We start from the raw sequence: 55,352 nt of genomic DNA on the forward strand, positions 1-55,352 counted from the left end.
CTGGAGTGGGTTTCCATTTCCTTCTCCAGAATGACTGACTGTGACTTCCATGGAAAAACAAACAGGGTTTTGTAAGAGAGACTCAGACCTTGAGAAAGTGCCCTAAGTGCCAATCCTCAGTGCTCTCACCTGTAACACCCACAGCAGGCTGGCGGCTCCTGCCCGGCTACCCCCAAGGCATGGGAGGATGGGAGGATGCTGCAGAGGGCACAGGGCTGGCTTCCTGCCTCTCTAGTGTGGGGCCTTTGCGAGGGCTGACGACAGCCTCCCTCCGGCACCTGCTCACAGGAGCCAGTATTTAGACGGCTTTCCCCTCGTATCTCAGCCTTTGTCGCCAAATGGGTGAGTTAAGACGTGAAGACAGTGGCAGGGAACATGTGTGTAAGACAAGGCCAGGTGTTAGGAGACTTGTAGGCTCTGAGACCTTGTTTGTGATGAAGCTCCGGTTTCTATGGCAACGGAACCAGGAGAGAGAAACCAACGTTGCCAGCTCCGATCACAGGGCAGCAAGCTGCCCCCTCTCCTCAGGCCGTCGGGTCTCTTCTGGTGAATGAAGGACACATGCTCTGGGGCCTTTCAGAAGTCCAAACCAAAGTGACACGATCAGGGCTCCATGTGCCCTGTCCCAGCCCCCGGTACCACCCTCACTCCCACCAAGAGCAGGGCTGAGGACCTCAAGGCCCTGGAGGGTGCTGGTGAAAGAGACTTCACTGGGCAGGGCGTCATCTGTGCAACATTTATTGTACCTAAGGAAGCCCTCTGGGCCCAAAGTCTCCCACCCTGCTCCCCTGGGCCACAGCTTTGGGGAGAGAACTCAGAGTCAAGTGGAGAGTTTCACAGAGCACAGGGGGAGGGGCACGGGGCAGCTCTGCAGGAGGTGGCCCAGCAAAGACAGAATCACCCCGGAAAGAAAGCTCTCCAGCCATAGCCTGGAGGTGGGGTCAGGGCTTTGCTGCCGGCCCCCTTGCCTTCCCCCGACCACCCCAAGTTCTACCCTGGTCCTGCCTCCTGGCCCCAGGAATGGAGCTTTCTGCCATTCCCAATGGCAGAGCAGGTCTGGGATCTCCTTATCCAAGTGAAAGCCAACACGGTTCTTCTCCTGCTCGACACAGCTGTCCTCTGCTCTGGGCAAAGCTCTGGCCCAGAGATATCTGAGAGCCCAGCGGCTCCCAGCCACATCTGTCCCTGGGTCCCCTGGATTTGGGGACACCGCTGTCCTGAGACTCAGTGAAACCGTCTGAGGAGCTGCTGCTCCTCCCCCGTGTGCTCTGGTTACTGGGTGTTCTCGTATTTCAGGTATCTGATCAGCCTGCCTGGAAGCGGCAACGTGTCCAGGAGTTTGATGCGGTATTTCCCAATGGCCTTTCGAACTCGCAGCCGGCAAAGATGAGCCAGGGGTCTTGGAGGTTCTGGGAAAAGGACAGAAAGAGAGATGCTGATTGGTCACCTGCACCCAGCAGAGGGTCTGCATCTCTGACCCCTGGCTTGTAGGAAGCTCCTGACCCATGTGGCTGGCTAAGAGAGGAGATGTCCTGACTCCCCCATTCTCATGGTCCCTGCCACTGCAAAGGTGTCATCCTTCACTCATCTGCGCAGCCCAAGGAAGGAGGAGGGCAGGTTTGTTGTTGTTTAGTTGCTAAGTCATGTTCAACTCTTTTGTGACCCCATGGATGGTAGCCCACCAGGCTCCTCTGTCCATGGGATTTCCCAGGCGAGAATAATACTGGAGTGGGATGCCATTTCCTTCTCCAGGGGATCATCCTGACCCAGGGATGGCGCTCACATCTCCTGCATTGTCAGATGGACTCTTTACCACTGAGCCACCAGGGAAGCGCAAGGAGGGCAGGTAGCAAACCCATTTCACAGGTGAGGGCTTAGCAAGAATCATGCCTGGCACTGGAGCTTGTCCTGAGCTCCCTCCTCTACGTGTCAGCCCAGACTCCACCCTTCCTCACAGCCTCAGCAAATACAACCTCCTAAGTGACCCCATGCATCCAGTTCAGCTCTGGGTTCTAGGAGGTGCAGAGAAGTCAGGATCAATGGGCAGGGACTGAGCAGGTCCCAGAATCCTACCAGGCCATCTCTTCCAGGAGGCCCCAAGGGATACTTCATTAAGTGGAGCTTTCTCAGCTAAGGGGTGGGGGGCGGAGAGGGGGGGTAAGAACTGGTCCTGATGCATCTAGTAATGGGGTAATTAATTTCAGCTCCGGGAACAGGGTAGGCATTTGCTGAATCAAAGAATGCCATCCATTCATTCATTCAACACACACACGCTGACCCCTTCACTGCGCTTGGCCCTGTTCTTGGACAGAGATGCAGGGGTATCCACTCAGGAGCTTTGGGGAAAGCCTTCCATACCAAATGGTGCATCTGAGAAAGGTCTCGATGGGTGGGTAGGAATTTTCCAGGTGAGGGATGGAGGCAGGGCAGTCCAAGCAGGGGAAGCGGCAGTGCCAAGCCAAAGAGACCGCCCAGGGGAGACAGGAATGCGGAGGGAACGTTGGGAGGGTGGAGAGGCTAGGGCACCAGAGTGTAGCCTCTCCAGCCGCCCCATCAGGGCATTTCTGACACTTCCACTGACCTCTGATCTCAGGACAGAGCCTGCCCTGGGAAGCGCAGCCCCTTTCTCAGCAGAGCAAAGGCTGAGCTTGTGGGAAGGCAAAAGGCTGCTGGCGGGCAGAGGATACAGGGCCTCCAAGGCTGGCATTCTGGCTGGCTTTGGAGTCTCTGATATCAACAACATAGCATTAAATGAAAGTCAGTCAGTCAGTTCAGTCACTCAGCTGTGTCCGTCTCTTTGTGACCCCATGGACTGCAGCATGCCAGGCTTCCCTGTCCCAGAGCTTGCTCAAACTCACGTCCATCGAGTCAGTGATGTCAGCCAACCACCTCATCCTCTGTTGTCCCCTTCTCCTCCTGCCCTCAATCTTTCCCAGCTTCAGGGTCTTTTACAATGAGTCAGTTCTTGGCATCAGGTGGCCAAAGTAGAGGAGTTTCAGCTTCAGCATCAGTCGTTACAATGAACAGCCAGGACTGATCTCCTTTAGGATGAACTGGTTGGATCTCCTTGCAGTCCAAGGGACTCTCAAGAATCTTCTCCAACACCACAGTTCAAAAGCATCAATTCTTTGGCACTCAGATTTCTTTATAGTCCAAATCTCATATCCATACATGACTACTGGAAAAACCATAGCCTTGACTAGACGGAGCTTTGTTGACAAAGTAATATCTCTGCCTTTTAATATCTTGTCTAGGCTGGTCATAGCTTTTCTTCCAAGGAGCAAATGTCTTTTAATTTCATGGCTACAGTTACCACTTGCAGTGATTTTAGAGCCCAATAAAATAAAGTCTCCCACTGTTTCCACTGTTTCTCCATCTATTTACCATGAAGTGATGGGACCGGATGCCATGATCTTAGTTTTCTGAATGTTGAGCTTTAAGCCAACTTTTTCACTCTCCTCTTTCACTTTCATCAAGAGGCTTTTTAGTTCCTCTTCACTTTCTGCCATAAGGGTGGTGTCATCTGCATATCTGAAATTATTGATATTTCTCCTGGCAATCTTGATTCCAGCTTTTGCTTCTTCCAGCCTGGCATTTCGCATGATATAATCTGCATATAAGTTAAATAAACAGGATGACAATATACAGCCTTGACGTACTCCTTTCCCTATTTGGAACCTGTCTGTTTTTCCATGTCCAGTTCTAACTGTTGCTTATTGACCTCCATACAGATTTCTCAGGAGGCAGTTCAGGTCTCCTGGTATTCCCATCTCTTGAAGGATTTTCCACAGTTTGTTGTGATCTACACAGTCAAAGGCTTTGGCATAGTCAATAAAGCAGAAGTAGATGTTTTTCTGGAATGCTCTTGGTTTTTTGATGATCCAACAGATGTTGGCAATTTGATCTCTGGTTCCTCTGCCTTTTCTAAATCCAGCTTGAACATGTGGAAGTTCACTGTTTACATACTGTTGAAGCCTGACTTGGAGAATTTTGAGCTTTACTTTGCTAGTGTGTGAGATGAGTGCAATTGTGTGTTAGTTTGAACATTCTTTAGCATTGCCTTTCTTTGGGGTTGGAATGAAATCTGACCTTTTCCAGTCCTGTGGCCACTGCTGAGTTTTCCAAATTTGCCAGCATATTGAGTGTAGCACTTTCATAGCATCATCTTTAGAATTTGAAATAGCTCAACTGGAATTCCATCACCTCCGCTAGCTTTGGTCATAGTGATGCTTCCTAAAGGCCACTTGGCTTTACATTCCAGGATGTCTGGCTCTAGGTGAGTGATCACACAGTTGTGGTTATCTGGGTCGTGAAGATCTTTTTAGTACAGTTCTTCTGTGTATTCTTGTCACCTCTTAGTATCTTCTGTTTCCCTTAGGGCCTTTTTTGTCCTTTATTGTCCTTTTCTGTCCTTTATCGAGCCCATCTTTGCATGAAATGTTCCCTTGGTATCTCTAATTTTCTTGAAGAGATATCTGGTCTTTCCCATTCTATTGTTTTCCTCTATTTCTTCGTATTGATCACTGAGGAAGGCTTTCTTATCTCTCCATGGTATTCTTTGGAACTCTGCATTCAGATGGATATATCTTTCCTTTTCTCCTTTGCCTTTAGCTTGTCTTCTTTTCTCAGCTATTTGTAAGGCCTCCTCAAACAACCATTTTGCCTTTCCGCATTTCTTTTTCTTGGGGATGGATGGTCTTGATCACTGCCTCCTGTACAATCTCATGAACATCCATCCATAGTTCTTCAGGCACTCTGTTTATCAGACCTAATCCCTTGAATCTATTTGTCACTTCTACTGTATAATCGTAAGAGATTTGATTTAGGTCATACCTAAATGGTCTAGTGGTGTTCCCTACTTCGGAGTCTCTGATATCAACAACACAGCATTAAATGAAAAGAACTATTTGTTCTTCTTGTTAATAAATGTTTATAGCACAATAAAAGGTTCTGCAATTTTTTCTCCCAGGGACAGTTTAGCTGTTAATTACCCTTCCCAGGCAGGGCAGGTCCAGGAGAAAGTGAGGGGTGGGATTCTCAGCAAGAACTGCTCTACTCTCTAGTGGCCTCTAGTGGCCAGTTCCAGTGACAGCAACCATTTATGAATTCAAAGAATGTTTTATTGAGAATTTTGAGCTCCCAGCCAATAAGCAAATCAATACCCCCCTCCTTCCTGTGTCACCCCAGCATGGGTCTCTCTCTCCACGCCCCCTCCATCACCTTCCCAGTAACTTTATCAAGGGCCTCAACTCAAGTGCTCCCAGGCATTTGTGTAAATGGAAAATCCTACCAGAAAGTTTAGACTTAAAGGGGCCCAGGGATCAAAGAGAAACTCAGCAAGACTGGGCACTGGGCTGCGGGACACCTGGACAGGTAACGAGGCAGCATTCTCACCTGGGGACAACAGCAGCAGCAGTGGGATAAAAATAACTTCCTGTGAGTCAGCCTCTGTGCTGTGTGATCGACACACAGCTGGAGAGGTGCCCTTCAGACCCAGAGGAAGTCCTGGGGCAGTTGGTTCTCTTGGGGACAGGCATGTCCTCAGTATCAGCTGAAGCACCCAGTGCAACTGCCCCTGACGCCTCACCTGCCCAGGTGAGCGCCACAATTCCTGAGAGGGATTTCTGGCCTGACAGCCAGGCTGCCTCAACTACGCTGCACACAGCTATTGGAACATGGCCAAAGCCCACCTCACTGCGCCAGGCACATCTCACCTGCAAACACCCCAGGCTGGCAGAGCTGGAGGAGCCAGACATTGAGCACGTCCAGCTTGCTCTGTTTGGACAGGGGCCCTGAGGTCCAGAGGGGCGTCCTGCCCACGATCACCCAGCAAGCCCCTGGTTCCAGAGCTCTGGGGGCCTGCCTCCTAGACCAGTGCTGCTCTGGGGCTGCCCTGGGAGCATGTTGAAATGTACACGTTTAGGCCCCGCCCCAGACCTGCCACGTTAGACTCTGCATTTTAAATAAGATGCTCGGGTGCTTCATGTGCATTTTACAGTTTGAGATGCCAAGCCCATCACTTCCTCCTCCACCCACCACACGGCTTCCCAGTGGCCCACAAACCCGGACAACTTACTCTAAAGGTCCTGACACCTCTCAGGGAGCTGGGGTTTTTGTTTAACACACTCTTTAGTGGATCAAATCTGGATTTGAATCCCCACTCTGCCACTAACTAGTGATGAGACATTTGCCCAAGTGACAATCTCTGTGAGGGTTGGTCTCCTCATTTACAAAACAAAGGATCACGGAGACACTGGATGTGACACACAGCTCAGAGCCTGGCATGAGAAGGTGCTCATCAAATGTCAGGAGCAGTCACAGGCCCCGAGTCCTGGGCCCAAGTCAGGCAGGGGCGTCTGCCAGCAGCAGCAGCAGTGACAGCCCGTACCTGCTTTCTCCTTAATGACAGCCCAGTCCTCGAAGCTGTCAATATGCTCCTTCAGCCGCGAGCAGAGCTGCACGTTGCCCACGTAGTCCAAGAGGACATCGATGATGGGCCCTGCCCAGCGGCTCACTTCCGGGGCAGACAGGAACTCGCAGAACTGAAAGAGAACACACACCAGCGCTGAGATGCCCAGGATCAAGAGCACTTTCTCAGCAAGTCCATCCTACAGGCGGGAACCCACAGCCAGTGAGGGCAGGGGACATGTCCGAGCACAGACACCATGCATGCCCAGGGTAGAATCCAGCTCTCCAGATCCACACCTCTCTCTCATCAACACACCTCTGATGCCAAAAGTGGGAGGTGGGCAGCTTGGGCCCCCTAAGCCTCAACTTCCTTGTCTAGAAAATGGATATATGGCACTAACTTGAAGGGTTTTTTTATGAGAATTAAGGCAATATAAACATAAACTTTGTTGCACATAGAAGATGGCCCATAGTGATGCCATTAGCCATTGTTAATATCTCTAAGAGAAGAGTGTTTCTAACTTCCTTTTTAAAGATTTATCTTTTTCGCCTATGGTGGGTTTTTGTCGCTGCACACAGGCTTTCTCTAGTTGCAGCAAGCGGGGGCTACTCTTCATTGCAGTCTGCAGGCTTCTCACTGTGTTGGCTTCTCTTGTTGCACAGGCTTCCATAGTTGCGACTCACAGGCTTAGCTGCTCGGTGGTATGTGAGATCTTCTGGGACCGGGGATGGAACCAGTGTCCCTTGCAGTGTAAGGTGGATTCTTAACCACTGGACCACTAGGGAAGCGCCTCTAACTTCCTGTTCATTGGACTTTGACTTATTAAGTCACACCATGGGCAGGTCTTGCCTCTGGGGTCACTGACTTTCTGTAGCTCACCTGCTCTTCTAGTAGGCCTGTTCTCACCTCTACCCGGATCTTGGTCCATCACCATGATATTCCAGGTGTAGGTTTGCTGGGGGTGGTGAACCCCTCAGTTTTGCAGGGTTCCCCACCAATCGCCTGCCAAACTGTTCCCTCCCCTAATACAGGGGACCGAAATGCTCCTGTGAACCGCTAAGTCCTGCTGCCTCTAAAGCATGTTAACCATTGAGTTTCCACTGCCTCCAATGGGTGCTAAACGCCAGCTGACACGCCCTCCAAAGTGCACTAACCGTTAGCCCACACTGCCTCCAAATCCTGTTCACCACCGTCTCCAGCTGCCTCCCAAGTGCAGTCCACCCTGCCGAGGGTCCGCCCTGCTTCCAGCCCCCCCAGCCTCGGGAGCCCGCTGGTCCTGGCCGCAGTCCCCGCGGCGCGCCCCCTACCTGGACCGCGCTGGGCGCCTTGTCCGAGGCGGGCGCATCATTGAACCTGTTGGAGGGCGGCGGGGCGGGCGGGTGCGGGCCGTTGCCGTACAGACACGAGAAGCAGGGCTCGCCGTTGCAGCCGAGGTCCATGAGGAACTTGAGCAGCGACAAGCACTTCATGGCGAACATGATGGTGGCGGGGAAGGCGGTGGGGTGCGTGGCGATGTAGGCGTCGATGTTGGCGCCGTGGTCCAGCAGCAGCTGCATGGTGCGCAGGCAGCCGTGTCGGATAGCCACGAGCAGGGGGTTGATGACGTCGCGGTTAGGGTCGGCTCCGGCGAGCAGCAGCAGCTCGGTGGCGTACACGTTGTTGTTGACCACCGCGAAGTAGAGCGCCGAGCTGCGGCGGTCCTCGTAGAGGCGCGCGCGCTCGGGCGCCAGCGGCGCGTTCACGTCGAAGCGCGCGCCCAGCAGGGCCTCGAGCACCTCGTCGTTGTTGCGCTCGGCCGCCAGGTGCAGCGGGCTGATGCCGCTACGGCGCACGCGCGTGCGGCTGGTCACCGGCAGCAGCATCTGCACGATCCTGCGGGCGAGGCGGGCACGCGCGGGTCACGGCACCGGACCCGCCGGCAGGGGGAGCGGAGGGGTCCAGGCTCGACCGCTCGCAACCACTGCGTGGGAGCGGCAGGGCCCACCAGCAGGGGGCGCCGTGGAGACGGCCAGTCTCCACAATTAACCACTGGAGGGAGAGGGGGGTCCACTTTACAGACAGGGAAACTGAGGCTCAGAGAGCTTCCACCACGTTCTCAAAACCTCAGAGCCGGTAACGAGTGGAGCTGGGCTTCAAACCCAGAACCCCTAAAGTTAGTGTGAAGTGAAAGTCACTCAGTCGTGTCTGACTTTTTGTGACCCCATGGACTATACAGTCCATGGAATTCTCCCGGCCAGAATACTGGAGTGTGCACCCATACCCTTCTCCAGGGGATCTTCCCAACCCAGGGATCGAACCCAGATCTCCCACATTGCAAGCGGATTCTTTAGAAGCTGAGCCACAAGCCTCCAAAGTCTGAGCCCTTTAAAAAAGTCTCAGCCACACCGGAGGGCAATTTCAAGAATCTCTTGCTGACTTCTTTCAGGCTAAGGGGTATTGCCCACTCCCAGCTCAGTTTTCTAGAGGAATTGACTGGAAGGCCCCCAGACCTAGAGTGGGAAAACATGAAGTTGTGCAGACCCTGCCCTGCCTAGGTCGGTGGGGGGTTGGGGGGGCGGGGACAGCCCTATCCAAGGGCTCACTATGTGCCAGGACACCGTCCAAAGGCTTCACACGCATTATTTGGTTTAATCTCCACAACAACCCGTAAAGTGTGTCTGGTCATGCACATTTGTTTCAGATGAGAAAATCCGTGCTCAGTGATGTTAGGGGACTTGCCCAGGCCATATGTTGGGAGACACAAACGGGGACTTGTCCCCTCCTCTGACTCCGGGGCTGAGCTACCCTGCGTCTCTGTTTTGCTGCCCCGAGGACTTGGCGGAGCTGCCAGGTCCTGGGGGACAAGAGGGGACAAACGTGTCTGTCCCAACCACTTCTGCCCCAGGCCCCGGTCAGCCCTCAGTGACCGTGAGGTCGCCTCCCCTGTCCTGTAGATCTCAATGCCTCTTCCCCTGAAGGCTGATTCTAGCCTCTCCCTGGCTCGCTGCCCTGCCTGTCGCCTGGAGTGGGCTGATCAGCTGTGGCTGAGGCTGGAGATTCCTGCCAGTCCTGACTGTGGTCTCTCCTGCTGAATCAGGTGGTGTTCTCGGCAGTTAACCTACAGTAATCTATTATAATATATCCTCCCAACAGCCCTATGAGGTGTGTACTAGGATTAATCTCACTTACAGATAAGGAAACAGAAACCCAGAAACCCAGTGACTTGCCCTGGGACACACAGCCAGTAGAAGGTGATGGAGGCAGGTAGTCTGATTCCCCCTAGAGTAGCTGTCTCCAGCTTTTTCGGCATCAGGGACTAGCTTCACAGAACACAATTTTTCCATGGACTGGGGATGGGGGGGATGGTTTCCAGACGATTCAAGCGCATTCTATTTCTTGTGCACTTTATTTCTACTGTTACTGCATCAGCCCCACCTCAGATCATCAGGCAGTAGATCCCGGAGGTTGGGGCCCCTTGTCCTGGAGTGAGCCACACTCTTAGCCACTCCCCTACTTCCTGTGTAGCTAGCGGTCAGGTGACAGCTGCTATGTCACAGGGTTTTGAGCTCCTTACAATGCATTAACTTGCCTGACCCACTGTACCTTCACTGCGGCCCAGTGGGGCTGCCCAACTGGGTCTGTGGGCTTCTTTATAACAGAGGGGGCTCAGAGAGAGGAAGCGACTGATCAAAGGCCATAAAGCCGTTCTGGGGCTTGACCCCAGGACTCCTGACCTCTTGTATTTGCTCTCTTTCCTAAACCCGTGACGCCTGCCAAGCTCTTGCCACTGACATGATTCCAGACCCTAATTTCCCCAACCCCTGCTGACCGGTGACCTCGGGTGGGCTTCAAGGAGGTGACCACGGCAGGGCAAGCAGGTGCACCAAGCCTGTTTCCAAGCCTCCCTCACTCTGGGCACTTGGGTTCCCTGGGCCTCTGGCTTCCTGGAAATCTGATGCCAGGGATCTCCCGTTAGGATCTCGGTGGAAAGTATTATTTTGGTTAGTGACGCTGTGTTTGCTTAAAATCTGCCTCTTGAACCTCAAAAGGAAATTCACACACCCAGGGGGGCTAATTGCCTCCTAATTTCTATTTGTGCAGGCTCAGGAGGCCTGACCTTGCTCTGTAGAGGTGCTGGTCAAAGGCAGGGCCGGGGCCTCACCCTGGACCGCAGCCATCGCTGACAAATGCTCTGTAACAGCCGTAACGTGCCCAACCACGGGAAAAACAGCGAGGGGGACTGCCCAGGGCCGCTGGCCAGATGGGCTGAGATCTGGCAGGTCACAGTGGTCCCCTGTCGAACCAAGGCAAAGTGGCAGAAATGTGGAAACGTGACTGGAGGCAGCCTAGGTCCCAGAAGCATCATCTTAATAACAGTGAAATCATCTAATTGTTGTACACTTCTGTAGGACATGGCCAAGCTGAGAGTCAGTGTGTCATGCTGTGTGGGGCCTGGACATCAATGTGTCCAGCCTCCCATTTTACAGAGGGTGAAACTGAGACCTGAATGTGGGGCGGGGGGCGGGGAGGAGAGAGTGAGGTTGGCCTGGAGGTGGATGGCAAAGCCCAGGCAGAATGAAGGTGTTGGTGGCCAGACTGCATGTCATCATTCCTCTCCCCCAGCCCAGTTGGTGGGAAGAAGGCAGGAGAATGAGGGCTGGATCTAATAAGACAGGCTGGGACCTTCCCACTTCTCCTACAGCAGGTCCTGAGACCACAGGAGCTTGAAATGCAACTTAAGTAGAGAGCAAAGGTGCCCATTGCCTGGTACAAGTTTTGGTGTCTGGGAGGCCCAGTGTCCCATCCGTCTCTTCTTCTTTCCCCAGCACGGAGGCTGCACCCACCAGCTCAGCCTCCTGGGTCACCAGGTCATGGTGGTGTGACCTTTGCCAGCATTCAGTGTAAATTTGACCATGGACTTGAGTTTCACAAGGGAACCAGCTGTTCACAAATGGCTCCGCTCCCAGTAACGCTGGGCAGCCGTGTTTCAACCCAGCTGTGTGTGTGTGTGTGTGTGTGTGTGTGTGTGTGTGTGTGTGTTGGGGGCATTATCTCTCCTCTGAGGCTGTGTGGAGCCAGAAAAGACTCCACAGAGGAGAGTCTGCCTGCGGGTGTCCCCAAGGGCATAGTGGAACTTCTGCCCATGAGGGGTCCCTATGGGGGAAAGTCTGCAGCTTTTCTCCTGGGAGCTAGAGCAGGGAAGCAGTTTTCTCAGAAAGAGTTTTAAGGGTCTTGCAAAGGTAAGATTAATTAGAAGTAAAAGAGAAAGTATATTTTAAAATGAGGAGGCCAGAAGTAAAGTCCAAAGGCAAGTCTGTGTTATATGTCAGCCACAAAATTGAGTCTAAGATACTGGTTCTCTCCTGGGATGCCTCATAAACTCATCTGCAGCCCCAGCTCCAACCCAGATTGCTTTCAGTGAGATCTCTGAGGCTGGGGCCCAAGCCTTGGGGCTTTAAGAGTTCGCCAGGGTCCCAGTGTGTAGCCAAGGTTGAGAACCAGTGGTTGCAGTGCTATTCTAAATTCAGTTTAAAGGAACCTTGGGCCATCTGCTCTTGTCTAATACCAACAGTTTCTTGATAAATCTATCTTTGGTGCTAGCTTCCCTGGTGGCTTAGATGGTAAAGAGTCTGCCTGCAGTGTGGGAGGCCCGGATTCGATCCCTGGGTTGGGAAGATCCCCTGGAGAAGGAAATGGCAAGCCACTTCAGTATTTTCACCTGGAAAATCCCATGGACAGAGGAACCCACGAGGCCGGACACAACTGAGTGACTTCACTTTCTTTCACTTGGTGCTGAGTTTTAATCTCAAAAGTTGCATTTGCTAAACTGGAAATGAAAACTAAGAAAAAGGTATAACTTGGAGGTGCCTAAGACTTTGGGGTCTTGGTGGCTTCTTTCTCAGCCACACCTAAATGTCATGCTCTGCAGTAAATGTGTTGAATTCACCATCTGGCGAACACGGACTCCAGCTGCTGGAGCCATGGACAGGCAGGGTATCCTGGCACGCGGCTGAGTGTGGAAAGCCTAGAGAATGTCACAGCAGATCCCTGAGCAGCCAAGGAAGGACAGCATGGAGAGGGCCACATGCCACATGCCCCAGGGTGAGTGCAGCACTGGGGCCTTGCCAGGTGACAGAAGCCCTTGGGAACCTGGTTTTACCCCTTTGTAGGGCAGCCCCCAAACTGCAGCCTGGTCCCTCTCACTCTTGGGGTCCAGAGGAACCTGGGATCTGAGAATGGAGGGTGAATAACCAGAGAAATGGCTTCGGGGGTCAGCACGAGTCTCAAGCAGGAGACTTTCCAGGAGCATACATCATTCACATAGGTGGTTCCAGAGAGGCCCAGCCTTGCTCCCTGGCCAGCCTTAGGCATGCGCAGTGCTCCTTCAAACTTTCCACCAGCTGAGGCCAGACTGCTGGCACCTGGGCCCGCCTGAAGGCATTGGGTGTGATTGAATGATTCCAAGTGACAGTCCCTGCTCTGCCACTCTCTGGCATGCCACTTCCCATCGCTGACCTCTGGTCCCTCCTCTGCAAAATCATTGCAGAGGATTGGATTACATCAGTGTTCCTCCTGAAGGTCTGACTGGGTTGTATCTGGTTGGCTGGGAGCTTTTCAAAGATAAAGGCATGGGCTCCTTCTCTCCTGGAGATTCCGGTTTTGTGTGTCTGGGAGGCGTCATTTAAAAAACAGCCTAGAGTGACCGTGCTGTACAGGCAGGTTTGGAGAGCCAGTAGACCAGGAGATTTTGAGGGTCAACCCTTCTCTCTCTTTCCCTCTGGATCTTTCTAGAGTCAGAGTAAGATAAGCCATGTTTGTTGACTGCTGCTGGATCTTTTTGCAACTGGAGCGCGAGATGCTATCTTGCCCATCACCTCTGCCTTACTTGAGTTGCTTTTGTCCTTCCACTGGCTTCACGGAAAAATGATGGAATTTACCCTTCCTACATGAGAGAGAACACAGACCCAGCAAGCACCTACTGTGTGCTGCACTCTGCTGGGCGCTTTATTTCTACTCTATACACACGTGCATCCATTTCACTAGTCCCCACAGTAGCCCCGCCAGGCAGTACAACTACTTCGTATTTTACAGAGGGAATTGAGGCTCAGAAAGGTTAAATAACTTCCCTAAGGCCTCAGTAGGAATTAAAACCCACATCTGTCTGCCTCATAGCCTGCTACGTGGCCCGGAGAAGGCAAGGTCTCCTGTGTGCACGGATGGGGCGGGGAGGCATCCTTGGCTGGTCATTTGTGTGGGTCCCTGCGGAGCAGGGCCTGGAGCCCTGAGGGTCAGCTCTGTCTCCTGTGTCTCCAATCCATTCCCCAGGGTGTCATTCTCACCCCCATCTCCCTAAGCGAAGACCACCCACACCCTCTAGCATGCACAATCTTCTCCCTGTTGGGGACAGGGCTGCATTTCCTGAAGTGTGTCATCTGGGGTACAGGAGATGGGATTATAGGTGAGAAGGTTTTTTATTATTATTATTACTAATTGTAAATTGGTAATTTGAACAATTTAATCATGTGATAAATGTTTCCTTTTGAAAATAAATTCATTTAAAATAAATATGTCTTTAAGGGACCATACGAAGAAGTGAGGGTATAGACATCTAAAAGCAGGAAGAAAGTCTGTGAATGCTCAGTTTAGGGAACACTGATCAAGTGGAAATTACTGGGCCCATGCATCCTTCATGGTCAGCTGGAGTTCCACCCCCTGGGCAAGGCTCTTCTGACCCTCCAGCTAGTGGTGGTACTGGTGGAAGTTTAACAGCTTGCTCTTTGGGGGAAGGAGGGGGCTCTGATTGCTAACAATCACCAGTTTCCATGAAGTAAATACTCTCACCAAGGCCGATTTCAGACTACCAAGGTGATCAGTCAGCTCACAGCAGTTGCACAAGCCAGGTCTAGCACACCTCTGCTTCCAGCCCACGCTCGTCTCGAGGACCCCCATGCAACTCAGTCCTGCGTGCCTTTTCATTTTCATGAGCATGTTTCTGTGTGTGCGTGCATCTTCCCTCCCACCAGACTGCTCCCTGAGAGCTTTGGCTTCCTTCATCTCTTTCAAAGTACCTAACACATAATAAATGCTCAACAAAAACTAGCTAGTACCCATGGTGCTATTTGTATTATTGTAGATGTTCCCTGCATCCTTGCTTACTGCCTAAGAGGTTATTTTTGCATCCCCAACAGAAATATCCCCTATCTGGCTTCCTGTGTGGAATCTGGTAGACATAAGGTTCGGAACAAGTGAGCTCCTGTCATTTACAAGCTGAGTGATCTTGGGCAAGTCACTCAACCTCCCTGTGTCTTAGCTTCCTCATTTTGAAAAAAAAAAAAAAAAATGAAGGTAATCATATCTACCTCAGTATATCTGTTAATGGAATTATGAAAAGTAGAGTTGTTAAAAGGATTAAATATGTTTATAATGTAAAGTGCTGCTAAGTGCCACATAGGAGTTTGCTGTTGTTATTGTTGTTGCCGTTGTTATAAGCGTTCACTCTAGCTTGCTAACTGCTCGGTGGTGTTCCACTTTTCCACCTAAACCGTGCCCTGGGCCCTGAACTCTCCGGCCCTCCCTACCCCGCAGTGGGCAGGGCATTCGGAGGAATGGGTGGGGAAGTGGGAGGAGCCGCGGGGTCTGGGGGCGGGGCCTGGGCTGACCTGTAGTTACCCTTCTTGGAGGCGATGTGCAGCGGGAGCATGCCGTCCTTGTTGGTCTTGTTGGCGTCCGCACCCTGTGACAGCAGGAACTCCACCACCTCCTCGTGCCCGTTCTTGCAGGCCTCATAGAGGGCGGACGCGCTGTCGCTGGCCTGTGTGTTGATGTCAGCGCCTGGAGAAGGAAAGGCGGATTGGTGAGTGATCAGGCCAGTCACTGTCGTTGATGTAACGCCCACCTCGGGCTGGGCGCTGCTGCCGTAACCACTCTGACACATTGGATCACCCGGAGGACCCCCAGCTCCTTTCTGCTACACTGAGACCCCGGGCCGCCAGCCTGAACTGCCATAGTGATGCTGGGATTTCCAACCACTTGCTCTATGCTGGGCCCTCCCTGGTGGCTCATGTGGTAAAGAATTTGCTTGCAATTCAGGAGACCTGAGTTTGATCCCTGGGTCGGGAAGATCCCCTGGAGAAGGGAATGGCAACCCACTCCAGTATTCTTGCCTGGAGAATTCCATGGATAGAGGAGCCTGGCGTGCAATGGTCTATAGTGCTGCAAAGAGTCATACACGACTGAGCAACTAAGACACACAGGGAGCTGTACATGTGCTATCTCTTTGAGTCCACAACATTTGCTAACCCCATGCCATCAGTAACAACTTTATCTCCATGTTACAGACAAGAACACTGAAGCACGTGTGTGTGTGTGTGCTAAATCGCTTCAGTCAAGTCCAACTCTTGGCGACCCTATGGACTATAGCCTGCCTGGCTCCTCTGTCTACGGGATTCTCCAAGCAAGAATACTGGGGTGGCTTGCCATGCCCTCCTTCAGGGGATCTTCCTGATCCAGTGATCGAACCCGCATCTCTTATGTCTCTTGCAGTGAAGCACAGAGAACCTCTGCAATGGGCCCCAGATCCTGCAGCTCATAAGGGAAGAGCCAAAGAATGATCCAGAGGGTCTGATGGCAGAAGCCCTGGCAGATGTTCTGATGGCAGAGACAATGCTCCTAACGCTTGTTCCACCTAGAATGATCCAGATCCTGCCCTGAGGAAGGCCCTCACAGTTCTAGGGGGGCACAGAGCCTCCTCATAAAGAAAAAAACCCAATAACTTTATTAATTAGGACTTATATGCTCTTTTCTGCCTGGTGGCTAAGATGGTAAAGAATCCGCCTGCAATGTGGGAGACCCCGGTTCAGTCCCTGGGTGGGGAAGATCCCCTGGAGGAGGGCATGGAAATCCACCCCAGTATTCTTGCCTGAAGACTCCCATGGATAGAGGAACTTGGTGGGCTACAGTCCATAGGGTCCCAAAGAGCTGGAGACTAGTGCAGTGACTGATCATGCATGCAGCATGCCTTCCATTTCAAGGATTAAGAGAAGAATTTATTAACAGCCATAGCTTCTTGTCTCCTCTGAAAGAAACACTACGCCGTGCTGCCAGGAGGAGGCATCAGTCTGGCGATGGTCTCCCTTCAGCCCAATCTCCTACATCTGCTCCATCTCCTGGTGGTGATGGAGAGAGAAGGCAGGGGTTTCTCTGCAGAAAGAAGTGCAGCCTGTTCCCCAACCCTTATTCTGATAGGAAATGGAAATGAGATAGCAGTGAAACATCAGCAAGGGCTGAAATCAGAAGTATCTGTTAAACCACAGATCCTTTCTGGGCAGTCAGCTTATCACAAGCTCTCTGATAAATTTAATATTTGATGACTGGTTTCCGGTCTAGTGGAAATATCACAGGTTTTCATGACAGACAGAGGCTGAAGTTTCTGTTCCATGTTTTACAAGCTCCATAGCCTCAAACACCTTTAGAAGCCTCAGTTTTCTCCTCTGTTGACTGAGAAAAATAGTACCTAGCAACCAGGGTTACTGTGAGGTTATCTAAGTAAGATAATGGAATTAAATATCTGCTATAGACAAAAACACGTATGTCCCCCCAAGAATCACATGGACCCTAATCCTCAGTGTGATGGTGTTAGGAGGTAGAGCCTTTGGGAGGTGATTAGGTTTTGTGGGTGGAGCCCTCATGAATGGGATTAGTGCCCTAATAGAAAAGACCCCAGAGAGCTCCCTTGCCCCTTCCACCATGTGAGGACACAAGAAGATGGATATCTAGGAGGTAGGAACAGGCTCTCATGGGACGCTGAGACCACTGGCACCTTGATCTTGGACTTCCCAGCCTCCAAAACTGTGAGAAATAAACCTCTGTTGTCTATAAGCCATCCAACTGTTTTATTCTGTGATAGCCACCTGAGTGGACTAAGACAACCTCTCCACCCGAGCCTGACACAGAGAGGGTGCTCAGCAAACATGAGTTCCCCAAGACTAAGGGCTGGGAGGCAGGCACTGCTCCTGCCTCCACCCGAGGGAGAATTGGCAAGTGGCTCCAACACCCCTGAGCTCTGGAAGACTTGCTCCCTGAAAGCCTGGACTCCCGCCAGCATAGCCGCCCGCTCACACAAGAAAAATATTTGGATTTGCAAATGGACTCAGCCCGCAACGGGAACAGACTCTGACTCAGGGCGTCAGCAGGAGAGCTGGGCAGATGTTCAGTGCTAGCCTGTTCCTCTCACCCGCTGAGCACTTGGCCCTTTGTCCAGCCTCCTTGCCTGGCTCCCAGGACCCTGCCTGTGCTCTTTGGCCTCTGGCTGGTCAGTGCAGATTTGTCCCCAGTGCCAAGGATGTGCCCTCGATCTGTTTTCCCAACAGCTTGGGCACGTGCTGAGTAAATGGATGCTTATTCAGGCCAAGTCCCAGGATGGAAATTCTCGAGCCCTGGGGTGGGGTGGTGGAGTGCAAAGAGCATGCAGTTTGGGGTCAGATGATGGCAGTCAGAATCCAGGCTCCGATTGTGACCAATCATTTAATCTCTCCGAGCCTCAGTCTCCTCCAATCCCTGCCCCCTAGGCTACAGAGAAACCGCCCCCCCCCCCCCCCCCCGGGCCTATTCTGCATTCATGCTTAGTGCAGGGCCTGTCACACAGCAGGTCCTTGAAAGCTTATTCCAGCTCAGCCCCCAGGTCTGGCTTGCTTCTGGTGTCTGTTTCTCTAGTGGAAAGGTCACTTCCATGGGAGTGAGAAGAGAAATCAAAAGAGTTCTTGGGGAAAATCAGAATATTATGATCTTTTTAACCAAAAGAACGTCTGCCATGGTCTCAGAGTCTTCTGTTACTGGGACATAATAATCTGGGCAATATTATTTTATTTTATCCCATTAAATGAACAAAGATTTTTAAGAGGCAAAGAGTACAAAGACCAGGGTCTAAATCCCAGTTCTGCCACTAATCTGTTGTGTGACCTTGGACAAATCACTTTCCCATGCTGGCCCTTGGTTTCATCACCTATAAAATGAGTTGTTCTTTAGTTCCGAAGTTGTGTCTGACTCTTTTGTGACCCCATAGACTGTAGCCTCCTAGGTTCCTCTGTCCATGGGGTTTTCAAGCAAGAATACTGGAGTGGGTTGTCATTTCCCTCTCCATAAAAAGTGAAGAGGTGACCTAAATGTTGTCTGAAGTTCCTTCAGCCCTGAAGGGTGATGTGATGGAAAGAGAAGTTGTTGGGGTGTTGGGAGGCTAAGAGTCTGGCTAGTCTATAAGTAATTTGCTGCGTGACTATAGATAGATAAGTTGCTTCCTCTTTCTGGGCCTCAGATTCCTCATTTGTAAAATGAGGATGTTGGACTAGGTGAGAGAAGGCTAACAGGGGGCAGGTGTACCACACCCCTCCAAGTGTGTTCCTAATTGCAGGCATTGCTGGTGGATCTCAACTTGTTTCCAGCTGAGCCTAGGCACAACCTCAGAATCCTTCTTAACACACCTGGAAGATGCTGTCACTCAATCAGAGTATGTCCATGCTGCTGCTGCTGCTGAGTCGCTTCAGTCGTGTCTGACTCTGTGCGACCTCAGAGACGGCAGCCCACCAGGATCCCCCGTCCCTGGGATTCTCCAGGCAAGAACACTGGAATGGGTTGACATTTCCTTCTCCAATGCGTGAAAGTGATGAAAGTGAAAAGTGAAGTTGCTCAGTCATATCCGACTCTTAGCGACCCCATGGACTGCAGCCTACCAGGCTCCTCCGTCCATGGGATTTGCCAGGCAAGAGTACTGGAGTGGGGTGCCATTGCCTTCTCCGGAATATGTCCATAGGTGGCACTGAAACTTGCTTTCCCTTAGACTTAACCTGAGGTCCTTCCCAGCTGTGCCCCTTGGGTATTCCATGACCCAGGGACCCTTACTACTCACCGTATTTGGCCAGGAATCTCAGTGCCTCCAGCTGCCCACTCTGGGCGGCCACGAACAAGGGGGTGATGCCATAGGCATTCTTGGCTTCCACCTTGGCGCCTCCGCTCACCAGGATCTCCATGACCTCCAGGTCATTGCGAGCAACAGACTCGTGCAGAGCCGTCCAGCCTCGGTTACAGCGGTGGTTGGTGTCCGCCTTGTACTGCACCAGAATCCTCACTGCCTCCACGTTCTTGCGCTCACAGGCTGTGCCCAGCAAGAAGCAAGATGGTCAGCGGGGCCCCTGGCAGGACCTGGGCAGCCACGCCTTCATTCATTCATTTGTCCATCCAACCATTCGTTCATCAGCCAGAAGTGAATTCCCGCAACAAATATCTGCTGAGTCTGCACTAAGGTCCAGTCACTTCACTAAACCTAGGATATACAACTATAGTAATAGTAACAATCAGCAATAATATCCTGATGTGTGTGTAGCACTGGTTATGCACCTGCACTCTATTCTAAGCACTTCACGTGATTAATTTAGTTCTCCCAACTACCCTTAAAGGATGCTGTGTTGTCCCTTTTCACAGAGGAGGACAGTGAGGCACAGAGAAGTTAAGTGACCTGCCCAGGGTCACACAGTAAGTGCAGAACTGGGATTCGAATCCAGGTAGTCAGGTCTGGAGTCTCTGTCCCCTGGAAGGTTCCAGAATGCCCCTAACTCATCTCCCTTTCCAGTGTTACCTGCTTCAGTCCTCCACGAGGCCAGAAGAAGAGGAGGGCAGTGTCATATTCCTGCTCAAAGCACTTGCTCAGAGGCTACTCAGTTAAAATTTGTCTTCTGAGTGCAGCTCATCAAGTCTTTCTCAACCTGCTCAAACCCTCCCTTTTAAGCCTTATCTGGCTCTAGACTCTAAATGTAGCCTTAGTGCTGGCAGAGCTGTTCCAAGGAGACTGAGAACTTGTCCAAATTAACCTCCCCTGGAAACTTCCTCAGTTAGGGAGGTGGGGAGAAGGAAGAGGGGCTTTCTACGTGGCTCAGTGATAAAGAATCTGCCCGCAAATGCAGGAGACACAGGTTCGATCCCTGGGTTGGGAAGATTCCCTGAAGTAGGGAATGGCAACCCACTCCAGTATTCTTGCCTGGGAAATCCCATGGGCAAAGGAGCCTGGTGGGTTACAGTCCATGGGGTGGCAAAGAATCAGACATGATTGAGGGACTGAACACGCATGCACAGAAAGGAAGAGGGGCTGCCTGTGTAGTGTTTCAAACAGGACCCCAAGCAAAGCTCATGGCTTCTCTAAGCCTTGGGCTCTTTCACCTGTAAAGCACAGGTAACGAAACCTTCCCGAGAGGAAGCTGTGGGAGAATGGAGTGGGGCAAGGTACGAAGGTTCTAGGGTGGAGCTCATGCAGGATCAGGGTTCAGGCTTCAGCTGTGAGTCACTCAGCATCCTGGGAGCTCTTTCTGGGACAGCTGGGGCTCTGGGTGATGGCTCCGGTGCCTGGGGGACATGAGTTCTAGGGAAGACACCTCCACCGCAGGTCTGCAGTGGACCCAGTTCCTGCTGCTGATGGGATATTCCAGGTTTTAGAGACCAGACATGTGGGAAATTGGGAATTTCTGTCGTTTTTCAAAGTGTAGAGGTCCTGTCCTTTTTGCAAGACCCAAAACTGATTGTTTACATGCGTAAACCCCGTAGATGGCAGCCCACCAGGCTCTCCTGTCCCTGGGATTCTCCAGGCAAGAACACTGGAGTGGGTTGAACTAGACACTGGAGAGTGGAGTAGTTCAGAGCGTGATGCTGGCATCCAGCCCTCAGGGTTAGATCCCAGGTCTGCCCTTCCTGGCCGTGTGATCCTGGGTGCCTCCTGTCTGCTCTCTATGCCTTAAGGCCTCATCTGTAAACTGGGGAAGCTAGCAGTGCTTACTTCTTATGTGGATGGATGTGAGGGTTAGAAAAAAGAACAGAGCCTGGTGTATAGTAAACACTTGATAATTGCCAGCTGTTATGATTATTCGGATTTTGACTCTGGGCACTGCTAGGGTAGCCGGTGACTGTCCTTGGATGACATATTGAGTAAGTTGGAGGTTTTCATTTTCTCAAAAATCCTAGAGCAACAAATTCCCTCTCATGCCTCTTCACTTTTGCCTATGCTGTTCCCCTGGTTCATCCAGCCGGTGAATCCCTCCTGTTCAGGCTCAGCTCTGGGACCCCCTTCTGTGGGGGTGCCCTCTCCCACATCCTGGTTCTTCCTCCATGCTCCCTTGTGTCAAGCTCTTCGGTGCCAGTAGCTGACTGAGAATCAATGTATATCGTCTTTGAATCAATGTCTATCGGACTGGACGGGCATGGACCGTATCTTTTCATCTCTGAGTCTTCAGTGTGCCAGGCCCGTGGGAGAACTTGGGAAATACTGCCTGAATACATGCACGACTGAGTGGTTCAGTTATGTAAGTTATACACCTGAATGAGGCTGCACCATCACAGTAGACCCCGGTGGGGAGGGTTGTACACCTTGCAAGCAAATCCTCCTGATAGCCACTCAGTCTCTGGACCTTTCCTGGGGGAAGCCCATACCCCTAGGCTCACCTTTGTAGAGCGGTGTCTCTCGGGACTTGTTGGAGATGTCGGGCTCGGCGCCAGCCTGGAGCAGGAATTGGAGGCAGTCCACGTGTCCCCTGCATGTCGCCAGGTAAAGGGCCGTTTCCTCCTGCAGGGTGCGCTGGTCGATGACTGCCGGGTATGCTGTGCAGGACAGACCAGGAAATTCATGAAGGAGGAAGATACCCATCTCTCCCTCCAACACAGAGTTGGTCCTGATTTCCTCCCATTCTGAGGACAGACATGTGTGGCCTCTGCCTGAATTTACCAACCAGACTGCCTTCTTCCTCTTGGTCCTGGATTCAGCCACTTTCAACAGGCTGTTTCAGCTTCCCAGTCATATTAATCCAGCTCCAATGCCACCTCCTCTGGGAAGCCTTCCCTGATCGAACCCCCTCCTTCTCCGAATGAGCCCAGCCTTCCCTCACACTCCCACCAGCCACTGCTGCTCTTTCTGCCCTGGCGTGTGGTGGGCTGCCTGGGGTCCCTTTCTGGATCCCCGAGGGCAGAGGTAGATCCCGCCTGCAGGTGTCCCCCACCCTCATCTAGCCTGGGGGAAAGTCAAGGCTCCAGAGAGGAGGCAGGAGTTGCCCAGAATCTCACAGCTGTTGGAGACGGCCTTGGCAGGGCACAGGCACAGCTGCGGTATTTTCCACACCAGATCAACTCCTGGAACATTCTGGGACAAGCTGGCGCTCCCAGAAGTCAGCCCTCCCTCAGTCCTCTTCTAGGAATTAGACTCTCCTGTCCTGGAGGGCTGGAGAGGTGGCGGGATGGGGTGGGGAGCGCGGAGTCGGGGAGGCGGGAGACACATCACTTCGTCCCTTCCGACGTGCTGACTTTAACTCTGCAAGGCGGGGTGGTACCTTGGCCTTGCCCCCGGTCATCACGGTCGTTGTGGGCCAAAGCTCCAGAAGGAAAGTGCCACCACCCATGGGTCCCAGTCCCACCTGTGGCCGCAGCCCGACCCGCCGCCTCACCTCGGTGCAGGGCCTTCAGGCAGTTCAGCTGGCCGTAGTAGGCCGCCTCGTGCAGCGGCAGCCAGCCCTCCTTGTTGGGTTCTGAGAGGTTCTTGCCCGCCTTGATCATAGCCGTCAAGGCCTCTTCATCGTCTTCCTTGATGGCCTTTAGCACAGGGTCCACAGGCCTGTAAGAGCAAGGGGCTGGTCATTCCTCAGGACCGGGGCAGACGGAGGCAGGGCCAGGAGAGGGGTTGGCCACGGGATCACACAGCCCTCAGCCCCTGCAGCTGTGTCCTCTCGATGAGGAGAATAATCCTTCCTAACCCCCACGGGCGAGCCCTGGGAAGCCTGCCCCGACCTCAGGCCTGACCTTGGCCCCTCCAGCTCTTAGCCCCATCACAGCTTCTTTGGCCTGCCCGCCCGCGTCAGCCTCTCCCTGCCTCCGGTCATAAGCCATCGACTCATCACTTGTCTTTACATGTCTTTGATCATTTGCCCACCGTCTGTCTGTCTCCTTCACTGGACTGTGAGCGTCAAGACCATAGCGCCTGTATCTTTCTTTTTATCCCTCGTGATTTGATTCCCAGGGCCCAGCTCAGCGGCTGGTCCGTAACAGGTGCTTAATAAATATTTGCTGCTTGAAAGAAAGAGCGAGAAAGAACACAGAAGGAAGGGAGGGAGGGAGGAGGAAGAGTTCAGAATTTAAGAACCGAAACAGGGAATTCTCTAGGGTCCAGTGGTTAGTGCTCCGCCCTTCCACTGCAAGGGACACAGTTCCCTGCTCGTTCAGGGAACTAAAATCTCACATACCTTGCCACCAAGCAAGCAAACAAAAAACCAACCCAACCAAACAAACCCCTAATTCTTTCACTCCTTCATCTCTTCTATTTCCCAAAAGACAGTTTCTTCCCTGTTAGATTTTTGCTTTTCTTTGGGAATTTTATTTGCATCTCATTCAAAACAACTTTGCAATGATTTCCTTTGAGCATTTGGAGGCATGAAAGTGAAAGTGAAAGTCGCTCAGTCGTGTTTGACTGTTCGAGACCTCATGGATCACATAGCCCATGGAATTCTCCAGGCCAGAATACTGGCGTGGGTCCCCTTTCCTTTCTCCAAGGGATCTTGCCAACCCAGGGATGGAACCCAGGTCTCCCTCACTGCAGGCAGATTCTTTACCAACTGAGCCACAAGGGAAGCCCAAGAATACTGGAGTGGGTAGCCTATCCTTTCTCCAGTGGATCTTCCCAACCCAGGAATAGAACCGGGGTCTCCTGCATTGCAGGCAGATTCTTTATCAACTGGCTATCGGGGAAGCCCTATTTGGAGGCAAATCAACCTATGAGATTAAATATGGGGGCTCTGGATCAGGCCTTGCCTGTGTTCCATAACCTTGTGAGCCCTGCTGAACTTGGAGCGTTTCCACGTCTTTACCTCTGAGTTGGGCACCACAGGGGGAAACTCTGCTAGAAACACGGCAAGCTCATTCACCTCCACAGATGGAAACCAGGGCTCCCTTTTTACAAGGAGCTCCTTGGTGACCAAAAGAGAATTAGGGCACCCCTCTGTCCCTGCAGCTTTCAGTGCCTGGCTCTGCTGCACCAAGACCATTGTACCAGGGGATTCGGGCATCCAGCGCTGGCCTCCAAAGTGATGGATAACCAGCCCCATGGGAGTTTTAATGATAGTTAAACACCTTCCCTGCACGTAGCACTCCAGAGGGTACCAAACGCCTCCACCTCAGGGCCTATTTGCACTGAGATGAAAGCACAGACCCCTCAGAGTGGGACTATTCACATCGAGCATCTCTCTGGGGTCTTCCCAACCCTTTTCTTCCTCCAGATCCTTCTCCTCACCCCTAGAACTTTTAGCTGCTACAAGATTTAAATGCCTGGAGGACTAATACATCTGAAGCCTTCACAATTTAAAACTCGTGAACGTCAAAAAGATTCCAGGGCCACGGTAAAAGATAACTTCTTAGCTTGACTCATCCAAGCCACTTCACTTGTTCATTCATTCATTCATTCTCTGAGCTGACTTCCTCCATCCTTAGAAAGTCAGTGAGGACTACGACTGCTATGGTTCCACCCTTGGAAAACATGCTGCATAAATGTTCCCATCTGCCGGATGGAGGAGGTGAGACCAGAGGCCAGCCTTGTCCCAGGACCCTCATCCCTGTCAGGGGCCCGGATAGGCCCGGAACGTCTGCAGGGCCAGCCCCTTCAGCCTCCCAGCTGCTTCCTGCAGCAAGAGCAGCACTTCCTCCCGGCTCTCAGCCTCTCTGGTTATTAATAGCTTCAGAGCACAGATGCCGGTTAAGTTACAGACCCAGCAAGGACGATGGGTAACTGACCAGATAAGCCCTGGAGTCCCCATCAACGCCATCACTGCCACCTTGACGAGCTCCTCTTACGAGCAGCCGGAGCAGCCCCTGTTGGTGTCAGGAAAGGCCCCGGTGGGGTAGGTGTCCCGTCTCCCCCGGAAGGTCTCCTGTGGGACCCGGCTGAAGTGGAAGGGAAGAGGGCTGGCTATTCTTGTGGCCTTGGTGGTGTGCGGTGTCATGAGAACACTCTCAGGACCCGCTGCCCAGCCTGGGTCTCGTCCAGCTGTGGTGCAAGGACCCTGGAGTGCTCAGGCACACACACCGCTGGCTTGTCTGTGAGCTCAGCCAGAGTGCCCGCCTCGAGGGTGGGGGGAGCTGTTGGGGTGTCAGGCCATCAGAGACTAAGAAGCCACACAGGACCCTCGAGGCCACTCTGTCCTAACACAGGACGGAGACTCAGAGAGGGACAGCGACTCGTGGACAGTTGCACAGGAAGTGGCAGCAACGCAGAGACCAGAAGCTGGGTCTCGCTCCTCCAGACAATCACAATCCTCCCTGCAGCACCAAGGAAGAGGTGGGATAGGGCTTGTGAAGGGCTGAGAAGAAGAAGCAAAGCGTTGGCCAGTCACCGCCTCCCCACAACGTAACTCATCAAGGATACAGGGTCTCCAGCGATGGGACCCCTCTTTGGCTTTTAGCTGCTTCTAGGGTCGATATGCGGGAGCAGAGACAGAACTCGCACAGAGCTATTTTCAAGGACACGCCTAGCCCAGCATCCTAGTACTAGGCAAAGAGAGCCGCTCCTGTGGCTCAGATTGTTTCTCTGTTTTAGCACCTGGCACTTAATAAATAAAAGCAACAAAGCAAAACCGAACTTGTGGGTGTGGGCTTTGTGGATGTGCTCAGACAGACCCACGCTGATGGCAGGGGGAAAGTCAGACAGACGAGCAGCAGATTCATCAGCCTCAGCTCTGAGCCTCTGGGGTCCTGGGGCTGTCTCCCCAGTCTCCCTCTCACTGGGTCCGCAGGTTCAGAGCCCTGTGGGGTGACTCCAGTATTCAGGGCCCATTGGAGGGGGGGCGGCGTACCCAGGGGTTAATCACAAGCTCAGCCTGGCTGGCAGGTCCTGGAGGATAGAGTCTGTGACCACCAAGCCCGGCTTGGCTGGAGCCTCTGAGTCTCAAGGGGACATACCTGGAAGAGGTGTGTGTCTGGTGGGGGGCTGTCCCTTCCTGGGGCCCGTGGGCCTGCCTTCCACCCCCAACCCCAGTCTGGAGGAGAGTGAGCTTGGATGGTCTGGGGGCCACGGCGGGGGGCACTTACGCCAGCTGGGAGGACTTGCTGCGGTTGTATTTCTGCATAACCTCCTGGAACAGGCCCTTGGGGGCTGAGGTCGGGGCGCTCTCAGGAGACACAGCGGACCTGGAGGGTGCAGGGCAGGAGTGAAAGAGGGAAAAGTATTCCGTGTATGAGAAGCGGGTCATGGCCGGAGGCAGGAACGAGGATGAAGGGAGAGCGCGGGGGAGACTGACAGACAGGCACAGGGCTCTGAACCAAAGCAGATGGCCGGGTCCTCCCTGTGTCTGGACGCAGCTGCTGTGTCTCCAGATTATTTTTGGCCCTTGGAGGAAGCCCTGGGAGATTTAAATGACCATATAAGACAACAATGAGGTTAACCTCACCCCACGCCCCAGGTCCCCCTCCCCAGCCAACCACGCGGGAGGCAGATATGAAGCAAGGTGACATTCTTCACCCAGAAGATGTGAGAAGTAGTCAGTGGCAGGTCCCAGGATGAAAAGCACTCAGTCTTGGGGCGGGCTGGGCTGGGTCCCAACAAGAGATGGACAAGAAATTCACCGGGGTGGGGGACAAGGAGAGCAAAGCTGGGGCGCCAAGCCAGGTCAGTGACCCACCCCCACCTCGCCGGCTCCTCATTAGAGGGTCCTGCCATCCCAGGGTCAGAACAAACAGTGCAGAGGGCACATCAGAAGGATGTGTGAGGGTCATGGGAGCCAGGGCTTGGAGTCAGACCGACATGGGTTCAAATCCAGCTCTGGTACTTCCTGGCTGTGTGACCTTGAACAGGTACTCCTTCTCTGGGATTCAGTCTGGTGAGGCCTGAGTGCGTGAATGGTGTAAAGGGCTTATCAGAGGGCCGGGCACAGGGCTCGACACGTGTCCACCGTTGATCATATCATGATTTCGTCTCTCTGGGCTCAGTTTTCCTACCCCCACCCCAGGCTGTTGTAAGGACTGCTGCTGCTGCTGCTAAGTTGCTTCAGCCGTGTCCGACTCTGTGCAACCCCATAGACGGCAGCCCACCAGGCTCCCCCGTGTAAGGACAGGAGGGTCAAAAGGAGGGGTGGTGGCCTCTGTACAGATCTGAATTGGTTGGAGTTGGCATGGGAACAGGGCTTGCTGGCCCCTCTTCCAGCAGGTTTGGGGCCCTGGGGCCATGGACTCCCCAGAGGACCCAGTCTGGTCTCCTGTGCCCTTCTTGGGGTGCCCTGAAGGATTGGGGAGGATGCTGGTACAGGTGACCAGCCCCCTGTGGGCCACGGAGGTGCTGGAATTGTAGGCCCTGCAGATTTTGTGGGCACCCTCAGCCAGGTGGGGACACGGGGAAGGGTGAGGGGCAGAGAGATGGGCAGGAGGCCAGCACCTGTTCCACGCGGCTCATCACTGCAGGACGGTCATCACTTCCCACCTGCCTTCTCCCACACCTGTTCCTGAGCACTGTGAGGCCGAGTGTGGTGCCACGAACGCTAGAGTGGGTGCCAATGCCACTGCTTTGTCTAGACATGAAGGCTGAGGCTCCAAGAAGTGAGAAACTGCCCCAGGCCCACACTCAGCTGCGAAGTTGCTGCCTGCCTGTCCGTGGAGCTCTGACGATGGGCTCTATTCCCCAGAGCCTTGGTCTCTCCCTCTCTCCCATCCCTTTATCCCCTCTCCGGTCCTCAGTCCACCACACTGACAAGCCCTGCAACTGGGAACAAGCCCCCACCCCTCTGTGCCTCAGTTTCCTCTTTTGCAAAATGAGGAGGCGGGACCAGACCAGGGGTCCCCTCGCTGCTGTGGTGGTCATGGAGCTTTCACTGCAGTGAACTCACGTGGAGACTCAGGAGGCCATACACATCGAAGGCCATGTCCTGGCAAGGGGGCTCAGAGCCTGGCTGCCAGGGTCCTCTCCCCCAGCCCCAAGAGCTGCTGCTTCAGCGTCACTGCTGTACATGCTGCGTGTGTATGTGCTCAGTCGCTCAGTCGTGTCTGACTCTTTGCAACCCTGTGGACTGTAGCCCGCCAGGCTCCTCTGTCCATGGGGATTCTCCAGGCAAGAATACTGGAGTGGGTTGCCTTTTCCTCTTCCAGGGAATCTTCCCAACTCAGGGATCGAGCTCGAGTCTCCTGTATTGGCTGGTATATTCTTTACTCCTGGCCCTGAAAAGGGGAGACTTCTGGGCACAGCGGCAGTCCCCAGCCCGAGGGTCATGACAAAGCCCTGGGCTTCTACATCTGCGTGGTCCTGGGGACCCAGTCACTCTCATCATGGGTCCATGTGTGGCCTCATCACTTTTTGCTGTTAGACTGATTTTAGCCAGGTAAAAAGCATTGATAGCAGCCCACTCCCACCCTGAAATGGGGACATTTCACTGATGGCGTAAACGTAACAGCAAGAAAGGGACGGTGAGGCTGGTGGGGGTGGCAGCGAGGTGGTGACAGTGACTTTCCCTCATGAAGTCTCAGGGCAGCACCTTCTTTCCATCCTCCCAGCTCCCTGGATGGAGGCAGGGGGCGGACTGCTCCCACAGGCGGAGGAGGAAACAGACAGACCAGGTTTGTTTCCAGGAGACCTTCCCATCTCCTGCTCGTCCCACGCCCTGCACTAGGCCCCGAGTGGTGCAGATCGTTGATGTGATCCTCAAGATGTTCAGAGATCTACAGTGTTGGGGGGCCAGGACACCCACCACCACCAGGCTGCAGGGGAGGGGCTGGGAGAGAGGCTGGAGGACTCGCTCTGGGGGCTCTGAAATCAGGCGTTAACTGGGCTGGAGGGGCAGATAGGGTGAGTGCTCAGAGCTGGAAAGCATGCGGGGTCCCAACTGGGTTCCATGTTCTTTCTGATCAAGCCTGCTGACCCCACTTCCCCTCAGGTCTGGAGCAGGGAAATTCCCAGCAGAGAAAACCACCAGGGCTGAGTCATCAGAGGTGAGAGGGACCTGGCAGGATGTGGGCACAGGTCACGACCTGGAAGGGGCCCAGGAAGGGTCCCCCGTCCTCTGTGTGGGCGGGCAGGTCGGGGTTGGGGGAGTGTCACCATAGCCAGGTCCCTGTCCTGGAATCCAGCCCATCCTGATCCTGGCTTCAGACACGGGTCAGGCTCGGTGAGAGTGGGGAGCCGGGCAGTGATGACAAGGTCTTCTAACTTCTCAGTGAGTCCTGTCAGAGTTAACGAGACGCCCAGGACAGTCCCAGGAAGGGTGTTAATTTGGCCTGGACCTGGGTGAATGCAGGTGGCAAGCAGGCATCTTAACAGCGGAGGGAGCTGATAACAAGACTCTTCCCTGTGCCTGCCACCCTAACAAGCAGCATCTGATACCTGCTCTCTCATCTGGTCCTTACACGAACCCTGTGTCCAGCACAGGTGTCATGAGTACAGGGTCTGGCACAGGTCAGGTGTTAGTCGCTCAGTCGTGTCTGACTCTTTGCAACCCCATGGACTGTAGCCTGCCAGTCTCCTCTGTCCATGGGATTCTCCAGGCAAGAATACTGGTGTGGGTAGCCATTCCCTTCCCCAGAGGATCTTCCTGACTCAGGGATCGAAGCTGAGTCTCCTGCATAGCATGCAGATTCTTTACTGTTTGAGCCCCCAGGGAAGCACGCAGTAGTTGCTTGATAAATTTCAATGAATATTACAAAACAAGCAAACAAAAACCTTTGAAAGGGTAATACCCTCTATGGCAATCTTGGTGCTGTGTGGTTATAGGCCAAGACCTCAGATTCCTGGAGAACCAGCCCTCTGTACTCATGGTTACAGAGAGGGAGAGCTCACATGAGGTCACTACCTCCATGCCCATGCCACCCATGAGGGTTCTGCTTCCCTCTCATCCACTGGCCAACTCATCCTTCCTGGGCTGGCCAGAAAGGACTCACAGGTAGAGGAGAATGTGAGTTCCGACTGCAGCAACTTCTGCCTTCCCATCGAAGGCTAAGATTCATTGAGAGCTTGCTGTATGTCTTATGATAGGCACGTGGCACAGAGTACTTCATTTCATCCTCTAGACCACTTTGTGAAGGCAATATAATTGGCTCCCTTTTGCAGATGAGGAAACTGAGGCTCAGAGAGGTTCACTTCCTCTAGCCTGTTTGACAAACTCCTATTCATCCTGCAAAGCCCACCTCCTAGACTAAGAAATAAATCAACTCTTCCTGTGTCCCTCTGACACTGAAGCAAGCCTCTTTGTTGCATCCATCCTATTCGATCATTATGTACCTCTGAGCCCTCTGTACTCATGGTTAGACTGTGCCCTCGTTAGACTGCAAGCTTAGGGAAAGCAGGGACCAGGCCTGATTTACATACAAGTGCCAAGAATGAAGTGGAACATCATAGTTGTATAGTAAAAGTGGCTTATTTGAATTGTTTGCAGCTGTGCATACATCAGCTCAAGCAAGTTCCTGCCTCATGCTTTCATTTTCTTAGAAATGTAACCTTAAATAAAATGCAGAAGTTTGAAAACTGGAAGACCCAGCTTTCTAGACCCATTTGAACTGGTTCATTTCGGTAACCCTGGACTTCCTGCTTCATGAGTGCATGAATCCTGCTTCTTTACTGGATAGAAAGTTCCTCTTCCATTCAGGGAGTCCTCAGTGGGCCAAGGTTTGGCAAATGATCGTCATACATATTCAAGCCAAACCCTTTACCTTGGGTTCAGGGATCATGGTTCAACCCTTTACCCTGTGGTAGAAGAGAGGCAAATTGGACAATGACTTTAAGAGGGAATATTATATTTCTCTGAAGTGCTGAGCTGGCTTTTATTTCTAGGATCCCAAAGCACCAGTTGACCTTTATGTCCACATTTGCCATTTTGGTCACAAGCAGGTAACAATAAATTGTATTTCTAGAGAATTTTATTGGATTCAAAGTACACTGATCTGCATAACAACATTCACTGGGCATCTACAGTGATCCAGGCTCTTTGCCAGGCACTTGTTGGAAAAGACTCTGATGCTGGGAGGGATTGGGGGCAGGAGGAGAAGGGGACGACAGAGGATGAGATGGCTGGATGGCATCACTGACTCGATGGACGTGAGTCTGCGTGAACTCCGGGAGTTGGTGATGGACAGGGAGGCCTGGTGTGCTGGGATTCATGGGGTCACAAAGAGTCAGACACGACTGAGCGACTGGACTGAACTGAACTGAGGATACAAAAGTGAGTAATATCTGTTCCCTGTCCCCAAGGAGGTCACACAGTGTCACTGGGGACACTCTCAGGAGGCCAGATAATGTCTTCCTACAGTGACACAAAAGCTTGTCCAGGAAACGGAGGCTGTCATGAGATGAGCAGTCAGGGTACGCAGGGAGGAAGTGGGGGGAAGTCGTTCAGGCAGCAGGATGTTGCGGGGGACTTCAACACCTACCTCATCTGATTTGCTTTTCATAAGAAAAGGTGCCAGGTGAGCCTAGGCAAGTTTTGTTATTACCATTTTAGGGATAAGGCTGCTGGGGCTCAGAAAAGTCAAGTCACTTGCCTGAGGTCACACAGCCAGTAATGACATAGGAAGGATCCGAACCCACTCTACACCCCCTTCTCTTTCCGGTCTGATCAGCCACCGCCTCACTCAGGTCTGCATTAAGCCATTCATCTGCCTACAAAGAGCTCTGTGGTGTTGCCACAGGTCAAGCCCCATGTGCTAGACACGGGGCCTCACAGGAAAGAAGAACTCCGGCCTTCAAGGAGTTCACAGGTGAACGGCAGAAATAAAAAGATAGAAGCTGTAAGTCATTGTCAGGGCAGCGAAGTAAACAGCCAGGAAAGTAAAAATGCAACCTGCTTGGTCGGGGAGCCTGCTCAAAGATGAAGAGGGGCTGGCCACGGGGAGCCTCCGAGGGCATATGTGATGCCCGCCTTCTAGACGTGCTGTGGGTGCACTTAGATGGACACGGTGATATTCGGGGATAAATGTGTTCAAGGACTCTCTTGGGCCCTATACTTACTCTCAGGCTGTGTCTGAACGCAAGTCCATATGTCTCTTGTCGGGGTGGGACCCTAAATCTCAGTGGGGAAGAGGCCCTTGGAAGTGGAGGAGGGACAGGAAACAGAGGCCTCTGTAGCATCAGCACAGCTGGCTAAGTGTCTGAAACTCAGGGCGGGTCAGACCTTGGTTTGGGTCCTGGACCTGCGGGGCGCCTGCATTGTCACATGTAAACTGGACCCCGAGACATCCACCTTCCGTGGCTTCTCTCAGGGTCAGGTGAACGCCTGTGGGCTAAGCTTGCTGGGCAGGAGAGAAGAATTTCATTAAAAGTCCCATGAAAGGGACTTGCTTTCCCAGCAGCTCTGCCTCCTTTCAGAGACGAAAGGGCAGAACAGAACCCAGGCAGCCTCAGGTCACCTCCAGGGTGCGGAGAGGCAGGCTCAGTCCTCCTGCCCTGCATGACTCTGCCTGGGTCTTAGGTGAGGATCACGTGGCCCCGCATAAGTCCTTTCCCTGCTGTGTGAGAGGTTTTTTCTCAGGATAAATGTTTACACCCCACAGTGGGCCTCTTCTTCCTACCCCGAGAAGAAGAAGGAGGTCAGGGCCCAGTGTTAATATTTTCAAGGGTCCCCAGGACTCCTGGGGGTGGTTCCCACACAGGAGAAGGCTGCAGAGGTGGCCCCAGGTTACGTGGTTTGTGCTGCAGCTAGGATGAGGGGAGGATGCTCTTCTCTCTATCTGACCCCCTGAGAAAGAGGAACCTGTGGTCTGACTTAGGCTGAACCGGCCAGAACAGGAACCAGAGCTTCTAGAACATGAGCCATCACAATCTTGGCTTTGGACTTCTGCATTTCAGATTGAGTCCCAGGACGGGACTTCCTTATGCCTGCCTGCCCCTTTAAGGAAGGGACGCCTGAGTGGTGCACATCCCAGGACTTTGCTCAGCCTGCCTGGCAAACGTGGTCTAGCCTCCAAAAGGCCAAAGTCACCCTTTCATCAGGGGACAGGGTCAAGGTGTACCATCACCCACCTTCATCCCTATCCACTGGTTCTGGGCATCAGAAAGTCAGTTTATTGTTGCTGCTGTTATTACTATTATTGTTTGAGGTTCAGAGAGGTTAAGTAACTTGCCCGAGGTCACACAGGAAGTCAACTGGCTGTTGAAGACAATAAGATTTAAGGCCCATGCCTCAAGGTAACACCCACACAAGTGTTATATCACTTCCTATCCCCACAGAGAATGGACACATGTATATGTATGATTGAGTTCCTTTACTGTTCACCTGAAATTATCACAACTATACCCCAATTGTTAATAGGCTATACCCCATTACAAAATGTTTCTGGTGTTAAAAAAATAATAAAAATAAAAATTTTTAAAATTCTTGCAAATACACACTTGACTTGGACTCCATGCTGAGCAAAAGCATTTTTTAAAATGTATATGCTTCTTTTCTAAAAGCATTATAAGATCCAGTGCCATTTTAAGATCCTAATTACCTCCCTGCCTCTCATCTCCTATGAAGGGGGTAGGTGTCTAGATTTGTCTCTGGACATGCTACATGTCCAGCATGTAGCCACGTACAGCTAGTGAGCCCTTGAGATGTGGCTAGTCTGAATTGAGATGGGCTGTGAACATAAAATACACACTAACTTCCAGAGACTTGAAAGGAAAGGGCATGTAAATATCTCATTGGTAAGCTTCATATTAATGACATTTGGAAATGATAGTATTTTAGATACAAATTAATTTCATCTGTTTCTCTTTACTTTTTAGTGTGGCTCTTGGGATAGTCAAATTGCATCTGTGAAATTACAGTTGAGGCCCACATCATAGTTCTTCTGATGCAACCTGGCGCTGCTGTAGATGGTCCGGCTAATGGGATGATGAGGTCATATCGAGATGGGGGAGCCAGAACAGAAGGCAAGATGGCTTTGCCAGGCAGATATTACTGCTTCTCAGACATGTATTTCCAGGGAGACAGCATAGATAGGGTTGTAAACTCGCCAGATTCAGCACCTCAGTTCCACTGCATCCAATCATAAAGCCAGTGAAACAAGACTAAGCTATGGGCTTTGGAACCAGATAGGTTCAACGTCTGCCACACAATCTGCCAGCTGTGTGACCCTGGACTAGTCACTCAGCCCTGAGCTTCAGTTTCCTTATCTCTAAAATGGGATATAGCACAGAGATTCCTAGAAGGTCCTTAAGAGGATAAAATGAGGCAAAGTGCGTAGAGCACCCAGGGCAGTGCCTGGCACCTTCAGAGCTCAGTAAGCTTAGTAACAACTGTAAGTCATTACAGTGTGAAAATACAGCTTAGAGACCAGGCTACTTTGGTCTTGGCTTAACAGTGTTTGGGATCTGCACCCTATTGGATGCCCCTTGCTCACCTGGTCCATGGATAGAAGTGGGCGGGTTCACGGTTGACACGTGTGGGCACAGTGGTCTCAGTGGTGGTTGGGCCCCGAGTCTTGTCAGCCAGGCTCTGCTCAATGGCCATCTGGACCAGCTCGTCCTCGCTCAGGCTGCTGTACAGGTTGTATTCCTCTTGCCCAATGGCGCGCGGTCTGCCCCGAGCACTGATCTCCGTGGCCATCCTCTTCCACGCCTCACCTCCGCCTCCAGAAGACACTCAGCAGGGAGGAGCAAGCATCAAACCAGAAAACTCTGTGAGGAGATCAAAGCCATCCTGGTAACTAAGAGTTTGGAAAGTAGCTGTGTTTAGACACAGGGAAGGCTATGCTTTCTTGCAGCAATCACACAATCATGTTTCATCCTTTCATTTTGTCATATGATCTACCCAATCACCCATTCACCTATCCATCCATCCATCCATCCATCCATCCACTCCTCTATTCATCAGTCTGCCAGCCTGACTATCCATCCAACCAACTACCCACCTGTCCAATTATTCATCCTCTCTTGGATCTAGCTGTCCACCTACCCACTCATTTATCCATTCACCCTCCCATTCGTTCACCTCACCATCCATTTGTCCAACCTTCTAATAATCTGTCCATCCAACCATCCATGCTCCTATCCATCCACTCATCTGTCTATCCAACCATCCAGTCATTCACCCATCTCTCCACTATTCAACCTCTGATGTATTTGTCTGTCCCCCACCCAGTCATTTATCCATTCAGCCACCTATACATCTATGTATTCAACCAACCATCCACTCATCCATGGTTTATTTTTCCATCCCAGACAGCCTATCTATGCATGTATGCATGCATCATTAATTGAGAGATTATTTACTGAGCACTCTTCTAAGCATTGGTGATATAACAACGATACCAACGACAGAATCCCTGCCGTCACGGCACTTACACAACTGTGCTCACATTCCTTCCTTCCAATTATCCACAACACCTTATTCCCCACTTCTCTGCCCTGTACTAGAGTTGCGATTATTAGAGATGAATCATATGCTCTAGTTAAAAACCAGTTGTTAAAATCACTTGCCATGTTAATTCCAGGGACTGTCTTCTCAAAAAAAAAAAAAGCCTAAAGGTGAAATGGACTTTGCTTGAGTCAACTGCTTTAAGGAAATGAGGCCAAATCAGCTAGGCCTGACTTTTGTTTTGACTGGCTGACATGCAGTGTGACTCTAGGTCAGTGGTTCTGAGCCTTGATTGAAGATTAGAGTCATATAAGGTCTTTTAAAAAAATATGCAAAATACCAGGGCTGTAATTTGGTTTGCTCAGCAAATATTCACCTTCCTCTTCCCCTCAGAGGCAGATTGTTCCCCTGTCCTTCCCCGCTGAGATTGGGCTTGGCCTTGTAGCTTGCTCTGGCCGGTGAATATTGGTGGACATGATAAAGCAGCCAGTTGACACGCGCATGGGCAGTGGCACTCGCTCCTCTGCCAGCTCCAGGACTCCCCCCGGAGCCATTGCCCTTTAGCTGGGCCCCAGAGTGAACTCACTTGGGGCAGCCTTAGCCCAACCCGCATAGAGGAGCTGTGTCCACTGGGCCTGCAGCCTGAAGCTCAGTAGCCCAGCCTGGCCTGGCCTAGATCAGCCCATCGACCTGCAGACGCAGAACACCAGAATAAACTCTTTTTTTTCCCCTTGTTTTGGCTGCACCAAGTAACTTGTGGGATCTTAGTTCCCTAACAAGAAATTGAACCCCTGCCCTCCTCATTAAGATCATGGAGTCCTAACCACTGAACCACCAAGGAATTCCTGAGAATGAATTCTTATTGGGGGTGCTGTGTTATGTAGGATTCTTGTGGCTCTAGATAACTGATACTCAAAAGACTATGCCAGGCACTTCACAAAGAAAAGAGCTAAATGGCCAACCACCAGAGGTAAGGGCACTTCACTTCCTAAGTATCTGGGGAGAATGTAACTCAAGACTCCAATGTAATACCGCTATATACCCACCAGAATGGCTCAAGAGAAGATGGGAAATGATGAGGGTTAGAGAGGATGTGGAGAAACCAGGATGCTCCCTACTCCTGGCAGGAGTGTCAAAATGGGATGACATTTGCTAATGCTGAGCATATTTATTTCCTTTGATCCTCAAATCCCCACTCCAGGCTCTATGTCCGAGACTTGTGTACAAAAAGGCAAGTTCAAGAATATCCATAGCAGCACTGTTCACAATAACCCCGTGGAAACTCCCCAAATGTCTATCAGCATTTGAATGGATTACTACATTCTGGTATATTCACGTGACGGATAGTATACATCATTGAAACACTCAAATCGCCGCTATACACAATAACAGGATGAGTCTCATGAGCCAAACTGAGCAAAAGAAATCGGATAATAAAGAATATACACACACCATTCAACTTGTATAAAGTTCAAGAACAGGCAATGGAGAGTGATTACCTTTAGGAGTTAACAAAGTGAGAAGGACCATGAAGGGGGCCGGTTACACGGTGTTTTTTTAAGACTTTTTTTTGATGAGGACCATTTAAAAAGTCTTTGTTGAGTTTGTTACAATTTTGGTTCTGTTTTATGTGTTGGCTTGTTGGCCCTGAGGCATGTGGGGTCTTAGTTCCCTGACTGGGGATCGAACCTGCACCCCCTGCATTGGATGGGGAAGTCCTAACCACTGGACTGCCAGGGAAGTCCCCTGTATTTCTTGATCTAAGTGGTTTACTATCGGTTGGTTCCCTTTGAATCCTTGGAGCAATTCAAGTGATCTGTACGCTTCTCTGTGAGTACATTATACCACAATAATATGTCTACTTTAAAAGTATATAAGATTGGTTCTCTATAAAGGATTGTGTTTGGGCCTCATCTCAGACCCATTGCGTCAGAATCTCTGGATTCTGGTGTGTGGCCTGGGTGTCACTCTTCTTCTAAGAGCTCCACAGGGGACTGGGGACCATCACTTGGCAGAATGAGTGGTGATAAAGCACAAGTCGGGCAGGGGAGCACCGTCCGGGGTGGAGGAGGGGCAAGGGATGAGGACACGGGCTGAGTCCTTGGTAGATATTCTTCCCATGACTGTCACCGGGGCTTACCTGGTAGCTGATGTCCATCAGCAGATGAATGGATAAGAAAGCTGTGGTACATATACACAATGGAGTATTACTCAGCCATTAAAAAGAATACATTTGAATCAGTTCTAATGAGGTGGATGAAACTGGAGCCTATTATACAGAGTGAAGTAAGCCAGAAGGAAAAACAACAATACAGTATACCAACGCATATATATGGACTTTAGAAAGATGGTAACAAGAACCCTGTGTACGAGACAGCAAAAGAGACACTGATGTATAGAACAGTCTTATGGACTCTGTGGGAGAGGGAGAGGGTGGGAAGATTTGGGAGAATGGCATTGAAACATGTAAAATATCATGTATGAAACGAGTTGCCAGTCCAGGTTCGATGCACAATACTGGATGCTTGGGGCTAGTGCACTGGGATGACCCAGAGGGATGGTATGGGGAGGGAGGAGGGAGGAGGGTTCAGGATGGGGAACACATGCATACCTGTGGCAGATTCATTATGATATTTGGCAAAACTAATACAATTATGTAAAGTTTAAAAATAAAATAAAATTTAAAAAAATAAATAAAATAAAGTAAAAAAAAAAAAGAATCTACCTGCCAATGCAAGAGACTGGATTTAATCCCTGATCTGGGATGATCCCTGGAGAAGGAAATGGCAACCCACTCCAGTATTCTTGCCTGGGAAATCCCATGCACAGAGGAGCCTGGAAGGTTACAGTCCATGTGGTCCCAAAGACTCAGACATGACGTAGCGACTGAACGTACACACACACACATACACACAATTACTGTCACAGCCCTAAGAGTAACAACTGTTGGCCTATAAAGTTCCACCTGATCTCCTACCTCTACCATTATTATTATTTTGCAGCAGCAACAACATCAGTTTTGCTTATTGTATAAATAGCTCAAGACTGGGAATCAAAGAGACTTGGGTAAATTTCCCAGCTCAGCCATGAGCATCTTCGTCTCTTGGGCCCTTGGTTTTTCCATCTGTTAAATGGCAGGATGGACTAGGTCCTGCCCTCTGTCACTGGCACTGTGCAGCCAGGTGGTCCCCACAGCCGTCTGGGCCAGACCCTGCTTCCCAAGCCTCCCTTGCTACCCTGCGCCTAAGGTCCCTGCCTTGGCTTTTCCAGGCCTGGAGTCCAGCTCTACCCCTGACTTGGAACAAGGCAGAGACTCAGTAACTGTGGTGCTACCTGACCAGAAGTACAGACGCCCAGTGCCTGGCCTGTTTTGATGCCTCCACCTGCGGGCATCCCCCTGCTCCAGGCCAGTGGCCAGGGGAGAGAGCACTGGACTAAGAGTCAGAGACCTGAGTTATAGTCTCCAAGTCAATGCTCAAGTGCTGTGTGACCTCAGCCACATCCCTGTCCCTCTCTGGGCCTCAGTTTTCCTGAGTTATAGTCTCCAAGTCGATGCTCAAGTGCTGTGTGACCTCAGCCACATCCCTGTCCCTCTCTGGGCCTCAGTTTTCCCATTGCAAAAGGAGGGTTTTGGCTAGAAGGCTTCCAAGGGCTCTTCCTGTTCTAAAATTTCTGCAGCTCATTGAGATGTTTGGTCAGCTCTGTGCTAGTGCAGCCCAAACTCTTTGTCCCTGGGGGTCCCTATGGCCACGTCAACAAATTCTCCATAGGTATGGAGCTTAGCAGGGGGAATAGGGACCCAGGTAGGAGTGGAAGGATCTCAGATCTGAGAGTCAGGAACTCTAGGTCTAGTTTCAATTCTTCAGCTTACTAGCTTTGTGACCTTGTTCAAGTCACTTCCCCTTCTGGGCTTCAGCTCCTTTATCAGTAAAAATGGGAATGAGACAACCCACTTCACCACGTTGTGGGAGCCATACCTATGCTGGGTAGGTGCGGGCAGTGGGGAGGAGACCCCTCCAGTCCTTTACCCCAAGATAGCCATTGGCTCTGCAGCCTGCTGTGGGTGGTTCAGAGGCACCTGGACAGCACCCAGCTCCAACAAGCACCCCTTCCCTGACCAAATTTCTAGGAAGGCAAGGGCAGCTAGGTGATGCTCACCTGGAGCTGCCATCTCCTGCAACTAATGCCAGACTCCCCAATCCCCCATCCCCCACCCCCATGGGTGAGATGCATCCAGAGACTTTCCCTTTTATCATTTATCTCATGGCATTGCCTTGACAACAGCCCTAGAAAGTAAGAACGTTTTTTGTTGAATTAACTTACTAAATCTTCTGCATCCTTGAGCCTTCCACCAGAACTTGATGTCCCTATGTACTTGATACCCACACATGGGTGTGATGGATGAAGCAATTACGATTCAGAAAGGGGAAGGGAAAGGGTCGCATGAAGACAGGCAGCTGGAACATAGGGCTTTGGAGCCCAAGCTTCCTACCTCAAAGCCAGTGCTCCTTCTGGGAATTTCAGGGACACGGATCCAGGTAAGCAGCACTCACGGGGTTCTGAGCAGGCAGGGATAATATTGCCATCCTCCTCCAGCCTGGCATCTGCACAGTGGGCACAGTGTCAGGCTCTCAGCCCATGCAGGGGAAGTTTCCCAGATGGGGGTTGACCTTGAAGATTCTTGAAGGAGAGGAGCTTCCCCATCTTCGCTGTGGGACCTGACATCTCTTGATTTTCCCATTGAGATCCTCAGTCTGTCTGCGGCCACACCACCCTAAACAAGCCCAGTCTCATCTGATCTCGGCCTGGTTAGTACTTGGTTGGGAGATCCTCAGCCTTGAGTAAGTTCCCCACCTTTAGAAGCCTCAGGTGCAAAAACAATGTCACTGGTAAGGACTGTTGTGAGGAGGTGGTGGTAGAATTAAGAGGGCGCAGGCGTAGCGGGCCTAGCACGGGACCCGGCTGTTGGTGTGGAAGCCTGCGATGCCCGGTTGCTTCCCCGTCACTGGGCTTCCCCGTCACAGGCTAGGGCTGCTGCCGAGGACACGGGGGTGTCTCCCCGAGGTGGTTGGGACTCCCCAGCCTTAGCCTGAGGGGCTGTTAGGGAACAGCCTCTGGGGACACTGGCTGGGTTCAAATCACAGCTTTGCCTGTTATTAGAAGTTGAGTTACTCTACCTGTTTAGTTCAGTTCAGCTCAGTTCAGTCGCTCAGTCATGTCCGACTCTTTGCGACCCCATGGATTGCAGCACACCAGGCCTCCCTGTCCATCACCAACTCATGTTTGAGTAAACCTGAGTTTACTCAAACTCATGTCCATTGAGTCAGTGATGCCATCCAACCATCTCATCCTCTGTTGTCCCCTTCTCCTCCTGCCTTCAATCTTTCCCAGCATCAGGGTCTGTTCCAATGAGTCAGTTCAGGTAGCCAAAGTATTGGAGTTTCAGCTTCAGCATCAGTATTTCCAGTGAATATTCAGGACTGATTTCCTTTAGAATGGACTGGTTGGATCTCCTTGCAGGCTAAAGGACTCTCAAGAGTCTTCTCCAACACCACAGTTCAAAAGCATCAATTCTTTGGCACTCAGATTTCTTTATAGTCCAATTCTCACATCCATACATGACTACTGGAAAAACCATAGCCTTGACTAGATGGACCTTTGTTGGCAAAGTAATGTCTCTGGTTTTTAGTATGCTATCTAGGTTGGTCATAACTTTTCTTCCAAGGAGCAAGTGTCTTTTAATTTCATGGCTGCAATCACCATCTGCAGTGATTTTGGAGCCCCCCAAAATAAAGTCAGCCACTGTGTCCACTGTTTCCCCATCTATTTCCCATGAAGTGATGGGACCGGATGCCATGATCTTAGTTTTCTGAATGTTGAGCTTTAAGCCAACTTTTTCACTCTCCTCTTTCACTTTCATCAAGAGGCTCTTCAGGTCTTCGCTTTCTGCCATGAGAGTGGTGTCCCTACAGTGAGCTTAATAAGAGCACCTGTTTCATGGCAGAGTGACGGGGGGGGGGGTGAGGAGGTGAGGTCCTGGGTGATACCCTGCCCCTCTCTTGTCCTCAGTTTCTCCCCATCTTCGTGCTGCTCAGCTTGATTTCTGAGGCCTCGGCTTGGGGGCTGGGCCACCTTCTGGGCCTGCTTCCAGGAAAGAGGCCGGCGGTCTCACAGGACCCTCTGGGAGGCTGATTGAGATAAAAATAGCCCTTTCCCAGGGAAAAGTGAGAGTGCAGTGGGCCCTGCCAGTCAAGCTAGGGGCCTGCGGAGGGAGCAGTGTTTGAGCGTGGCCCATCCAAAGCCAGCTTGGAATAGGGGAGACCGAGGCTTCCGGGGGCCCCTCTTTTCCTCCTTTGTAGGTCCCCAAACATTGGCTCCAGGGGAACCCCCACCTCTCCTAGGTGGCATCTGTAAAATAGGGGTAACAGTTGCTGTGATGGGGATTCTTGTGTTAACACAATAAAGTACTCAGCACAATGCCTGGCCCATCCACAGTCGGTGCTCTTCCAAGCTGGGCCTCAGTTTCTACACCTGTAAAATGGGCATAGAAACATGGGCCCTTGCAAGACTGAAGTGAGGATTAAATAATAGCATTTGAAAAGTGGTCCTTCTTCCTCTGGTTCCTTCCCCTCCCCACAAATCCAGGCTCCCTGACAGCCAGGGTCGGCCTGGGAGCCGGCAGGGGCCTGGGTTCCCACAGATGGGGTGGTGTCTTTGTGGCTGTTTGGGGTGGGAAGAGTGGCTTCTTGATGTCTTAGTAGAAACGGGCTGGGAGCATGGCTGGGAGTGTCGGGGACAGGAAAGGGCCTGGCAGGCATCTTCCAGGGCACCAAGCTCACACTCTGCTGGGCACCTGAGTCAAAGGTAAGAGCCCAGATAAGCCACTTCCAGCCCTCCGCTCATCTGCCTTCCCTTTCCTTCCTCGTCCACTCACTATCTGTCCCAGATGCCTTCCTGTGGCTTCACCAGGAAGCCTCCCCGATCTGATGGCTGAGGAGCCCTGAGCTGCCTCAAGGGCACCCCTCCTCTCCTAGTACTCTGACTGCCCTCTGTGGGCCTGGCTCCCTGGGGAGTCCAAAGGTATCCATAGAGCAGGGCCATGTCACATTCATGCCATAACCCAAGGACCTAACCCAAGGCCAGGTACCCAGTAGGTACTTAATAAATGTCAGACGGGCAGGTGAATGAATGATTGGGTCAAACCTTGGAAGCACAGCTATGGTGAGAAGACTCTGCTTTTGGTAGAGAGCATGACCGCAGATGTCTGACTGCCTGGGTTCAAACCCAGCTCTGCCACGAGCTGGCCATGTCATGGGAAGCAGGTTGCTCCCACCCCTTCTGCCTCACTTTGCCCTTCTGTAAAATGGAGACATAGCAGCATCTGGTCTACAGAGGTACAGTCAGATGAAACAAGGTGACATGGAAAAACATGGATAAACAGGGGGCAGGCCACTTAGCATGTGGCCAGCAGCCCAGGAAAACCTGCTAACAATAGTCCACGCTCCTGAGATGCTGTGATTCTCTGCTCTGACTCATTCCTGCCCAGATGCTGTCATCTGGAACTCCTTCCCAGTTGGCAGTTTCCGTGTGAGCCGCTTTCCCCTCAGCTGTGATCAGGAGGGACATTAGTCCAGGCAGCCCCGTGGGACCCTGTTGGGAGGGCCCGGGGGTGAGTAACGGGCTCAGAGCTTCGGAAGGAGGGAGATCGTCATGCCCTCCCCAAGCCCAGCCTGGGTGCAGGATGGATTCTGCCCACCACTTCCAAATCCCTCACTCCCCAGGGCCCCTCCCGCCACCTCCTCCCTTCCTGCGTATATGACCTTCTGTCCTGGGAACTTTGGAAGGACGCACAGCCCGTCCCACTCCTTCTAATCCTGGGTTTGAATTCATGTGTGAGGTGACCGACTACAAACAACAATAGAGGGTGTCTAGTGAGCACTTATTTCCTGGAATAGGGCTGGCACGTAGTAAGGGTAGGATGAGTGTTTCAGGCAGGGTCGACTTACGTGTTTTAGGTATGAGTGTGGACTGTCTGAGTCAGCTCTTATGCAAAGCGCTGTGTTTCAGACGCTGCAACAAGCACTGGGAGAACCACAGCCCTAAAGCCTCCCCTTGCAGTTAATTTACACTCTCCTCAACGTTGTCTGCTTGAGCCACGTGGTAGATATATGATGAGGGTGTTTTTTGTTCCCATTCTACAGATGAGGAAACTGAGGCAAAAGCAGGACAAAATTGACAAAGAAGAGACCAGAGGCTACATCTTCTGACTTCACACCTAGTCCTCATCCCATGTAACCAACAGATTTTAGTCATTTTGTAAGCTTTGAATAAAGGGCCAGGTTAAACTGAAGACTATATATATATGAACACACACACATACGTATACATTCAAAGGGGGCTTCCTTGGCTCAGATGATAGAGTATGGCTGCAATGCAGAAGACCTGAGTTCGATTCCTGGGTCGGAAAGATCCCCTGGAGGAGGAAATGGCAACCCAGTCCAGTATTCTTGCCTGGAGAATCCCATGGACAGAGGAGCCTGGCGGGCTACATTCCATGCGGTCGCAAAGAGTCAGACAGCACTGAGCAACTAACACTTTCACTTTTGTATATTAATATATTATAAATGTATATACATATATGTTACATGAGTATATAATTGTCTATCGATGTATTCCAGGGCCTCCCAAACATTCCATGACCTTAGTCTGGGGCAGTCCTAACCTCTGACTGCTTGGTGAGCCTGGGGCCGTATGAGGAAGTGAGGAATTGGCCTGGACGGTTTCTTGGCCCCTAGGGTTCTCAACCCCACTTCTTGTGAAGCCCAATAAGTTTATGAAGCTTAATCTTTCTGATCTGCTGTTGCCCCAGATCCGGAGGGGTCCTGGGAAATCTGAGGAAACACTTCTAGCTGGAGACTCCTGTTTGTAAAACATTAAAGCATCTCTTCCCTTCTCGGGTCCTAAGGCTTTAAAAGCTAAACCATAGAAAAGGCTGGTGCTCATACCACTATGTATAGAACAGATGAACAACAGGACCTTCTGTATAGTACAGGGAGCTATATTTAATATCTTGTAACGACCTATAAATGGAAGAATCTGAAACAATACATATATCAGGTTAACCAAAGAGTTCGTTCGGATTTTTCTGTAAGATGTTATGAAAAAAGTCTACTGAACTTTCTGGTCAACCCAATATACGTGATTAACTGAATCACTTTGCTGTACACCTGAAACATCATAAATCAACTACACTCTAACTAAAAAAAAAAAAAAAAAGCCGGTGCTGTGTGTCCCTGCACCATTTCCTGGCCGATTTCACACACTGCACCTTTTGACTTTCTCAAGACCCCTGCACTGGGGGAGGATTCTTCCCATTGCCCAGATGGGAAGACTGAGACCCAGATTGTAAGTGGTAGAGAGCCCCCCTGCCCCTGTTTTCATCAGACTCTCTGACACTGAACGCTTAGGGCAGTGGGCAGGGGTTAGTCTGGAAGTCTCTGCTAAGGGCTGACCTGGCCCTGGTGGGAGCGGGAGTGGAATCCAGGCCATCTTGCTTGGCCCCCAGAGGGGCCCAGGTTAGAGCCCCAGGGTGGGCCTTTGCAACCGGCAGTGCTGACAAGCCTCTGGCTGCTGGCGTCTGGGGCCTCACAGCTGTTAGGATTTGAGCCTTTGTTCAGACTCTAAACCTCTAAAGCCCCTCCCAGCTCTTCTGATCTCAGAAACTTTGATGCTGGTGACATACACACTCCTGGCTTCCCTCGGGAGCTAGGACTCTAGATTTCTGAGGCTGCATGAGGGTTGTTGGAGGTTACTGAGCTGACCTGTTACTAAGTAACCTGTTGAAGGTTACCTGACCACTGCTGACCCATAGCCCAGGAGGGGAAACTGAGGCCCAGAGACAGGGTTCGACCAGCCCAAGCCATCAAGGAAGGAGGTGACGAACAGGGATTTGAACGTGCCCAAAGCTACATCCGCTCCCACGCCACCACGCCCCCAGACCCTCTGTGTCCAGCGTACACAGAGGAGTCCAAGACTGTCCTAAACGAGCTGAGCACCGCTTGCCAACCTGAATCAGGATGAATCGCTCACCTGGGCTTAGGACCCTGATGACATTTTAGAAGATTATGTATTGATTGTTGCAAACTGCAGGCAGAGGCTACCCCCAAAACAGGGGGAGAGAAATAGGGGGAGGGGGAGACAGGGAAGAAGAACAAACAAGGGGGGAAAACCTCTTTCCTCTTTTTTGTTGGAAAATATTCCATTTTCCAAGGAGAAGCACATACTCTGCACAGGCCTAAAGGCCCACAGCCTGAGGCGGGGCCATGAGCACCAGCTAAGAAAAGCATCAGTGAATGCCAAGTTTCCATTTTATATCTTTGGGTCCCATGCTATTGAGTCCCCAGGCCCCGTGGGTCACCTTCTGCTCAGCCTCCCAAGTGGAGGACGTGTCTCTGACCTCCCAGCCCTGAAGGGGCTGGTCTTGGCACAGCTAGCCCCCTCCCATGCCCCTCTGGGCCCACCTCCTCACTTTTTCCTACAGCAACGGCTCGGCGCATACAGGTCTGGCACGTATGGAGTACTCGAGACCCCTGCCCCGGTTTCTGCCCAGGGCTCAGCGAATGCCAGGCTTTGCCTTGTGCCAGAAGCCTGGGCTGGGGATGAGAAGGGGCCGGGCTCCCTGGTGTAGGTCTGAGCCTCTGATCACTGTTGCTCCAGCCCTCGCACGTAGCCCAAGTATGGCTTTGCATGCTAAATTGCTTCAGTCGTGTCCTACTCTTTGCGACCCTAGGGAGTGTAGCCCACCAGGCTCCTCTGTCCACGGAATTCTCCAGGCAGTGGGTTGCCATGCCCTCCTCCAGGGGATCTTCCCCACCCAGGGATCGAACCCACGTCTCATGTCTCCTGCATTGGCGGGCAGGTTCTTTACCACTAGCGCCACCTGGGGAGCCCAAGTATGGCCTTGCCCGGCCCTATTCTGGGCACCCGGAGGACGTGGACTCTTTCTCATCTTGACCCCTGGGTGGTAGAATGTTCTGGAAGCTCTAACTCTAGGCTCCAGAAGAGAAAATCTCAGGTGGGCAGGGGTGCCCTCCCAGAGCCCTCTCTCTCCTCACCCAGCCTAACCACATGCAGGGCTGGCTGGAAATCTTTTATTCGAGATCACTCCAAAATCAGCTAGGATCCTTCTCCTTTTGGTTTTTTTTTGTTGTTTGTTTGCTTGCTTTTGTTCTCCTGCCTTTGCTTAAATCTTTTTCTTTTCCTCCCTCTACTTTCTCTGTCTTTTCTACCCCTCTTTTCTGTCTCCTTTTTTTTAAACAATTCAGGCAGGTTAGGAATCACCTAACTTCTGTATGGAAAATCTCATGAACAGAGGAGCCTGGTGGGCTATAGTGTCCATAGGGTCATGAAGAGTCAGACACGACTGAGCTACTGAGCATGAGTTCTGTATTACCATCACCTTCCCGAAATGTTTTCCTCGGCCACAAAGCTCTTAACAACTCATTTATACTCCCAAGCCTTAATTGGTTCAAAAGAAGGTGCTGAGGATGAGAAGTAAAGAAATAAACAAGTCCTGTGACAGCTGCCCGCTCCAGGCAGCCTAACCCTCTTCAGCTCAGCAGTGGAAGGACAGTGGGCGGGTCCAGAGATATTTTTGTGCCTCCTCTGGGAAGACTCTTTTGGATCCAGCTTGTCCACATTGTACGGCACCTTATGATGATTCATTGGTGCCAGGACGGGTCTGTTTACTGCCGTGCTGGTTCCCTGGGGGACCCCAGAGACCATGGCTTAGGCTGTGGGCACTGGAGGCCCATCAGCTAAGAGGCCAGGATTTGAGTCCCGTCTCCAACACCTCCTAGCTCTCTGGCTTTAGATGAGACCCTTAACCTCTCGGGACCTCAGTTTCCACCTTTGGGAAATGGGAGTGACCATCGTCTCTAATTCATGCTGCCCAGGAGCAGAGTCAGTAAGAGGAACTACCACAAGTGCTGGGCCAGCGCCCGGCTCACAGTGAATGCTCAGTGAAGGCTCAGGGGTACAAGTGCTCTTATTCATTGTCAGGTCTCCACGGGTGGATCACACACGGCCCCACCCCAAGGAGGAGGAAGAAGGTGACACCCTCCCCCCACTACCAGGCCCTCGTGAGCTGGACTGTTTGTGCACGAATGGATGATGCAACCTGGAAGGCTGCCAGGTGGTGGCAGCCGCCAGTCCTGGAGGGGGCTGTGCTGTAAACAGGCCTGCCATCAGCTGTCAGGACCTGTCCAACTGTTGCAGAAGTGACTGGAGTCCGCCCCTGGCTGCCCCACTGCGCTCTGCCCCGGGCCTCCAACCCCAGAGGTCAGGGGCTATGGCTGGTGCGCTGGCCCCGCTGGCTTTGCCTGGGCACTTGTGAACTCCCTCAGCTGCTGCCTGGTGCATAAACTTTCCCATTGTCGAGGCAAGCTCTTCTATCCTGTGCCGGGGGCTCAACTTCTGCCCTGACTCAGGCCTTAATGACTTACCTAAGGGTCTCTGCCTCCCTGCTTCTTCTTTCCCCTGGCTTTGCAAGGAGCTGCCTCAAGTCAGATCCTCCCCACTGCTCCTCTGCTCAAAAATAATCAGAATGTGTTCCATCCTCTTGCCTGGCCTGGTGGGAGCAGTATCTCCCACCCCTACCCCCATTCCCGACTTCCCCTTCCAGCATCACCGCCACTTCTCACCTCCTGACCCTTTGCTGTAACCACACGGCTCTCCCTACTATCTCCCCAGACCCACCCCAGCTTGTCTGCCTTTGCCTGAGCTGATCCTCCAGCTGGAAGTCCCTGTCCCACCCACCCTCTGCCCACCTGAGACATCTATCCATCTTTTCAAAGGCCAGCACTTCCTTGAATGTGTCCTCATGTTTACACACACCCCCTTTCTCATTCTTTATGTGGTATCTTAGTTCTGTTTGCAGATTTTATTTCCTCTCCTAAACCCCAAGTTATTGCAAATACAGCTCGTGGCGTCCAAGGTTGCTATCACCACCCCCCCACAACATACACACAATCCTGCCCATACATAGATGTTCCATAGACGCTCCATAAATGGCACATGAAATTAACACCCCCATGCATGAAAATATCTCTTCCCTCAACCTAAAAGCATTTCTGAAAGTCATTTGTCTGATACAGACATTGCCCAAGGCCTATAGAACCAACAATAGCATCATTGATAACTCCTTTTGCATTGCCATTTTTAGAAGTACACAGTAGAATGATATTCTGAGCAAGAATCCTCCGGAAGATTGGACAAGTACATGCAAATGGCTGATTCTCTGTGCCCCCAGTCCAAAATAAAAGTCACCAGCCTGCTTTAATAACTCAAGAGAATAGGAGAAAGAGGGAGACATACAAACATACTTTGACTCTAAGAGGCTATGAATAGACACCGCAGCGGTTAAGTCCCAGCCCGACAAGCAGTCTTTCTGCATAAGAAAGTTGAAAGCATGCATTACCTGTTAGGCTCTGAAACAAGGGTAAAATTCAGGGGTAAGAAAAAGGATTTTTCCTGAGAGTGTCTTAATTCAGAACATGCTCCCTGAGTTTGCCTTCAGCCCTGGCCCTGGGCTTCTGGCTGCTCTGCCAGGCAGTTCTGAAACGCTCTCCTTTGAAGCAGGGAGTTTATTTCGGGCCCATCGCATGACCAATGATGGCAAGCCAAACTATAAGATGTTATGAATCTCAGATTTCCTGTTTAAAGATTGCACCGGGGAAGCCGGGATCCTGGTTTCCTCCAGGCCGCGTCAATTACGGACTTGACTTCGGAGAGCATCTCGGAGCTTTGGCTCTCCCGTGACGTCATCACTTCTGATCCTTGACACGGAGGCCATATATGGGTATGTTTCTGGAACTCCCCAGGAGGGAGCGAGAGAGGAGAGAGATGCAGAGAGTAGGAGACACAGAGCTGGGAGAGAAAGCTGCAAGCAAGAGCAAGGAAGGAAGTGTGGGAGAGAGGAGAAGGGAGGAAAAGAGAGAGAAAAGAGGAAAAGTGGGAAGAAAGGATGGAGAGAGAAGAGAGGAGGAAGGAGGGGAGGCGGGGAGGCTGGGAAGGAAGAGGGGACGGAGGGAGACTGAGAGCAGTCAGGAAGGCAGGGAGGAAGAAGGCTGAACAAGAGGGAAGCGAGGATGCACGGGTTCACTGTTGGGGCCTTTGCAGGTAGCAGGTGACAGAGCCTGGTATTTCCGGGTCCCAGGGTGGGAATCCAGCTGCTGGAGTCTGTGGGGTGGGCAGGGGAGCAAATGAACAAATAAGACTGTGGGCAAGCCCCGTGCAGGGGCAGTGGAGCCCTTTCTCCAGGCCCAGGGAAGAAATGATCTGCTTCTGGACTCGATGGAGTGACCCAAAATGTTAGCCTCGGGTGGCAAAGACTGCATACGTAGGGCCACACGCCCTGAGCATGCACGATGCCAGGCACCCACATGCCCATGTCTGCGTTCAGATCTCGGGTTGCAGAGTGGGGGAAGCTGGAAATGTCACTTGGTCCACTCCTCTAAATGGAAAATAATTTCCATTTCAGAGACCACATCCCCTTGCAGGATATTGGACTTGTGACCCCAGAGCGTGGCTCACTTTGCATATTCCATCTGGAAATTAATCTCAGCGAGTTCAGGGCGCCCTGTAGTCGGGTCAGTGTTCTAGAGGCTGGCCTGGGGCTGAGGACAGGAGGGCATGACGAGTCCCAGGCTGTCTCCCGGCCAGTAGCCTCACCCTCACTTGGGAGAGTCCCCCAGGCCACTGTGGCTGATGACCCCGCAAGGTCATGACCCCGCAAGGTCAGTTCACACAGAGCACCCCTAGGCCATGTGCCATGACAGGGATGCAGGAGAAGAGGGGGCTGTCCGGGGCTGTTTGGGGATTTTTCTCCGCAGAAAGTTCTAGCAGGTTCCATGGAGTGTGTCCTTGGAGTCCTACTGCTTCCTTGGGATCCCTGCCAGATGTAGGGCACAGATGCCACTGCTTTCTATGTCACAGATCCCAAATCTGGCCTTCCTAGGAGGGCTGGGCTGTGGCAGGGACAGGGCCTCTTCTCAGGTGGCCCTCTGTCTTGCCTCTCCCTCCTAGTCCAGACAAACCTCATAGAGTCAAGAAAGCTGGAGAAACTCGGTCTCCAAATCCTGTTGCCTGTGGTTGCACTCAGCTTTTGAAAATTAAGAGCCCGAATTGTGCGTCACATCACAGGGAACAGAAAGTGCATCGGAGGAGGCTGGCCAGACACACTTTGACTCATATATGACAATGTCTTCTGGCTGCTCCTGCACACTCTTGCAGCAAGTGCTATCATTACCCCCATTTCACAGATGAGAAAACTGAGGCATGGAGAGACTGGGGAGTTTGTCCAGAATCTATAAGTGATGGTTTAGCAATTTGAACCATGTTTGCCTGATGCAAAAACTGATGCTTTTAGCTGTAGCTCTAGCTCCCCAAAGTGAAAGTGTTAGTCGATCAATCATGTCCAACTCTTTGTGATTCCATGGACTATAGCCTGCCAGGCTCCTCTGTCCACGGGATTCTCCCAGCAAAAAAACTGGAGTGGTAGCTATTCCCTTTTCCCAGGCATATTCTCAACCCAGGGATTGAACCCGGGTCTCCCGCATTGCTGTAGGCAGATTGTTTACCATCTGAGCCGCCAGGGAAGCCCCTATCCTCCAGGTAATGAAGAAATCAAATGCTGGAGCAGAGCAAGGAGCGCCACAAAGCTTTGACTATAAATCGGTGAATGTGTGCTATTCCCCTGGTCCTTCACTCATTCCGCGTGGGAGACTTGATGCTCTGGATAAAGGTCCACAGAGTCCGAGACCCAGGTTGGCCTGTCTGTTCACATTACAGGTCAGTCAACTCCAAAATGAAGTTGGGCTAACTTGTCGATTCCCAAGCTAAACTGCACATTAGAGTCCTATTAAACTTAGCCATACCTGCCTCTACCCCAGAGGTTCCGAGGTCCGTCCATATTGTTTCATGTAGTTCCAGATTGTTCCTTCCCGTTGCTGTGTGGTTTTCCGTGCTCTGAGTGTATCTCAGTTGGTCCAGTCTGCTGCTGATGGTCCTTTGGGTGATACCTAGTTTGGGACTATGATGGATTTCGTAGCTGTGAACATTCTAGAACATGTCTGTTGGTGAATATCCATGCCCATTTCTGCTGGGCCAACACCTAAGACAGGAATCACTAGGTCATAAAATCAGTGTATGTTCAGCTGCAGGAACACAGCCAGTTTTCCAAAGGTGTTGGACCAACTTACCCTCCCACAGTCTGTGTGCGTGAGTTCCAGGTGCTCCACATCCTCTCCAACACTTGGCATTTTCCACCTTTTCTCCCATTATCCATTCTGATGGGCAATACTGCTAATTCACTAAGGCTTTCACTTAAGTGTCTTAGATTACAAATTACACAAACCTCTGAAAAGTCTTGGCCCCAGGGATATTCGGAGCCTTTGTGCAAGGCCCTATAGATGGTCCTGTGGAACAGTCCTCCAGGGAAAATTTATACAGAGACAGAAAAGAGTCAATGGGGCACAGATGCAGAGGCAGAAACCAAACAACTGGTCAACCTGCAGGGCAATGGAAAGAAGGCCTGGCAGCCAAGAGAAAACCCCAGGGCTCACAGATGGCACCAGCAGGCTTCTCTCCTGATCCCACACAGAGCCTCCCCTCCCTCCCTCTCTAGCTCCTTACCCTGCTTCATTTATCTCCAGAGCACTTATCACCCTCCCCCAGAGTTATGATGTATTTATTTGTCACTCATTATTTATTGCCTGCCTGTCCCGTCTGGAATAATGTTTCTGTTCACTGCTGTGGATCAGGGCTTACAATGATGCCCGGCGCATAGTAGGTGCTCATTAAATGACTGTTGCTATATGGGCTCACATGAATGCTACACAGCTCCTGGGTCTAAACTGGGAAAAGCTGTGTCGTGTTTGGCAGCTTCCTCCTGGCTCATGGCTGCATAGACACTCACGCTCACACACACACACACACACACACACACTCACACACCCCGCAGACCTTTCGGGCTTCCCTCTGTGTTTATTTTAATCTGAATTCAATGAGTAAAGTTGGGGGGAGGGAGGCAGTTCATAGAGCCCCAAGCCTAATAAAGACCAGAGAGGGAGCCAGTCCCAGCATGTACTCCATATGACAGTGACGCCTCTTTCAGGAAGGAGAGAGAAGAGGAGAGGGAGAGGGTGCTGTGAACTGGGATGTGGGACTCAGTGCTGAGTCTTGGAACAGTTTGGACCCAGTGACGGCACATCACCAGCTAAAATAAGCACCCCTGAGGTCTTGGTGCGCTGGCCCCTAGCCCTGGCTGCCTGTTGATATCAGTTTATTTTGGTTTCAAGGGATGAAGAGGGACAGGAAAGAGTCAGATCCACACTCTGGGCAGAGTGCTGGGGTGGAGAGGACGAAAGGCAGACGGCAGGGGTAGGGAGGGCAGACAAAAGCCCCAGGTCCTGGGAGGGAGGGAGGTGCGTCTACAGAAAGGAAGGAGTGGGCTAGAAGGCAGACAGAAGTCCCCACCTCTCCTCCTTTCCTTATGATGGGCACGGTGCCCTCTGGGCTGTGGCTAACCGACAGCTCATTTCCTCCGGAGCAATCGGGACCCTCCTCAACCTCCCAGCTCAGGGGGCCAAGGCAGACTCCTGGAGAGAAGACCGTTTGCCTATTTATAGGGAGCAAAGTGGCTCAGACAGTGAAGAATCTGCCTGCAATTCAGAAGACCCAGGTTCGGTCCCTGAGTTGGGAAGATCCCCTGGAGAAGGGGATGGTGACCCACTCCAGTATTCTTGCCTGGAGAATTCCGTGGAGAGAGGAGCCTGACAGTCCATGGGGTCTCAAAGAGTCGGACACAACTGAGCAACTAACACTTTCACTTTGCTTTTCAGAGAGTAGAGTAAGCACATGACCTCACCCCTCAGATGGGAGAGCAGGGCAGGTCAGCCTCACACCCCATCACCCCCCTCAGGACCCCTGGGGACTGGAGAAGGGCTGTCCGATCCTGCCCTGCTCCCCTAACAGCCCTTGGGCATGTGAGGGAGGAACAACAGGATCTTGTAAGGATTTCCATCACAATGAGCAGATCCAAGACACAGACTCCATTGTGGAACACTGGGCTCTTTTCAGCTGCCTGGGGCTTCCTGGAGCCATGACCATCCATGACTGACCCTCAAACAGGAGTAGCCAGGACAGACCAGCAAGACAGCCAGCTTCACAACTCCCTGCTGTAAACCTCACTTGCCACTGAACAAATGGCCAACGCTCTTTGGCGGGCTGCAGAGTTACCCTGCCCAGAGACACAGAGCAAGGGCGTCTACCCCAGCTCTCAGGCTTCAGCCTTTGGATACATAACCATCTGCAGCAGAAGCCCTGCATCCCCGGGCCCATGCATCCGTGAGCTCTTTCTCCAGGGAGCGTCGGGCTCTGGAGGATGTCCTAACAGAGGGTGGTCCTGGCCTGGCGGGGACATGCTGGGCCAGCCCCGTGCAGGCAGTATCTTCCTTGCAGAGACTGGAAGGACTCCACTGGCGCAACCCGTTGTCATCGTCCTGTCCTGTTTTCAGCATGGGCACTACGGCTGGTTAATCCCTGCTTGCTGCGGGACCTGCCCACAGCCCGGCACCTCGCTGAATCTGACTTTCATCTTCTGAGGCTAGGAGAGCACTGACTCTTCTCTTCCATGACTATTAGGGGATTGGACGAGATCCCAGGACTCAGACATCCCACCCCAGGCCCCGCACTCAGGAGACGCTCATCCATGGGACTTCTTCCACCCCACCTGCCCCCTGCAGAGGGTCTGTGTGTGCAGAGCGGGAGGGCGTCTCCCACGGGCCAGGCAGGCTCAGGTGACCAGTGAGTGGGCCTTGGACTGATCCATCCTGGAAGCTGCTGGCCCCCTGCACTGGCCAGGCTGCTTGGCCCCTTCCAGGGCTTGATTTCATCATGCCTGAATCACCCTTGGGAGCTTGAGTGAGCTTTGTTAGCTGCTGGGAACAGGTTTTCCATGAACATAAACATGTTTCGAGTGGAGCTGGGAGCTCTCTATTGCCCTTTGGTGAGAGGGAAGGCAACCCACCTCCCAACCAGGGCGAGCCTGCAGCCGGCTGGCCCTCCTGCCCAGGGGCGAGCCCGGGCTGTGTCAGACAATGCGTTTCCTGCCGGGTCCAACCTCTCCTGGCCGGCTCAGCGCCATGTATACAGAGCTGAGGCCAGGTTGCTGGGCCATTCCCTCCACCACTGCAATGGAGCAGGGAGGGCAGGTACCTCTTGTATTCGGTCCCTGGTCAGCCACTCTGGAGGTGGAGCTTGCAGGGAACAAAGTCTCCACTCCAGAAACGCAGCTGTCACAGGCTGGCATCTCTGCCAGGCAGCTGGCTGTCGGGCTGCTGACCGCTTCATCTTTGCCTTATTCCTCAGGGAATGCAAAGTGGCCAGAGACGTGACACTGCAGAGATGTCATCAGGGAGGCTTGGGCTTGCTGTGATGAGGGGGGACCTGGGTTCTGGGAGGGAGTCGGGGCTGATGAGGAGGCAGGCAGTAGATTGGGTGTCCTGACATCCCGGGGTTGGGGAGGGATGCAGACACCCCCACTGAGCAGCCCCTCCAGGGGTCCAGGCACCTGCATGGCCATCCAAGAG

General features: G+C 52.0%; 1 protein-coding gene across 1 annotated transcript; it reads right to left on the reverse strand.

Annotated features, from left to right (window-relative positions):
• Positions 1-722: 722 nt before the first annotated feature.
• Positions 723-49,455, reverse strand: ASB2 (ankyrin repeat and SOCS box containing 2). The gene is made up of 10 exons (XM_027521213.1): positions 49,181-49,455; positions 34,748-35,024; positions 26,483-26,581; positions 22,858-23,024; positions 21,866-22,021; positions 19,290-19,535; positions 15,049-15,220; positions 7,717-8,281; positions 6,389-6,542; positions 723-1,409 (listed from the first exon to the last, which is right to left on the reverse strand). The coding sequence occupies exons 2-10, from the start codon at positions 34,951-34,953 to the stop codon at positions 1,273-1,275; spliced, it is 1,902 nt and encodes a 633-aa protein (XP_027377014.1). The 5' UTR covers positions 34,954-35,024; positions 49,181-49,455; the 3' UTR covers positions 723-1,272.
• Between the last annotated feature and the right edge of the window lie 5,897 nt (positions 49,456-55,352).

The sequence above is a fragment of the Bos indicus x Bos taurus genome, chromosome 21 (assembly GCF_003369695.1).
Source record: "Bos indicus x Bos taurus breed Angus x Brahman F1 hybrid chromosome 21, Bos_hybrid_MaternalHap_v2.0, whole genome shotgun sequence".
Classification (NCBI taxonomy): domain Eukaryota; kingdom Metazoa; phylum Chordata; class Mammalia; order Artiodactyla; family Bovidae; genus Bos; species Bos indicus x Bos taurus.

Coding starts and splice junctions, on each gene's coding strand:
- ASB2 (XM_027521213.1), bottom strand. CDS start 34,953: ATGGCCACGGAGATCAGTGCTCGGGGCAGACCGCGCGCCATTGGGCAA. Junction 26,582..34,747: donor CACTTCTATCCATGGACCAG/GTGAGCAAGGGG, acceptor TGCACCCTCCAG/GTCCGCTGTGTCTCCTGAGA. Junction 6,543..7,716: donor AGGCGCCCAGCGCGGTCCAG/GTAGGGGGCGCG, acceptor GTTCTCTTTCAG/TTCTGCGAGTTCCTGTCTGC.